Below are 60,948 nucleotides of genomic sequence, written 5' to 3'. Positions count from 1 at the left end.
AATCAATAAGGCCACCCAATCTTGAACTTCCTGTCTCCAAAACTGCAATCTAAATACACCCCTTTCTTTATAAAATTTGGTTTCTTTAGATATTTCATTGCATTAATGCAAAATGGACTAATGTAAGAGCCTAAAACAAATTTGAAAGGAAAAAAAGTCAGTTTTGTAAGATCTGAGTATGAGACAACTCAGACTTGTGGCATTTTGGAGGCCTGTTCTATAACAGACGTTTGTCTCCTTATTTAATTTGGGAAAGGAAAAACAATGGCCTGCATCACTCATGCTAAATCAAATAAAGGGAAACAACTCTTCTTACTGTTCTGGAAAACCATGCAATGATATTCAATTTGGGTCAATCATTCAGCGTACATTTGTTCACTTACTGAGCACCTTCAGGGTACCAGGCAGGAACTTGGCAAGGATTTGGCACTCCATGCACAGTCTAAAGTTTCTCCCCAGGAAGAGCTCCCTATTACGGAGAAAACATAATAAAGTGTAGGGAGCCGCCATTCTAAGATGGCGCTGGCTTCCTGGTAGCCTAGCTGTAAACAACTCCATATTTGGCTATGATGCACGAGTATGGTAATTGGCCTTATGTCCTCAGCCTATCCCGTGGCTCCCCGTGCTTGCATTCTGGCGGGACCCAATCACAGTACGGCACGTTTGCCTGATTCCCTATATAAGCAGCTGCAGTTTAGTCCTCGGGGCCCCTCACCTCCCGCTCTCCCTTGATCAAGAGGCGCTCCAATAAAGTGTGTTCTGAGACGGATCCTCGCATGGTGGTCGTTCTTCCTCGCTGGCCGAGGAGCGCGCCGCAACTGGTGCCGAAACCCGGGACGGGAAGGAAACTTTGGACACCAGGTGAGGGGTCGAGGAGGATTCAGAACTCAGCACACGGAGCAGTGACGTCGGTGAGTTCTCCAGGAACGGTGACGTCTGTGAGTTCTCCAGGAACGGTGACGTCGGTAAGTTCTCCAGGAACAGTGACGTCGGTGAGTTTGCCAGGAACGGCGGTGACGTCGGTAAGTTCGCCAGGAACGGCGATGACGTCGGTAAGTTCTCCAGGTATGCTGATTGTTGGGATAAATCCGTTTGTGCTTGCTCTTGTGTTCATTCCTATGACAATTGTTGTTCTTCTTTGCTGTTTTGTATATGCATGTCTCAAGGAAGAACGCAACGTGGAAATCATTAGAAAGGGACGCAAGGCATTAATTAAGCACCAGGATAGTCTATCAGAATCAGACGTTAAAGGGGAGAACTTAAGTAGGCCTAAAAAGGAAGGATATCCAGTATTAGACGGTGAGTTAGACCCTGATGAGGAGGAGGATTTAGAGGAAGCTGCTGCTGAATATGAGGAAGAGAGACATGGGCGGCAGCGACCTCCTCCTTATAATGTTTCTGCTGGGGTGAATGTGGAACCAACGGCGCCTTCGGGACCACATCCACCCTTGGCAACACCTTCGTGTCTGCAAACAGGTGGAGGTTGTCGTTTTATCAGGAGAGACACCTGGGCGCGGCTAGCGTCCGCGTTTCCAGTCTTTGAAGATCCGCAAACAAACAACAGATATCATGAACCTGTGCCTTATAAACAATTAAAAGACCTGGTAGAGGCTGCTCGAGCCTACGGAATAACAGCCAGTTATACCTTAACATTATTGACTAGGCTCACTACTCAGGCTATGACTCCAACAGATTGGTTTGAAATAGCTAGAGCATGTTTAACTACAGGGCAGTATCTGGATTTCAAATCTATAGTTACAGATAGAGCCCAGGTACAAGCTAGAATTAATCTTCAGAATAATCAACCACAGTGGACGGTTGACATGCTACTGGGTCAAGGACCATGGACCGTAAATCAGACAGCATATCCTATTGAAGTTTATCAGCAGATAAATGAGATTTATTCTAAAGCTTGGAAATCATTACCAAATAAAGGAGAAGTATCAGGGAATTTGACTAAGATCATTCAGGGACCGAATGAACCTTTTTCAGATTTCATAGCTAGAATGATGGAGGCAGCAGGAAAGATATTTGGAGATGTAGAAACAGCTATGCCTCTGGTTCAACAATTAGTATATGAGCAAAGCACAAAAGAATGTCATAGAGCTATTACCCCGTGGAAAGGAAAGGGATTAGAAGCTTGGCTAAAAGCCTGCCAAGAAATTGGGGGACCGTTAAGTAATACTGGCCTAGCGGCAGCAGTCCTTGCAACCACACGAGCTGCATGAATGGATGCTAGCTGCTCTGACGTAGCTCCTTTAATTATGCTCCAAGGAGGGAATTATGGTGTTCACAGGTTACTTGTTCTAATCATTCTCAGAGAGGTTATGGGGAATCCTTGTGCTGGCTGGGGGCCAGGTGCTAGGCATCACCTTTGCAGTGGAGGTTCAAACTGCTGCAGCTGGTCCCTGTCTCCAGAGATGCAGGCTTGGCCATTTCAGCCTCTTCAGGTGGAAGGAGTTGATGGCTCCAAACCATCCTTCATACCTCTACTTCCCTAAATGCACAGTTGAAAGGCGGCCTTATGGTGCTTAACCAGTGCATTGACTTGGTACAAGAACAAGTTGACATCCTTTGGCAGCTGGTCCAATTGGGCTGTGAGTGGAGAATGCCTGGTTTGTGTGTCACTAGTGTGCAATTCCAGAATGGTTCTCGAGCAGCAAACTTGTCTAAACAGTTGTCCAGTTATCTTATAGGAAATTGGTCCGGAGAATTTGAAGAGACCTTGGAGAAACTGAGAGTGGCGGTGGTGACCATCAACTCCACACGAGTGGACCTCAGCATGGCAGAGGGACTGTCCTCCTGGATTGCTTCTACCTTTTCCCTGTTTAGAATGGGTAGGGGTAGGGTATATTTTTGGCATGCTGCCTTGGAGGGTGCGTGTTTTGTCTGTGGTTGGTCTGCCGTTTGCGAGCACGTACAAAAATACAAGGGCATTATCACTCAAGCATTGGCCGCTTTGGAGTGTGGCGCCTCCCCCCAGATACCTAATATCCACACAGCCTTTGCACCCCCAGGACTGGTTAGTCCATTGCACTTGGGAAGGTATGTGGACAGCTTTCACATACTTGTATTGAGCACAGGATGCCAGGCTCGTGCACTGCACTTGAAGTGTAGGACATTTTCCTTCCTTCAAGGAGAGCAAGTCTGACTGCATATGGAGTCACATAGCCTTTGCACCCCTGGGACTGGTTAGTCCATTGCACACGGGAAGGTATGCGGACAATTGTTACATGCATAGCCTTTGCACCCCAGGGACTGGTTAGTCCATTGCACTCGGGAAGGTATGCAGGCAATTATGCACAGTTAACTCATCATGAGGTGGGGACCTGATTGGATGAAATACTTGTGCTGCAGAAATCAGACCTATACTCTCTCCTGCGGCTTAATTAATAAAGAGGGGGGAGATGTAGGGAGCCGCCATTCTAAGATGGCGCTGGCTTCCTGGTAGCCTAGCTGTAAACAACTCCATATTTGGCTATGATGCACGAGTATGGTAATTGGCCTTATGTCCTCAGCCTATCCCGTGGCTCCCCGTGCTTGCCTTCTGGCGGGACCCAATCACAGTACGGCACGTTTGCCTGATTCCCTATATAAGCAGCTGTAGTTTAGTCCTCGGGGCCCCTCACCTCCCGCTCTCCCTTGATCAAGAGGCGCTCCAATAAAGTGTGTTCTGAGACGGATCCTCGCATGGTGGTCGTTCTTCCTTGCTGGCCGAGGAGCGCGCCGCAATAAAGAAACTGTGGGAGCCAGGGGAACGGCTTCAAAGTGTCAGAGAACGCCTCACAAGAAGGTAGCTCGAAGCTGAGCAGGGTGGCGCACACCTTTAATCCCAGCACTCGGGAGGCAGAGGCAGGCGGATCTCTGTGAGTTCGAGGCCAGCCTGGTCTACAGAGTTCCAGGATAGCCAGGACTACACAGAGAAACCCTCTGGAGACTAAGGCTAGCCTTGGCGCATTTACTGGGAAACACATCAAACCATATTTTTCTACAAAACCTTGTAGAATACACAGGAGAGTCGAACAGTATAGTTCCCACGTGGAGGTGAAAGAAGTGGGGCTGTTTACAGACCAAGTATCATCCACACCCAGAGTGTCCCACACACCCAGAGAGTATCCCACACACCCAGAGAGTATCCCATACACCCAGAGAGTATCCCATACACCCAGAGTACCTCACACACACCCAGAGTATCCCACACACTCAGAGTATCTCACACACACCCAGAGTATCCCAAACACCCAGAGTGTCCCACACACCCAGAGAGTATCCCATACACCCAGAGAGTATCCCATACACCCAGAGTATCCCACACACCCAGAGTACCTCACACACACCCAGAGTATCCCACACACTCAGAGTATCTCACACACACCCAGAGTATCCCAAACACCCAGAGTGTCCCACACACCCAGAGTGTCCCACACACTCAGAGTATCCCACACACCCAGAGTATCCCACATACCAGAGTATCCCATACACCCAGAGTATCCCACACACCCAGAGTGCCCTCCACACACACCCAGAGTATCCCACACACTCAGAGTGTCCCACACACCCAGAGAGTATCCCATACACCCAGAGAGTATCCCACACACCCAGAGTACCTCACACACACCCAGAGTATCCCACACACCCAGAGTACCTCACATACACCCAGAGTATCCCACACACCCAGAGTGTCCCACACACTCAGAGTACCCCACACGCCCAGAGTGTCCCACACACTCAGAGTATCCCACACACCCAGAGTACCTCACACACACCCAGAGTATCCCACATACCCAGAGTACCTCACATACACCCAGAGTATCCCACACACCCAGAGTGTCCCAACACTCAGAGTATCCCACACACCCAGAGTATCCCACATACCAGAGTATCCCATACACCCAGAGTATCCCACATACCAGAGTATCCCACACACCCAGAGTATCCCACATACTAGAGTATCCCACACACCCAGAGTACCCCACACGCCCAGAGTGTCCCACACACTCAGAGTATCCCACACACCCAGAGTATCCCACACACCCAGAGTACCTCACACACACCCAGAGTATCCCACACACCCAGAGTACCTCACATACACCCAGAGTATCCCACACACCCAGAGTGTCCCACATACCAGAGTATCCCATACACCCAGAGTACCTCACATACACCCAGAGTATCCCACACACCCAGAGTATCCCACATACCAGAGTATCCCACACACCCAGAGTATCCCACACACCCAGAGTACCTCACACACACCCAGAGTATCCCACACACCCAGAGTATCCCACACACCCAGAGTATCCCATACATTCAGAGTATCCCACACACCCAGAGTACCTCACACACACCCAGAGTATCCCACACACTCAGAGTGTCCCACACACTCAGAGTGCCCCACACACCCAGAGCTTAATGCCAAAGGAAACCTGAAGTAATACAACAGCATGGCACTAACATACAGAGATCTGAAAAAACTCACAGTAAAGAGCAAGCTCGCTGTGCAGAAGAGCCATTGAGATGGATCTTGAACTGGGGTTTGGCAGAAGTATGGCATTTGTGGAAATGCTGGTGAAGTGTTAGAAGCGAGGCCTGAGGAACATTGCCTCCACCCCAGCACTCAAGAGTCTGAAGGAGGGGGGGATCACAAATCAAAATCCAGCCTGGCCTACACAGTGAGTTCAAGACTGGCGTTGACTACACAGTGAGACCCTGTTAGAAGAAGGAGGAAGAAGACAAGGGTAAGCCCAATATGAAGAGGTTCTGAGAAGATACACACCAGGAACACCTGTGTGGAGCTGGCTTGCCCTTCCTTGCCCAAAAAAAAAAAAAAAAATTAAAAATAAATACACAAAATTATGTTGAATAAGGTAGGGCAGGCCCACTGGTTTGGATCACACCTTTTAGATTACAAATGCCAGAGAAGAAGTCTCAAAACTTTCAGGTACCAGTGTGCACTTGCTACCCACATGGCAATGGGCACTATTTCCCACATTGACATCAGAATCTTCCTTCAATGACACCACCTATGAATACCTTTGGAAATGTTTGTTTCTCAGACACACTGAGGTAGAGAACATTCGACCTTGGAGTGTGGTGGGTAAACCAGAAGCTCACCAGTACCAGAAATAGCCAAAACTTTTTTTTAAAGGTCATGGATAGTATCTCAAGTGATATTTTAACAATGCTAATTTATTCTCCTTCCCCCCAAATTCATCTTCACGACTGTAACACATCATATTCCAGAGCACTTGCTGAGAGACATATGGGTTGGTGAATCTTCTTTAATGATGGATAAATCTGTCACAGTTTTCACTCTATGACTCCGATATCCCTGCAAATTTTCTCCTTGGCTTTTTGCCACAGCGAATTTAATCTAAGCCATAACTTGTACTGCTTGCCCTTCGGTAGCCAGTGGGCACCCTCTGGTCATCATCAGATGCCAGGTAGTGGCATGCCTACTTCGAGCAGAAAGGAACTGGGGTTTTCCCATGAAAGGAACTCCATGCCAGCAAAGTTGTCTGTTGCTCCAGGCGTTTCCTGCCCATTCCCATTCTGTCTCGGGGAGCAGTTGTGCCCAGTTGGTGCAGGGTGGGCGTATGGCTCCAGTGGTTGTTGGGTTTGTTGGGGGAGCGGGGAAAGGTAGCTGTCTGTCTCCCAGCAAGAACAGTGCCCATGACTCAAGCCAACTCTCGCTTCGCTGATTCCAAAATCACGCATAAAAATGAGGCTTACTTGGTATTACCCCCTCAGCGTATAGGCTCAGCGAGGGGTGCTCTTGTGTCTTGAGATTCCATCTAAGCCTAATTCAGAGCCTGCCATACAGTCTGGATCACAAAAGTCTCCGTGAAAGAATGAAGCCTTGAACAAATGGAGGCGAGGCCATCCTTCCAGGTCTGTTCTCAACACATGGAGCTCTTTCCCAGAACACAGTGACAGTCCCCGCCCCGCCCGCCCCCCCCCCCCCCCCCCCCCGCCATGCTCACAGGGACTGTGGATTAGTGGTTATCTCGAACAGCATTAGGACATACCAATTAGCTAAATTCCTGCTCTGTCTCGCCTGACTCCGTTCTGCGGGAACAAAATACTTCCGTGCCGTGAGTAGGGGAGGGGCAGGGCTATGGGGGTGCAGGGGAAGAGAAGAGTCCTCACGGAACTCCTGGTAGGCCCCGGGCCCTTGGAAGGGATTCTGAGCAAGCACGAGTGTCCTTCCATAACAAGGACTTAGAAACCATGGTTGATAAAAAGCACCAGCTTCACTCGACGGCCTACTAAATACAGACTAAGTCTCAGCCGTTCTGCCTTTAGCCTGTGCCCTTGACCTTGGGTCAGATTTCTGCTGAATTTGCCACATAGGCATGCTAATCACTAAGAGGTGTCTGTCTAAAACCTGGTGACACAGGGGTGATTGGTTTTCAATGACCTCACCTACCTCACCCCCCCTCACAGCTGAAAGTACAAAGATTAAAATCACTAAATTATTTTACGGCCATTTTTACGACCGCCACCCCCCCCACCCCCCACCCCCCCCACCCCCCGCCAAAAAAAAAGTGACTCAAAATCTCCAGTCCTGCAGTCTCCTTGAATTCCAGAAACAGTGGAATCCCATAGGCTGATCACCCCAGAGAGCTGGCAGAAGTAATTACCCGTGGGTGAGAGCTGGATCTGCCTCCATACCCAGGAGAGAGCAATCATCTCCCGGGAACTGGATTGTCCCTCAGCTTCAGTAAGGACTTCTCTGAAGCTACGTTTTAGAACCAGAACTGAAAGGATAATGAGATGTGCCTCAGTTTCACCAAGTCTGCCTAATTATGCCTCCTCCTCACCCTCACCCCAGTTCTTCCTCTACTTAGAAAAAACTCTTATCTGCACCCCAAAGGTGGGATGAGGTATTCGGTCACCATCTTCCTGACATGGCCTTACTGGTAAAAACTTCTCTATCCTTTTCTTTTTCTTTCTTTGGGGGGATCAGTATGTGCATATGATACATGTGCACAATGGTGTGTGTGTGTGTGTGTGTGTGTGTTGGCCAGAAGCTGAGGTCAGGTGCCTTCCTAGACCACTCTCCACCTTGTATATTGAGACATGATCTCTCACTTAAACCTGGAACTTGCTAATTTCGCTGGTCTAGCAAGGCAGCTTGCTTTGGGGGATCCTCCATGCCTTCCTCCCAAGTGCTGGGGTTACAGGCAGGCTACTATACCCGACTGGCATTTCCGTTAGTGCTGGAGATTCGAACTCGGGTCCTCGTACTTGTCTGACAAGCACTGTACCCTCTAATCCATCTTCCCAGCCACCTTTGATGCCTTTTGACATTTCCTTTGTCTGCTGTCCTTGGGTCAGGTAGCTGGGTATGACTTGGAATCCTTGCGGCCGAGGACTCCAGTTACAGCTTAATTATCTGATATTCTTAGGAGTCAGGGGTCAAGCGTTGGTTACCTGATTTTATAGGCTAGAGAAACTGATACCCAAGAGGAGTTAACTGCTGTTGGAGTTTTTTTTTTTTTTTTTTTTTTTTTTTTAAACTCCTGCCACGCTATCAGGAGGGCTATACATCAACGTGAGTGCAGGCCACTGGCCCCATTTTTACATCATGACGTCTTCCCATCGCTGGTACAGGAAACCAGTGAATTCATTAAGGAGATGGTCTGTCCTAGGCATAGTCTGCCCCCAGCATCAGGTCCTGTGTTGCGGAATAAAGTGAGGCTACAGTTGGTTGTTCCACAGGATTTAGGATTTAGTAAGCAGCCACGATAACGTGTCTGAACGAATGTGGGGACAGGTGCAGACTGGGGTTCTGACCCCGGGACTTGTCTCAGAGCTGTAGGGAAAGCGCTCCATTGGTGACCTTGAATAGATAGCCACCTGCATGAGAGGCTGTAGGAGGAGCCAGAGTCTGTATAAAAAGCACCACCCACCCCCCAACCCCACCCCTCTGCCACAAGTGGATCCTGCATCCCACAGCTGGCAATACTGGCTTTTGCTTTTCTGAATTTTTTTGATCAGTGGTTTGATTTCCCTTTTTCCTCCTGTTTTCCGCTGAGATGCAGTGACGATGCCTCCGTGTGTGAGCCGAGGAGTGTCCTGGCTTCTGCCAGCCAGCCACGCCCAATGTGAGCTCCTTGTGGCCTCCTGTAAGGAACCTCTGCTCTGTCTCCACCCCAGACCCTCCCTGTTGTCCCCATGGAGCCCCTGCCAAAGCTATTTCCAAAGTGAAACATCATTAGCCTCCTCCGTCCTCGGAGGAATAATCCTCCTGCCCTTTAGTGGTGTCTGTCACTGTTCCTCTGCTTTCCACACAGCTAATCTTATTAAGCCACCAACAGGATTGGGAAGCGGCCTGTCTTCTGAATTTGTTAATTCCAGCAAAGATTATCTAAGGTCACGGTTGGTCAATCTGAAGTCTGGGTTCCCAAGTCAAAGCCAGAGGATTCTCGTCCGGGCGCCACGAGCTGCTTTCCATGGAGGATGCCCTCTCCTGACACTGCAGGGCACACGTTTCCTAAGACATCGGGCAGGTTAGCTTGCCCTTTGCAAATTGTCTTGTGTGAATCGGGCTTTTTGTTTTCCATCTGCCCTTTGCCTGACACTGTCAATTCTGAAGAAAGGGCACACCTCAGTGTTTATGATATTAAATGCCAGCGTCACCTATACCAGGAACAAGGAATTACAAGGAAAACAAAAAACAAAACACATCAGGTCATCAAGCCTTTTAATCAGCAATCTTCCTTATGATTTACAGAACTCAGATTTTCAGATAGCACCAGAATGTGTATCCAAGAAACGGGCCACAGTAGGAGCCAAGATTAGTTTTTTTTTTTTTTTTTTTAAAGGCTTTATTGAATTGACTGTATATGTTCTTCACTTAACTGTTGTTAGTGAGGTTGTCCTGGACAGGAATCTACCATCGTCAACTTGCTAGTTTTTTTTGTCACTGGAGGCTTTTGATTCTCCTGGCACTCTGTTTCTCAAGTCCCTGGCTTCATCAGGTGGCCGCAGAACAGGCCTGCTCATAGTTAGAGTTCCTGTGTTCACAGCTTTCAATAGGTCCACACGAACACGCCTGAGTGGAACTCGCGGGCACAGGAGAAACTTGGAAAAGCATCTTCCTCCCCATGTCCAGACAGTTAGCACCGTGGCAGGGGAACGATGAACGGCGTCATTTGCTCTTGTAAATCACTAATATCGTTCAGAGTTCTTAGTCAGGATGGTCTTATAACGAAAGAGGTCATCGAGAGAGCAGGAGACCACACACGTGTGCAAGGGTAATAGGAAAAAGGAGGCAAGTGCAGACTCATTGTCTCCATGTCTCCATTCCGGCTGAGCTACCGTCAGTCAGTCCCTAGAACAGAGGGCCGAGGGTGAGAGGCTCTGCTGAATCCTGGCAGGCTGCTCAGGAAACGCGCTGAGCGTTTTGTGTGCGGGTCCGTGGCATGCATCTCTCTCCTTTGTGCGCCGTTTCCAGAGGCTTACACTCATCCTTTCCTTCTTGGTACGGAGGAGGGACATCTTTGCCAACAAAGAGTTGCTTCCTAGATGGAGATTCCTCCTGTAGACGGCTTCCTTCCGTTCTGTTTTCAACGTCTCCTGCATCTGCAGTTTCCCAATAACCAACTCAAAATACTCCTTACGCCAAAGAGGCACATTTGGGATGGCGTGTCCCAGCCTCCTACCGTCATATTTTGCAGTAGCAGGTTCGGGATTCTAAACATCTCCTATCTCACACCAAGCCACCAATGTGTCTTCTTTTCAGCTCATGAAAGGGCTTAGAAGCCCACACTTCACTTGCTACCGTAAGCTTCCTGGCTCTCCGTTGGTTTGCTTACTTAGCAAACACGTTTTTCTTAGTGTCTCCAGGGTACCATGCAAGGTGTACTTAGGCTGTGGAAGAACAAAACAAGGCAAACAAAACAAACAAACAAACAAAAAACAGGTCCCGTCCTCACAGATCTTACAATCTACTTTAAAATTATAGAAAATGATAAGAAGCAAGCTATGAAGACTGAAGAGAAGGCTCAGTGGTTAAGAGCACCGACCACTCTTCTAGAAGACCTGGGTTCGATGGCCAGTACCCACATGGCAGCTCACGATCATCTGTGGCTCCAGTTCTAGGGGGATCCAATGCCCTCTTCTGGTCTCTGGGGTACTGTGTCCATGTGGTATACATGCGAACTTACAGACAAATACACTCATGCATGTAAAATAAAAATAATTGACTCTTTATAAAGAAGCAAGCCATGAGAGCGTATTGAAAGGAGAGTTTCTCAGGGAGGGGTCACAGGTTGCAGGTCTGGATTCTGGATTTCGCTTCTCTGTCTGCCTTCCATTTTGGCGGCGCAGTTGGATGCTTATTTATCTGTTGGTGTTATTGGAGTTTTACCATAAAATCCCCAGCGCCATGAGTCCTCACAGACTGGGTTCAGCTACCCATACCAGTGTGCCAGCCTAAGAGGAAAGGATGCTGAAGGGTAGAGAAAGGAGATTTAATCAGTGGCCCCATGTTTATCTTAAGAGTACCGACATGCAAGAGCTGGAAAGACACTTCAAGGAGGAGCCAGACCAAAGCAAGGAGCTAAGCAAGGCCTTGGCTGTCAACCCCGAGGTAGAAGACATTGAGGAAGAAGTCATGGTGGAGGACCACAAGGAGTGGTCCAAGAAATGCAGAGAGGAGCTGAGTGAGTGTGTGTGCGAGTCTCGTGACAGCGAGCCCAAACCAGAGATCCAAGGGTGCCAGTGCAGCCTTTATTATTATGACCCTGGCTGCAAGTACAACTGGGGGAGAGTTGCCCCTGCGCCTGCGCCGCTGAGCCTGGAAAGTCCGCCCAGGCAAAATCGGTCCTTAACAGGGCGTAGTTGTCGAGTCAGCCTGCTGTATTGGGAGATGAAAAATATGTCCGCGGGACCCTACTTCTTCCTTAATCCTCGGCAAGTCTTGAAAGAGCCGGAGAGCCCCGGGCTCTCTGAAACTTTGGAAGACTTGGAGGAGCTCAACACCTCTTCTGAGGATCTCTGAGAGAGTGTCATGGTTTGGCCGGGGATCACAGCCTTATTAATACCTCGGCCTCTACTTCAGCCATTTTTGCGAGTCTTTTCATTGTGGATGTTTTGTCTCTGCCCTGGGACTTGTAGCTTTTACCTCACAGTTGCCATGTTTCCAAGTGTTGTGATTTGGAGGCTTTGGGTTTTTTAACACTTTGTTTGTTTTACTTTTTTTTTCTCTCCATATTAAGAGAGTGGTTCTTTTTATTAAATGTTATTCAGCTTGCTTGTTGGTAGGGGTGTTGGGCTTTGTCTCTGTATTAGATTGATAATAAAGCTTCATAGAAATTAAAAAAAAAAAAAGAGTACCGACATGAACTTTAGGTTCAAATAGAGAAAGAACTGGGACTTTGGGAAAGAGATGCGCATTAATGAGACACTGTTGGTCAAGGTGTGATATGGTTAATCATTATCTCAGGCTTGCTTCTGCAAGCCGGTCACAGGTCCTCATTACTGAAAGGGACCAGTTGTTTCCCTTGGATTGGTGCTCCAGCGTGGGAGTGATCTTATCACTGGGTGATCTGCCTCCAAAGGTCTGTTCCTAGAATCCAAGGTAGGTTTAGGACAGTGACTGGGAACTTCCAGCTCATTTTTTGTGGGCACAGAAGAGGACAGTGGAAAAGGCTGATGGTAAGATACTTCAGTAACTCTTACCTCGGTGCCTTTAGCTCCGAAGCAGGAGGAAAACGGTTAGGTATCACCAAGTTTAGGTGGGCACTCCTGAAATGATCCCTGTGCCCATGTGTGGAATTCACGGTGTCCACTGTGCCTCCCACACACAGAGTTCAGCAGCAATCTAGGGTTGCTTGCAATCAAGATGGAGAAGAACTAAAGAAGTTGAGAGAGTCCACCGTTCTGTTCACATGTTTTGTGTTTATGGAAAGAAGATTTAAGAGAGTAATAATATGCACCGTTAAAATTTTAATGGAATGGGCAATTTCAGATACCATTGTGAAGTATGTGGTTGTATAATATAGCCTTCAGTAAAGAATGGTTGGTGATTATAGACAGCCCGTATCTATGGATTCCACATTAAAGACCTCAATAATTAAGAACAGAAACTATTGGGAGGTGTTAGTACAGATGTACTTCTCTTGTCATTGTTATTCTGTACACACAATAGTATAATAACTGTTGATGTGATGCTCACATTGCATTGGTTATTAACAGTGATTATTAACAGTTATTAAATCTTGAAATGATTTTATATATCAGGGAGTATGTGTGTCGGTTATTGAAAATACCCATCCACGTGTTTTGGTACCCGCAGGGAGAGTACTAGAACCAATTCCCTGTGCATAACAACAGACAACTGTATACATTAAAATTCAGATTTTAAATGTGGGCTTGTTTTGCTTTCACAGTTTAATTTCTACGATTCTATAGAGAAGACCACAGAATGAATGTGCCAAGCCTGTTCATGGCATTGTTGCTTACTGGGCAAACCGGAAACAGAAAAATGAATGAGAACCCATGGTGCTGTAGACACAAATGTAACCAGTCTCTTGTAGCAGCCTTTCTAAGCGGGTACGTTCACAATAAACTAATTTAGTCCCTTTCAATGAACATTGAAAGAATTCAGGTTCACAACTCATTATCTCTTCTTAATGATTTTTATGCAGCCTTACTGTTAAATATTTCAAGCACCACCAATCAGGGAAAAGACACAAGGTTAATTAATTACTATCTATCAACATGGAACGATATATGAAATGTATTATTAAAATCATCATTATGAAATAGAACATGTATCATGACCGCTTATGTTTAAATTTACACAGAGGCTTCCAGTAGTTACACAGTAGTTCATATCAGACTAAACTTCCCATTAACAGTGATAAAGCGAATATATGCAGAGTTCTAAAGACAGATTCAAAAGCAGGCACGAACTGAACGGGGTATAATTGCACTTTAACCAAGTGTCTCCCCCCCCCCCCGCCCCCGCAGACATTCACACATCTGCAGGAAGCAGGTTTATTCGGCTAAGGCACTTGAAAGAAGGCGTCCAGAAGGTTTGGTCCAGTGAAGAGAGAGAGCCCAGATGTATACACAAAATCTTGGCAGAATTTTTAAGTGGGAACGTACAGGGCAAAATTCCAAAGATCACAGCAAAACCCAGCAGCTGGAGTGTTGAAATGAGGAGTAGGGATCTGAGCAGCTGCTCGGCACGGGGGGGGGGGGGGGGATAGAGTTTGAAGTTAAAATCCCACCAACTTAGAACTTGATAAACATCTCCAGAATTCTGTCTGTAAAGCACGTGCATCATGCCTTAGCTATACCGAGTACATTCCTGGGGGATGAGCTGTACCACAGGACTGAGGGCAACATTAAATATGAGCAGCTTAGCGCAGCTTAGGAAAAAGCCTACAATGCATTAAGGTTATCCACAAGAAACAGCATCCAGGAGCATAAAACCGAATATCTGTTAAAGCAGTGATTCTCAGCCTTCCTAACGCTGGGACCCTTTAATACAGTTCCTCAGGTTGTGGTGACCCCCTCAACCATACAATTATTTCCGTTGCTGCTTCATAACTGTAATTTTCCTACTGTTATTTGTAATGTAAATATCTGTAAAATATCTGTAATGTAAATAATGTAAAAATCTGATATGCAGGGTATCTAACAAGCGGCCACTGTGAAAGGATCATTAGAGCCCAAGGGGCCACGACCCCAGGTTGAGAACCACTGCGTTAGAGGACAGCACCATAAATTCTGGTTCCTACAATGTCCAACACACAACCAGAGTTACCAGATGTGCAAAGACGTACAAACATGTGACCAGAACATATAAAATGACAAGTCTCAGGAAATAAAGATGTCCCCACAGAGCAAGTGGGTGTTATTAGAATCAGTGTATATGGAATTGAAGGTGACTACTGTATTTTACAGGAGCAGATGAATATAATGTATGAAGATGTCAGAGTGCAGGAAAAATAGAAAAACTCTTAAGTAAAAAATGGAAGTTTTAGAACTGACACACAACATTAAAACTGAAAAAATTAAATATCTGAAATTAAAAAAAAAAAACCCAGGTAATTGAAAACATGGTGGATGAGACTAATATTGGCTTGGAAAATGCAGAAGAAAAGATTGGGATATTTGAAAAGTAGTCAACAAGAAAAAAAAAATCAAATTGATGAGAGAAAATATTCAGAGAAATGAAGAGAACTCAACTACCTAGAAGAAATATCCATAAAAATGCACCATTTGTAGAGGAGAGAGAATTAACGAGGCTAAAGCTATCTAAGGAGATTTGGCTTAATAACTCTGTAAATTTGAATAATAATCTAGATAATTATTATTAAATAAAACAGTATGTTTTTTAAATTTAAGAAAACAAGGAAAAAATGTGGAAATACTTTTGCCAAATGACTGGGAATCAACATGGAAGAAAAAAAATCTATAACACATAGATAAAAAGTCACATATACAGGAGACAGAGGATAAGGCTAGCCAAAGATTGCTCATCAGAAATAGCTAATGTCACAGCCAGGCAAGGATTGAGAGTGGCGGTATCAGCATTCATCTGTAATCTCAGTGTTTGGGAGGTGGAGTCGGGCTCTCAAGGTCCTTCTTGACCCCATAGCAAGGTTATGACCAACCTGTGCTGCTTCTTAGTCTGTTCTCCCCAGTGACACAGCATCCTTTCCTCCCTCCCACTTTTTGTTTTTTGTCTTTTGTTTTATCAAGACAGGGTTCAAGACAGGGTTTCTCTGTGTAGCCCTGGTTGTCCTGGAACTCACTCTGTAGACCAGGCTAGCCTCGAACTCAGAGATTCGCCTGCCTCTGCCTCCCGAGTGCTGGGGTTAAAGGCGTGCGCCACCACCAATTCCCTGCAATGTCTCCCTTTTTAAAAGAGCCTTGCTGTGTAGCCCAGGAGAACCTGAAACCTGTGATCCTCCTGCCGTAGCTTCTCAAATACTGGTATTGTAGTCAAGTATCTTCATGCCCAGATGAAAAGTTGTTTGTTTGTTTGTTTGTTTTTCTAATTCATGCCAAGTCTTTGAAATTATTCTAAAGGAATATAGCCAATTAATGGAGAAGTGTGTACCCAGGGAAAACCCACACCTCAGTAAAAAATGGATGAGCCTATGGTACTGAGCATGACCTCTCTCAACTCTACTGTGGGCATGGGAAATTAAGACATTGAGGGAGGCCTTTCCTCTCTCCTTGCTCCCAACTTGGGGCTACATTTTCACCCTTTCAGGAACAGAAGGTTGGCAATTTCCATGTTCCCTTACTCCATGGTGCATGGAGCTATATTCCAGGTACACTCAACCAAGGGTTCACTTCTTCTACCAAGCCTTCCTCATGCTGGGGAAGCAGGTCTCCCTCAGCTGTGGTAGGCTGCGGTACCCAACACTTCCCCTGCAGCCCGGTCAGAGAGCAGAGTTTCCACACTGGGCAGGGTGGCAGAACTTCCTGGGGAGTCCATTCCTATTCATCGCAGACAGAGGGTGTCTTAGTCACTGTTCTTTCGCTGTGAAGAGTCACCATCACCAAGTCAACATTTCTCAGGGAAAGAATCTAATTGGGGACTTGCTTACAGTTTCAGAGGCTTAATCCGTTGTCATCATGGTAGGTAGCATACAGGCAGACAGACATGCAGGCAGACAGACATGGTGCTGGAGCAGTAGCTGAGAGTTCTAGGCCCTGATTCACAGACAGCAGGCAGAGAGAACATTTTAAAGCCTACCCCACAGTGACATACTCCTTCCAACAAGGCCACACCCCCAATCCATCTTTTTTTTTTTTTTAAGATTTATTTATTTATTATGTATACAGTGTTCTGCCTGCATGTATGCCTGCAGGCCAGAAGAGGCACCAGATCTCATCATAGATGGTTGTGAGCCACCATGTGGTTGCTGGGAATTGAACTCAGGACCTCTGGAAGAACAGCCAGTGTTCTTAACCACTGAGCCATCTCTCCAGCCCCTTCTCTTAATCCTTCTAATCCTTATCAAAGAGTTCCACTTCCTGGTGACTAAGCATTCAAATACATGAGCCTATGGGGGCCCTTCTTATTCAGCCACCACTGAGAGCAAAGACAGACAAAGACATAATTCCAGCCTAGCACAGTGAATCAATGAGTTTGCTAGAACGACTTCCAGGAGCATAGATGAGGAGTTACTTCTAGGGGCATGGTTCATGTGGACAGCTGGGTCACTGAAAAGCCCACCCCAGTGTGGTGACAACTCAGGAACGTGTCAACATGGCAGGAAGTGTGGTGGCATGCCGGCAGACAGACATGGTGCTGGAGCAGTAGCTGAGACTTCTCCCCACCCAGCCTGTAGGTGGGTATCAGAGGGAAGGGTGTTTCTCCTCCAGACATTGTTTACCTCTTATTAAACCCCAGAAAGAGCCTTGTGGGACTTGCAAGTTCCTTTCTCTTTTCGCTTTGATTTTAATTTTATTTTATGTGTACGGGTGTTTGCTCGGCGGAGCTGTGCACTGCGTGTGTGCAGTGCCCTCAGAGGCCAGAAGAGGGCATCGGAGCTGCTGGGACCAGAGTGGCATGGTTGTTGGCCACCATGTGGGTGTGGGTTCTCTGAAAGAGCAAGTGGGTTTAACTGCTGAGCCATCTCACCGGCCCTGGGTCCTGTTAAGTCTGCCCAGGCTTGGAAGCTGCTTGTGAGTTTCATGCGCCTCTTAAGCCTGCCTTTTCAAAGGCTGTAAGTGAATACATGGATCGACTTCCGGGCTTTGTCCTTGAGGGAAGAAAGGGGAAGGTGCAGATCCACAGAGCAGATTTCCTGGGCACATGGCCCAGGGTTAGCTCACTTCTGAGAATCCAGACTTAGGAGACAAACAATGTCAGGCTGTCCTCTGTGGGTTTTTTTTTTTTTTTTTTTAACTCTCCCGTTTCTTAGAGGTCTTCTCGGCCTTCAGAGTCAACATCATACAGTCTCAGGAGACTCCAGAAATGAGTGAAAACAGGACCCTGTGACAATAGCGAGAGACTTGGAATGATTGTGTTGTCTTTGGGGCCCAAATAGTCAGCTTAGTGGAGCATGATTTTATTAATCTTGAGTGTAACATAACTGGGCATAAGCAAAAAGCAGATGGGGTCACTTTATGGTGAGTGTGGACCTGAGCCACGAGAGCCAATTTGGAGACAGATTTGGAAACGCCTCTGTAAAACAAGAGATTTCTCACACTTGTCTTTTATTTCTACACACACAACTTTCTCCTTCAGCCATATAACAGGCCCATGGCATTCAATGCAAATTGCTACAGTTAGCTTTCTACTGAAAAAAATTAAAGCAACCTTTTAAACATTGAAAATAGGAAATAGGAGAAGAAGCTGTGTACAAAAATATGCTTTTTTTTTTAATTGAAGAGTGAGTGCCAGTGCCAGCTACAATGCTAGACACCGAAGAGTTGAAGACAACACACAGTTCATCCCCAGAGCAAAGGAAAATTAGACAAAGAGAACATTCCAGAAAGGTGGTCACCAAGTGTCTTTCTGTATCAGGCTCGTCCAGCTACAGGAACTGGCTTCCCCTATTATGGTGATCCAATGAGGAGATGAACCATGGCAAGAGTTTTGGGACTTTGTACAGCTTGTCTTGAAGGTGCCATGTCATTTCTCATGCCAAGTTCTCTTGGTCACACCGCTTCACCTTGGGACAGAGAGCATGACTTCTAGGAGTGGGGGTTTGTCAGAAATCACCTGGGAGGCTGGCGATCACAGCTCCCCAGGGACAGGCAGAGGACGAGAGTCCAAAGAGAAAAAAGCATTGCTTTTCCTTTACAGATCCATCAATCCAAGTCTTCATTGTGGATGAATAGAAGGCCAGACATGATGGCACACACCTGTGACCCCAGCAACCCGGAGGCTGAACAGAAGGACGACAATTTCAGGCCAGCCTGGGCCCTACAGTGAGACTGTTTCCAAAGCAAACAAGGAACAGAAATAGAATTTCTTACTCCGAGATCCCTAGTAAATCATTGTGCTTTCTAGAAGGGATGCGTGGGGAGAAGGTGATGAGTATGACTAGTTCCCCTCCTGCATGACCGACGTGAGTGCTGAAAGAAATGTCTGTTCGTGTTGACCAACTGCACCTTTGCCCGCTGATTGGAGGCTCCGTTCCTGTCCCAAACCCTGACCAACCAGATCAACAACTTAATCTCCTCCTAACGGTGAAGAGGCGAGAACAAGTTCAAAACTCTTTTCTCCTCTCCAGAAAGCGTATCGTCCTTGCTTTTCCTATGAGGAAACTGAGCTATGGGCTGGTTACTAAAGTTGAGCTTGGCCTGTTTCTAAAAAGTCACGAAGGAGAATGCGAGCCTTTGCCACCAGCCATGGGGGTCACCACAGGCCAAAGATGTAATTACAGCCTCACAGGTGATGGACTCCAGATTTATATTTTAGACATTTCTGCTTTGCTGTAGCCATTTACGTTGTAAAGGAAGTCGCTATGGATCCACACTCGGGAAACAGAAAGCCCAGGGAGAGCATGAATGCATGTGTTACTGTCTGCTGTCTGCAGTGTGAGACAGACATGGTGCTGGAGCAGTACTCAGTTTGGTACTTTGTCCTCTATCCTCTATGACATTGACAAGCGCTCCCAAGCATAGGGTCCCTTTGAGGTTGGCTGGAATATTGTCCTCCTCCAACTGTGTGAGAGAGGAGAGAGTGGGGTGGGAAGGGCCCTGAACTTAGAGCACCAGCCTCAAGTCTAATCCAGCTCCAGCTTGCACAGGCTCGTGTGATTCAGAGATATGTCCCTCAGCTTCTTCTCCTGAAAAATGGGTATGATAACAGTTGCCAACTTCTCAAGATGGCTGTAAAGCTGTGAAATATGTGTGTAGGAGCGAAGGCCTTGGGCAAGCTAGGGAACCAGCTTTTGGACATGTCGACCTGGAAGCAATCTAACTGCCACGCTATGGTGGCCAGGTCCCTTGCCTCTTACCTTGGTCTCAAGAGGGTATTAGCCCTCTCCCCTTGAATAGTCTATTCCCTCCTCCTCACATGACTTTGTTTCCCCCTTCGCTTGGGTTTTTGAGTCCCTCTCTATGATTACAAGGAGGAGTATACTCTAGAGAACAGAGGACAGACAGTCTTGTTGTCCGACGGGAGTCTCCAAAGCTTCAGCTGCTATGATGAGTGTGGCCGCCAAGGCTGACTGGGAAGCTCAGTTCACCGTGGAGATTTGTTGTTCTAGAGATTGTTCCCAGTCCGGAGAGCTTCCTTGGGGACTGTCATATGGCTATGGTGTACTGAATAGCAGACGGTCTGGGAAGGACGTTGACATTATTCAGTGCTTGTCACACTCCAGGCAGAGAGAGAGGTGAGAGGCTGGTGGTGTCTGTCTGGCTTTGCAGAGGAGAGGGCTGAAGGTCTGGAAGGTCAGGTGAGTCACAAGCTTATGCATGGAAGAGTTAACATTTGAATCCATCACCTTTGTGCTTTCCATAACTTCATGCCAAGGGGAATCCAATCCAGTCACATTTTATAAATAGGAGCAAATACAGTACACAGGGAACCAGAATAATTATGCTGTTTTAACGAAAGGCTTTGATCACAAAGGCCTTTAGTTTTTGCCTTTGGACAAAAGGAAGGTCAAGCTGTTGATTTAAAATGAAAGAGACAATTTGTATGTGTCTCCTCTGAATGCCAGGGGCAGACGTGCGTTTTAACAACAGTTCCTCTTCAAACACGCTCTCGGGAGATCTCCGTGCCAGGCAGAGCTTCTAATGAGTAAAGGACAAGGGTCATGGTGAGATACAGTGGCCCTAAAATGGGGTTATGAAACCCTATCAGTCTGGCAAGAAGAAATTAAAGGAAACACACAGTGTTCCCAAATACATAGAAAGGGATTTGTTTCACAACTTCCCCAAACAAATTCTAAAATCCGCGTACTTCTAGGAAGCCGGGCAGCTAGCGAATGCACAGCTGCTCACAGCCACTTCGTAGCATCGTCAGAGGCCGGCCTTTCCCGAGCAAACACGCGCTTTCCTGGTAGTGATTCTTAATGTTGCTGCTAGAAGGTGAGTCACGTCATTGGTGCCCCGAGCGCTTTAGTTGGAAAAATAGATTTTATTGAGCACGAAGTCAGCTATGGCCAGGTTACGACGGGTACACATGGAGGAGTCACATAACAGCTCTCAAGGGGCTTATGGCCTGACCTGGAAAGAGTTATGGCTTGTGTATTAGGGTGAGAGTTAAAAATAAAAGTAGCCCAGATAGCTATGGGAGTATCCAACCTGGTGTTGGGAGGTCAGCAAAAAGTTCCTGGCTCGCTCAAGTGTTATCTCAGTAAGGCCCCAAAGATGGGGAACAAATGGGGTGGATGTATTCTTTGCAGAAGTGGGGAATGTATGGAAAGGAGCTGAAGAGAATAGGTATATTTGGGAAACTGAAAGAGATGTGGCTTGTTGAGCTAGCTGAATGCTCAGGCAGAGAGTTGCCTGCCGCGCCGTGTTAGAGACTTAAGGATCACCCCAACTAACCATGAAGAACGAGGGGAAGATGACCACGTGTGTTTTTGAAAGATCATAGTACTGGGCAGGTGTATTCCAGAAAACCTGTTGATTTGGAGCATGAGATACGGGGTGGGGACAAGAGCAGAAGCAGGAGGTTGTAGCCATGGTTCATACCCTAGCGGAGCATGGTCTAGTCCAAGTTGCATCACCCAAGCTGGAAAGGAATAAACCAGTTTAAGAGCTCCCTAAAGATGTTATCAGATCAATAAGATTTTGTGTTGGGCTCAATGTGGGGATTATGTAGGGAAATGGTCCAGGATGAGTGTGGTACCCGGGTTTCTAGGATGTAGATGAGATCAGTTCCTTAGCTACAGGGCACTGCAGAAGGAGCTAAGTTTTAGAGAAGCGTTAAGGAGTTGTATATGAGTTGCTTCTCTTGTTGCTGTCAAAAAAAAAAATAGCTAACAAAAGCAACTTAAAAGAAAGATTGATTTTGGTCTTCAGTCCATCATGGCGGAGAAGGCAAGCGTGCCGGAGCAAGATGCAGCTGGTCACGTTGCATACGGAGTAAAGAAACGAAGTGATGCTTTCTGGTCCTCAGCCTGTGTTCTCTTTTGTCTTCCTCCAGCCCACGGGATAGGGCCACTGCCATTCCAGGCAGGCTGTTTTTGCTCAGCCTGACACTGTTGGGCACACAAACACAGATGTTTACGTGGTGATTCTACGTCTAGCCAAGGGTGACAGTGAAGCTTCATCCACAAGCTGAATTTGGAAAATGATGCTGGAAAAGTGTGGGGCGACCAGATGGAGCTTTTCCATGAGCACTATCAGCAAGACTTAGAGGATGCCCATGACTCCATGGGTCCAAGGGTCTGGCCATTTGTGTGCTGTAAACCATGGCCCAATGACACTCATAGGTGCTAGCAGAAGTGACAGAGGTATGGAGAGGTGTCTGTTTAGAGGTGTCTAGATGGGAGGGTGAGGCCATTCTCCTGCTGATGCCAGGAGTCAGCCCTGTGGAGAGAATAGGTCACTGGGATTTGGGACCTTGCTCTGTGTTTGCTTTTGAGCTGGGGAACGCTCTTTCCAAGAGTAACTGAATGAGAGGCCAACCCCCAAAGTCTCTAATTAAATGATAGCTTGACTTTCTATTTTTCTTCTTTATCATGATTATGGAGAAGCAATACATATACAGTTTTTTTTTAAAAAAAAAAAACAACTTAAAATAGAATTTTTAATGTGCATCCTTTCCTGAGCCAGTGATGAGAGGTGTGGTCCTCTGTTGATGCTATGTTGAGGCAGTGATCTCCTAGTCAGTCAGGCAATCTGAGGGGTGCCCTTGATGCTCCACAGCAGTGGTTCTCAACCTGTTGCCTAAGACCATCGGAAAAACACAGATATTTACATTACGATTCATAGAAGCAGCAAAATTACAGTTATGAAGTAGCAACGAAAATAATTATGGTTTGGGGGGTCACCACCACATGAGGAACTGTATGAAAGGGTCTCAGCATTAGGAAGGTTGAGAAGCACTCATCTACAGTGAACTGTGTTTCTAAGCTGTGATGCGTCACAGTGTAGGTGTATTATAGGAATTAGTCTCTTAAGGTATGCTAAGGCCATTAAGTCAGGAGCATCTACATTAGTTAGAAGAGAAAAGAAGTGTGACAATTAATCTCAACTTTCACTTTGAGAGGATTTAGTATCACCTAGGGGTCAACCTTCTGGGCATGTCCATGAGCTTGTTTCCAGAGAGGTTTCACCAAAATGGGATGATCCAGCCTGCGTGTAGGCTGCGCCATTCAATATACTGGAGTTCCAGACTGAGTACAAAGAAGAAAATAATAGAATTTGTCTCTCTCTGCTTCAGTTCTCTGGTGCAATGTGATTAGCTGCCAAGGTGCCCAGTGGCCACTACAGATGCGGTAGAGAGGTCCAGACTGCAGCTGGAGTTCTCAGTCAAAACTGGAGGCATCATCTACACAGCACTGGTTTTACAGGCAGCAAAAAATGCAGGAGTTAGGGGACCGTGGAGGCTTACACAGAGCTTTCAGACAGCTTCTGAGGCCAGGCAGGGTCAGATTCCATGCAAGGAGGCCCCAGGAAGCCATTGCACGAGGCTGGGAAGGTGAAGTCTTCCATAGAACTGGAGAAATCCAGCCACTGGAGATGCCAAGCCATGGGATCTCAGCAAGGAAAACCACAGGCACTTGTGAAACCTTTCCCCTCGGACTGACCTAAGAATGAAACCAAGCCAAGAGAGAGCCTATAGGTGCTGGGGTGGCACAGTAGATGGAGTGTGGTCACCAAAGCTATATGATTCCATCACAAACCCTGTGCGTGACATTTGGTGTTGGCCCTGTTGGGTTTGGGGGCTTGCTTTGGTCCAGTCTTTCCTTGTTGTATCCCCATCCCTCCATTTTAGAATTTGAGTGTTTGGTGTGTATCATTGTTTGCTGGAAGTCTCCAAGTTGATTCTGATGTGACAAGGACTCACAGGTAAGAGATTATCCGAGTCTCAGAACAGACTCTGCTCATACATACATACATACATATATGTATATATATATATATATGTGTGTGTGTGTGTGTGTGTGTGTGTGTGTGTATAAACAAATTGGAGACTATTAAGACTTTGAGGACTCTTAGAGAATGACTAAATATGGTTTGCATTCTAAGATGAACACGAGACTTTAGGGAATGGGGGTACAACACTATCATTCAAAAGTGATGTGTTTTGGTGTCAAGTTGACAATGGCCTTGCAAGAGTTAATCTTGATTGTCAATTTGATGGGATTTAGACTCGCCTCGGAGGCAGACTTCTGGCCATGTCTGTGAGGGTGTTTCCGGGGAAGTTTAGTTGAGTGGTCATGGAGGCAGTACTGGTACATGGCCTGGGTCCCTGGACGGAAGAAACGGGAGAGAGAGAAGGGAACACAACGTTGACCTCTTCTCTCTGCGACTATGGAGAGTGTCACCATCCGCCTTGTGCTTTGGCTGCCATGCCTGCTCCACCATGATGGACTGCACCCTCGGAATGTCGGTCGGTCATTCAAAGTCAATACCACCCGAAGGTAGTTTATCACTGAATGAGCCAAGTAATCAAGCAAAAGTGAGCAGAAGAGAGAGAAAAAGAGAGAAAAGACAGAAGGACAAGAAAACAATGAGAGAGAAAGAGACACACAGAGAGGTCAAGAGAGATAGAAAGAGACAGAGAGAGAGGGAGAGATAGAGACAGAGACAGAGAGGGAGAGACACAGAGAGATGGAGATAGAGACAGAGAGAGAGGGAGAGACACACAGAGAAACAGAGACAGAGTCAGAGAGAGACAGAGGGAGAGGGAGAGAGAAAGAGGAAGAGAGAGACAGACAGAAAGAGACAGAGTCAGAGAGAGACACAGAGAGAAATAGAGAGAGACAGAGAAAGAAACAGAGAGGAGGGAGAGAGAGACAGACAGAGACAGAGACAAAGAGAGGGATGGGAAGAGAGAGAGAGGAAGAGAGAGAGACAGAGAGAGGGGAGAGAGAGCGAGTGAGCTGTGTGATGAAAACAGAAGCCTGGGAGCCGAGCCAGCCTCTGAGGGTGAGGGTGGGACCCCTTTCCCGCCTGGGTGCACACCCAGGGCCATCGAAGCCTCCCGATAGCCAGTAACTCAGTTCACACCCCCAAGGGTGGAAGCTGGCCAGGTTGTTTAATTAGCCAAGGGATTTGGGAAACATTATTTATGTTTTCCGAGCTTCAGATTTACCCTCTGTGGATGACAGTAATGAGTGCAGAATTGTGAGGAGTTAAAAACACAAATACCAAAAGCCTTGAACTCTGCTAAAATTCAGTGTGTTATCAGTAAATGGGAATGATTATTATTTTTAGTTGCCAAATACAACAGATAGAGAAAAAAAAACCGAATGTTTTTAATCAATTGCTAAACACATTTTTCAAGGCAAAGTGAATATTCTAGTTTTTAAAGATTAGCTAAAATGTGGATTATTTTTATAAGAATGTCCCAATTTTAAATGTTTGCAAATAATTAAAATGTGCCCCCCCTCTCTCTCTCTCTCACACACACACACACACACACACACACACACACACACACGAGGAAGAGGAGGTTCCCAGCTGTGCTTGGTCCTTTCAGCCCTTTGCAGGAGAGCCTGTGAGTTTGATAGTTGTGGACAGCCCGTCATCCAGATGTGGGGCAGATAACCATTTTCTGAAGTGATGGGTACCGTTTCTTCCCTGTCCTGCTAAGGTGGTACCAGATTTTCCCACACTAAAGGCCTCAGATCTGATGGGGTTGGCGAGGGGACTTAGCTGCTGTAGGTACTTGCCACCATAGGCTGATGACCTGCGTTCCATCAGAACCCACATGTCAAAGGAGAGAACCAATGACCTTAAGTTGTCATCTATCCCATAGTCACGTGCTTTGGGGACACACCCACATATGCATATGTACATGATAAATAGATGTTAAAAATATTGAAATAAAACAAAACAAAGGCTTCTGATTGTAGCCCTTCCCAGCTGCACCGAATGAATCTTCTGCACAGATTTTTGTCTTTATTTTAAAATTCATATTTTGTTCATTGTGGATTTTTACAGTACTTTTTTTTTGAGCACTGCATCCATTACCTTGATTACTGAATTTTTGGTATCATGTCAAGTTTGTGCCCTAGATCCCAGCCCTTGTGTCCTTGACTAATGGGTTAACCCTGCAGCAGGCTGTCTGAGGAGGCCAGTCCAGCCTCCCCGCAGCCTTCTCCCAGCTGCCAGAGGGGCGGCAGTAACTCCCCCGAAGCAGGTGGGTGCTTGCAGAATGCAGACCGATTTTTGTAGCCAAAGCAAACAGTCTCCAAGAAACAAGTCTACTAGGGGAAGAAGGACGCATTCCAGAGACAGTCAGGAATTATTTCTAGAATATTTATTCTTTTAAGTTCTTGGCATTTCCTTCTCCCCGTCTTTGGTAAGGAAACATAAAGGCTGGCTTCCAGGGGCTCATCTGTCTGTCAGTTGCGGCTCCCCCAGCTCACAGACAGCGTTGCCTCTTTGTCCTGCCATGAAAGGCACAGGGAACCCATTCAAAGGAGCTCAGCCTTGGAGGAGAAACCATTTTCTCTGCAGTAGCTCTGCTCAGGGGCTTTGGAGTAGGGCAGAGCTGGGTGCAGGGCACCTACCTGCCTGCTGCTCACCTCTCTCTGTTCTCCACCCACTCCCAGAATTCCACTGGCTCTTAAACCAAAGGGCAAGGCATGGAGGTTTGGCAGAATCAGTGAGTAGGGAAAAAAAAATGATTTCTCTGTTTCTTTACCCAACTGAGATAATAAACCTTCATCGATAGGCTAGATGTCTTCTCAAGTAGTACGACTAAATGTCAGCCTTCAGGAGGATGGATGAAAAGGATAGAATGTCCTAGAATACTCGAGGAAAACAATTGAATCAGAGCTCCGTGTGTCAGCACAGAGAAACGTCAAATATATCATAGGCTTGATTCTTTCCAAGGATATTTCCAGGGAAACTGGGGCTGACTTGCTGTCCAAGGATCCTGAGTCCAGGATGGTATCTGAGTTAGCCCCCTCTCCCTTCCTTGGTTCTCTTCCCCTTCCTCCAGTATCCGTAAGTGCCCTTCCCTGCCTCTCCAGTTCTTCTGTCCCCTTCTCTCCCCAGGACAGGTCACATGTGTCTCTCTCTGTGTGTGTGCACCTGCGTGCAAATGCCATGGACCACACTAGGTTTGTGCGGACAATACTCAGGACATTCCATTATTCCATCTCCCTCTCTCCCACTTTAGGACTAGGTAAACTGAGGCTTATCACATTTGGAAGATGAAGAGAGGCTCTGTCAACTGTAAAGAGCTGAGCTGACGCTCCAGTGCAGGCCAGAATCCAAAATCCAGCCTCTTCCCATGCTCCTCCGCACATCTGCCCTGGCACCTCCCTCCACCCCCCCACCCCCCACCTTGACTTTTCTTTCCTTACTCGCCAAGATCATCCCATCTGACCCACCACGTCCGGCATCATCATACTCCATTGTATGTTCTATGGCTGCCATCGGTTATGGTTTATCAATTTCATTTTCACAAATCCTGCGAAGGAGACGTGGCCAGGCTTAAGCCCAGGGGAACAGTCCGAGAGGTTGAAGGTGCATTTGCATCCTCATGGGGTCAGCCGCTTTTCTGTCTCGAAATCCAGGGCTCTTTTGGTCCACCCCTTAGAGACTTTGCAATGTCAAAGTCAAGAGTGTGCCAACCGCTGTGAAAGTGCGTACTGATACTTAGAACGTGAGAGATTTTGTTCACTGTAGACATTTAAAAATGCATTTTTACTTAAACACATTCCATTCAAATATTATTTATTTGAGTCCTGCATCTGTGGGGCACCCCGGGCAGTACCTGGTTTGCCTCTTTGTCGCACTCCATCAGCCCTCCTCAGTTTTTACCTACAGAGAGAACCCCTTCTTCTTCAAGGCCAGCCCGTGTGAGCTGCCTGCCGGACTCCCAGCTGCCTGCTTTCTCTGATCCTCGTGCTCAGTGTTCCGTTCAGTGCCCCAGATCTTCCAGGAAGCCTGTCTGATCAGAATGGCCCAGGGAGAGCAGGTGAGTACCTGTGAGAGGCTGTGGGAACAAGACAGCACTTGCTTTTTGCCTGAGGGGCCAATGATGCTGTAGCAGACACCACCACCCTACTGCTGCTTTGAGCGAGTTAGCATAACGCAGCCCTTTTCTGGGAAGGGGGACTCTTCAGGACCCAGCTTCCATGGATCCCTCCTCTTTGGCCTTTAGGAAAACAGAAGGAACATTTTGATCAAGGTTTTTCTTAGAAAAACCCTCCGTGGACGTGTTATAGGAAACGAAGCTGGTTTTGTTTCCTTTGATTAATCACAGTGTCCTGTTTCCAAAAGCGAATGTGGCCTTGGATCTTCCGAAAGAGCACTCACAGCCTGTGCTGGGAAGGAGAGGCTTGAAGCAGTCCCCGGGACCCACACAGCCCTGTCCTCTTCAGCCTGTACCTTGCAGGGGGTTCAGGTCACCTCCCCCCCACCCCTTTCGCCTTCGTGTTTTCTGCCTTTCTGCCGACAGGAGCAGGAGAGACCTTTCAAGGTGTCTTTACAGTTCCTTGAAAGCTGGAGGGAGAGGCCAGCAGTGAATTATATAACAGCAAGGCCGTTTTAAAGCAACAGCGTCTGCCTATAGGCACGGGGTATTTCCCGGCCAGTTTCCGTGTCTGACTATAAAGAAAAAAAAAATGTACAAATTCTGTGAAGAGCATCGAGGAGACCCCACCCCCACCCCCCGACCCCTGCCATCCCCTCTCACTGCTTTCTATTCTTCCATCAGAGGAACACAATTCCCCAGGATGATGAAGGGGGCGGGATGGGGGGTTGTAACGACGACAATAACAGCCAAAAAAATCTTCCAAAGCCTTTCTGAAGAAATGCTAGGGGAAAGCTTGTTCGCTAACCTCCGGGGCACAGCACCGTACTTCTGTAAAAAAAAAAAAGGAGAAGAGGGAGAGAAACCCGGCTAAAGCCCGTGTTTGTTTTCACTTCTGAGTCGGGAAATCTTATAAAAAAAAAAAAAAAAAAAAAAAAAAAAAAAAAACCAGCCTTGGCTTTTTCTTTTCAGTGGAGCCCCGCCCATTGACTTAAGCTCTGCATAAACCTCGGCTGCTTTCTTTCTGCTTTCTTTCATCTGTAGACTAAACACCCCTGGAAGCGTGTCCCCTGTCCCAGCCTCTGTAAACCCTGGTTCCCACAGTTTTCTTTGTTCCCATTTTAAAGATGAGGAAACTGAGACCTGTAGATTCCATGACTTGCCTGGTATTCTGAGCTAGCCCTTCCCTCTCTCTGGCGTCACCCCCCCCCCCACCCCCGACTCCGGGAGCCCAGCTCCTGGTTTCTAGATTGTGATTTTTTTTCACCTACGGGCAATTTTGCCTTCCAGGGGGGATTTTCAGCAACATCTGGAGTGTGTGTGTGTGTGTGTGTGTACACGTATGTACGTATGTATGTTCATTCATCTGCCCACCTATCAGTCTGTCTGTGTCCTGCTTCCAAAAGCAAATGTGACCTTGGGTCTCCCCCAAGAGCACAGCCTGTGCTGGGAAGGAGAGGCTTGAAGCAGTTCTCGGGACCCTCACAGCCCTGTGCTCAGAGACCAGATCTTCAGCCTGTACCTTCCAGAGAGTTCAGACCCTCCTCCTTTGTCTTTGTCTGCCAAGTGGAGCCTGCTGCTGACATGGTAGTAGAGGGAGACCAGGGATGCTCACACAGGACCCCCAACACGCAAATGGACCCCCCCAAATGCATGGAGTGCTGGTCCCGAGAAGCCTTGGTCCACACTGCGGTAGACAGCTGAAGGAAACTCTCACATTTGAGGGTTGCTAAGAGCTATTCTGCCTCGCAATAGCATTGGCCTCTCTCCAAACAGCCAAAGCTGATGTATTTAATGCCCTCTGGCTATGGTCAAGCGTGTGTGTGTGTGTGTGTGTGTGTGTGTGTGTGTGTGTGTGTGTGTGTGTGTATCTCGCGCGCATGCGCGTGCACACATCCCACCAAGCTTACTGCAGGGACGCACAGCAAGCTCCTCAGCTGGATCTGCAGTTTTATAATTTATAGTCACAGGGCGTCTGTCTTCATTTAGCAGCAAGCGGGCTGGCATCCGTCCTGCCAGGGAGGAAGCAGTTCCGAAGAGGCCCGCAGCCCGGGCCAGCTGACAGCCCATGGTATTTGGGGATGACTGGTGCTCAGAGGCACCTGGGAATAGGCCCGGCCTAGATGGCACTGAGCACGCGGTACCCCTTTAGACCCAGCAGCAGCAGCAGCAGGCCTTGCCAGGGGATGGCCTATTGAACATTTCCAGGAATAGCCCTGCCAAAGCCTGTCAACTGCTTTCTTGGAAATACACTCAATAAGGATGGCTGTCCTCCAGCAGGCAGAGCAGAAAGCCTGGCCTGGACCACACCGCCAAGAAATGGCAGCGCCCGGAGGCAGGCTTCCTCAGGACCTTGGGAATGGGCTCTGCTCCTGTGGGGCTTCTTGTGGGACTTCCAGCAGTTCCTGGAGTCACTCAGGATGGAAGGAGGTGCGGGGTGCTGATTCCTTCAGACGACTTGGTGTCCTTCACATGCCGAAGCTGTTTTGTTCAGATAGCAGGAAAGTGTGACAGGCTGGGTAGCCGGGTCTTGTCAGCACTGACCTCACATCACCGGGCAGTGTTCGCCGCCGGCACACCTTCGCTTGTATTTCACTCCCGAGGACACCCAAAGGAGCCCCAGCAAGAGGAATTCTTTCTTTCCTGTCCCCATACTTCTCATTCTGAGAAGATACCAAATACAAGACAAAAAGATAAAAATGAAAGAAAAAGCTTATAATTTAATTGCCTCACCCCAACTGGAGGCAAAATTAACCTTTTCTTTCCTGAAGGCCTGATATGCCTCTTAGCATTTGGCCACCCTGCAACCTCCCTTGACCTCTGGGATGGTTCAGGAGGGGCATGTGTGGTGACATTGGATTCAAAGAGCTTCCTATAGCCCCAGGCATGGGTGTCACGCACAAACAAGAGACCCAAAACTCTCTGGAACATTTGGGAAATGTTTAATCATATCTTTTAGATTATGAGAGAATTACAAAGTCTCTGGTAGAGCATCCTTTTATTTTGAAGAACCACAAGAAAACACTTGAGACCTACACAGAGCTACCATGAGCTTGGGCTCACACTGCCAGATACTGTCGGATTCCCAGGTTGATTTAAATTTCAGATAAATAAGAAATTACTTTTTGACCTATGTCCCAAATACTTGCTGTTTATTCAGAATTCAGATGAACTGGACATCATTTGTTTTGTTAAATCTGGCCATCCTTGTGGGGAGAGAGATTGGCCTGCTTGTTAAATTATGACAGGAAATAGCAACACAGAATCAACAGAAAACCATTCCAGACAAGCAAGGGGAAGAAAGAGAAAGGAAGACACAGAGACAGGTGGAGTGGAAGAGGAATAGCTGCTGAGGACAGAGATGGAGGCGAGAGCCTCTCTGGGGGATACGAATGATCTGGGATGTGATGATGACGTTTGCACAGAGCGCCATCCCTAGGAGATGCCGCTGGGTTGGCTCTGCATCTTCTGCTGTTCTTCTGTCTGGTGAAACTCACAGTGGCTGCTAGAGAGAACAGCTGTGGATGCACCATCTACGTCCGCATTACCACAGGTCAGGGGTTTTTCAAGAGAACTGTAGCTAGAGAGTTTTCTCTTCAGGTCCCGCCAAGCCCCGGCAGTCTGACAGCCCACTTATAAACACACAGACGCTTATATTATTTAAACTCTTCGGCCTAATGGCTCAGGCTTCTTGTTATCTAGTTCTTATATCTTAGATTAACCCATTTCTATTAATCTATACTTTGCCACATGGCTCGTGGCTTACCGGTACCTTACATCTCACTTGTCATGGCGGCGGCTGGCAGTGTCCCTTTGTCTCAGCCCTTTACCTCCCTGAACTCTCCGAACTCTCCTCTCTACCAGTCCTGTCCATACTTTCCGCCTGGCCACTAGCCAATCAGTGTTCTATTCATTAACCAATCAGAGCAACACATTTGACATACAGAACATCCCACAGCACTTCCCCTTTTCTTTTTTTCCAAGAGAATTCTGGGAACAGGAAGGCTGAGTTGAGCGAGAGATGCTGCCAGCTACCGCCATGAGCACCAACATGTAAGACACTGGTAAGCCACGAGCCGTGTGACAAGGCATAGATTTATAGAAATGGATTAATTTAAGATATAAGAACAGTTAGCAAGAAGCCTGCCATGGCCATACAGTTTGTAAGCAATATAAGTCTCTGTGTTTACTTGGTTGGGTCTGAGCTCCTGCAAGACTGGCAGGTGAGAGAGATTTGTCCTGACCATGGGCCAGGCAGGACCAGAAAAACTCCAACTACAGAGAACCCTACAAATCAGACCAAACCTGAAATGGCAACCCCGTGCTAGGCCAGGTGATCCAGCTGAACTCTGCAGGCCACCAGTGTTCCCTAAAATATGGGGAGTCATAGCAATGGGTAGGTAGCGCTTCCAGTCTGTCTGGGCTGGCATGATCAGGTCCTTGTTTTCCCTGTAAGAAGAGCGACTTTGAGCGGTAGCCCCTGGTTAGTCTTGGTCTGTGTTCCTCTCCTGACACCCACTGCCTGCCCATACTTCGCTCCCTGGAGCCCTTTTCACAGACACCCCCCTTTAAGGATCCCTGATAAAAGCCAGTGTGACCTTTCAACTCCTTTTGCCCAATACTGCTCTTTGATGGGGTGAGACCAAATCTTCGACCCCATCCAGTGGCAGCACAGGCTCCATTTGCCTCTCTCCACCTCTCCCTACACAGCTGGTCTTTTGGAGCTTGTGGATTTTTCAAAGACTTGGAATCCAGACAATGAAATGGACTCAGTTGCCACGATTCTGTGGAAGGTTTTTGTTGTGGAAGATGATTCAGAAACACTCCAGCGGCTTCTGCTTCAGGGTCATCGTCTCCAGGAGCTGAAGTCCTGGCGTCCAACAGCAGCGGCTTCTTGAGTTGCTCGTGTCCTTCTCTTTTGCCCACAGATGGAGGTCAGGGTGGCCTAACCCGGAGAGGGAAGCTTGGCAGGCCTCTGAGGGTGGAGATGAGAACTGGGCCTTCTGACAACAGGCCTGCTCAGGCTGGGCCTGCCAGCTGTGTGAGTCCTAAAGCGTTGAAAAGAGGCTGCCTTCTGTTAACCCCTGCCATGTGGACTTGCCCTTAAAGGAGATAGGTGGACCTTTAGTCTCTGTTTCTCGTGTACTCTCTCTGTGTCCTGCCCCTCCCCACTGTGTGTGTGTGTGTGTGTGTGTGTGTGTGTGTGTGTGTGTGTTAAATATTATTTCTCAAGTATCATCCACTCTTTTTTGTTTTGTTTTGACACAAGATCTTTCACTGGCCTAAAACTCGACAAGTTAGTCTAAGCTAGCTGGCCAACAAACCCTAGAGAACCCCTCATGTCTGCTCCCCGTCCCTGGGATTGTAAGTATTTTCCATCATGTCCAGCTTCTTCACAGAAGAGTCTGCCAGGCATTCTACAGGAGACGCAGGAAAGCGACTATTGAAATTGGCCAAGACTAGATGGGACAGTCCTTCAAAATCCCTGCTTCACAGACAAGTCTGTCAGATGCTCTAGAGGCCTGTCGAATGAAGATGGGTGCCCCAGCATTGCAGAGGAACCTTGGGTGACTGTCCAGGCCGCCAGATGTCTGTCATGTCTATAGTTTTGGAAGTGGCTTGCACTGTACTTCCTGTTTACTCAGTTAGTATTATATGTTTCGGGGGTCCTTGATGAAGTTAGAGACTAGAAAGTTACAGTTATACTTTTCCTTTGTTATGATAGAAAATAAATTAGGTACAAGTCTTTGAACTCATCAAGAGAGGATAGATGATGGAATATTTTCTCTAAATCTGCCAGATACCAATAGACTGGACATTATGAATGTAATACTTACTTGATAATTGCTCTTATTGTATATAATTTTACTGTATTAGAGTTAAAACCTTTCTGTAGCGGTAACGCCCGCATTACCAATACCCGTTCACCATGTCCGAGTGAAGGGCTGCGGATTAAAAAATAGAGACAAGAGACAGTGGGTCATCCGTATGATTGGATGTCGAATGCCGTTTATTGAAAGAGGGAAGAAACCTTAAATACAGGCTTACAACACAAATGGAGGATCCCCTGAGGGCAGAAGTTTGCTACCAATGGTCTACATTCCAGACCCAATGTTCTGCATTCTTGCATCTAAGTTGTTTACACCAAATACAGGATGCACCTAAGTTGTTTACACCACAAGCAGGATGTAGGAACAAAGAACCTCAGGTAAGCTCTCCGATGATCCTAAGGTGAGAAGGACACCGGCAGGGAATCTGAATAGGGAGGACACCTGGAAGAGGTCAGCAAGCAAGGCTGCAGCCACTCACAGTCGGGGGCCAGGGCCCATGGCGCCCACACCTTTCCTTTTTATTTAGACAGAAAAGGGGAAATGTTGTGGATTAATCTTTTTGTACATTGTAAAGATGTCACTCTGATTGGTTTAATAAAAATCTGAATGGTCAATGGGTAGGTAGGATTTCTAGGCACAGAGGATGCTGGGAAGAAGGGCGGAGTCATGAGAAGACATGGAGGAAGTATGCAGGAGATGTGGTAACAAGTCATGAGCCACGTGATTAATTGAGCTAGTTAGAAACAAACCTGAGCTATTGGCTGCACTTTCATAATTAATAAGAAATCTCTAATGCTTATTTGGAAGCTGGCTGGCAGGACAGAAAAATCTACCTACACCCACAGCCTTCAGAACTGTGAGAGGCGTTTGGTATTTGAACCACCCAGTGAGGGTGTTCTCTGTTCTGTTACAGACCACAGAGATATCAGGTCACACTGATTCGGGGCTCCACTCTGAGAGCCATTGCTTTGGGAGACAAGCTCCGCCTTCTCAATGAGAATTTTGTTTCCTGTTGGAGTGATGCTGGAACTCAAACCCTGGGCCCTGCACGTACTCAGTTACTTGTGTATAACTCCACTCCACCTCCAGTTCCCTCCTCATTTTAGACCTTCCCACTCCCCCAGGACAACCTGTCCTAATTCCTGTACATTATAGCTACACAAATTGCAAGGCCTAATGTAAAACCACAGGTTCTTGCTCAAAAACCAGAGGAGAAATGGGCATTTACTGAACTGTAAAGACTGTCATTGTAAAAATATTTTACTGTTAAGTTGATAAGCATGACAACAGTAAATAACTGCACATTTTAAATGGAAAAGAAGTATTCTGAGGTCCTAGTTTTGGGTAATATACAATATTTTACATCATTGTGTTGCCATGACAAATCATAAGATGTTTCAGGCTTCTTTTCTTGCATATTCATTCAAATGGCAAAGTTGGCGCTTTTAGCAAATTAATTTTCAAATGACATCATTGACAGCAATGCCAGTGGCTGTTGACAAAGGGAAAATCAAATACTTTCAGATAAATTTAACTTTGATAATGAAATCTAATACAGGTGTTGCTGAAACAGGTTTTATGATTCCACAGGCTGATGACGTCAGGGTAGTTCTGAAAAATTACTTGAAATATGAATTATAGTAAACCTAGGGGTGATAGCATGTGAAACTATTTTTTCAGAAAGATTTAACTCTTCTTACAGTTCAGCTTCAGGTATTTCAGTATTAATTGTTACGTTTTCTGACAGATCCTGAGACGTGGGGTCTTCATGGTCTTTATATGACTTTTTATAATCTAGGGTGTCTTCTTAAGTTCTCATTGGCTGTGTCTTCAGGCACAAGGGGATTAATTTGAAGGTCATTTAGTCAGGGACTGCCAGTTCATTTGAAACTCTGTATGAAGTTAGTGCTTCATTTTGCCCTAATAGAATTCTCTCCATTTAAATTCTATTTCTAAGCCTGTAGAAATGTGCTTTGTGATGTGCCTGCCTTCTGCTCTCAAAACTAGAGGTTCTAGTTGATTGAAAATAACCGAGACAGTCTCACTATGTAGCTCAGACTATAGGTAAATACATGATCCTCCTGCTTCGGCTAAACGAGTCCTGGGGTTATGGGTGTATACTGAAACACTCCTAGTGTCCCCCCCCCTTTTTTTTTCACAGAAATGTGCCTGTGAACACTCTTATTTTATAGTAATTTGCTGAGGAACTTTCTACCTGGGCGTCAGTGGTTACTGGCCTTAGTGTTGACTGGAGAGTTAGTGTTTGTAGAGATGCCAGAGGGAACGTCATGGATGTGCAGACCAGCTGTGTCCATCATGTGCCCCAGGCTGCCCTCAGAGGATGCCTTCCTCTCTCTCACAGCTGTTGCTGCTGCTGACCCTAAATCTGCTACTCTGCCCGCTACAATCACCTTAGACTCAGGGGCCGCTTGTTTATCTTCTAGCTTACATGTGGGTACTATTCCCTGAGCCAGCTACCGGTCACTGCCCATAATTATACGTACAAGCTGAGCTTGCGTGTGTGTGGTAGCTTTCTGCTATGGTGACAAAATATCTCCAGTGACTCAATTATGAAGACAGAAAAGTTTTGTTTCAACCCCCCCAATGTGGAGTTCCTTCCCCAGAACTGGTTGGCCCCATTCCTTTGGACCTGTGGTAAGACAGCCTATAATAGTGGGAACAAATGTATTTTAGCATACGCTAGCCACAGTAAAGCATTTATTCCAGTCAGGGAAGTTTGACGTACCCCACCTCTCTCTGGGTGGGGATGTGACAAGAAAACTTTAAAGACCGCGCTCTTAGCCAGTTTCCAGGGTGTAGACTCCAACAGCATCATTACAGTCCTCACACTGCACCTTAGATCACCGGGCCCATTCGCCCCACACCAGTGCGGCCCCACAACAGTGCGGCATCATTCAGCGTGGCCAGTGTCCCCTCATTTCCCTCCTCCTCTGGTAACCACGCGTCTTTGCTCTTTCCTCTGCCTGTCTTGTTTTTACTGAGACATCACCGTCCGCCTGTTGCCTAACACCTGTCTGTGGCTGTTTGTGTTACAGCAGTCGGGCGGAAGAGCGTGATGAGGAGTGTTTGGCTCCAGAGGCCTACACCACTTGCTGAGTGGAATTTTATATAGTAGGCTTGCTGACATCTGTTCTAGACTACAAACCCCACAAAGGCAGGGATCAAATCTGCTTACTTCACGACTGTATTCTCCAGGCCTAGAGCGGTGCCTGGAATGAAGAGCGTGTTCAGTGAAGCCCTGCTGAAGAAAAAAAAAATAGGAAAATTAACTATGTAATCACACTACTGTTTTTGAAGTAATTAAATTTCATTTTTTTAACTTGGGAAATCTTTTATTTATTTATTACAACTTTATTTATTTATTTATTTATTTATTTATTTATTTATTTATTTATTTATTTATTCGTTTATTTGTTTATTGAGTAGAACCAAAACTTATTCTAAGCCACAGTCATCCTAGGGTCCCCCCTGCCATATAGCCTCCCTGGTTCTTTGGGTTGTAGTCTGATTGTTTTTTGCTTTATATCTAAATTTCCATTTATGAGTGAGTACATACCATGTTTGTCCTCTGGGTTTGGGTTACCTCACTCAGGATTTTATTTTCTAGTTCTATCCATTTGCCTGCAAATTTCATGCTGTCATTGTTTTTCTCTGCTGAGTAGTACTCCATTGTGTATATGTACCACATTTTTTTAACCCATTCTTTGGTTGACAGGCATCGAGGTTGTTTCCAGGCTCTGGCTATTACAAATAGTGCTGCTATGAACATAGTTGAACATTTTTTTTTTTTTTTTTTTTTTTTTAGTGGTATGATTGAGCATTCCTTGGGTATATGCCCAACAGTGGTATGGCTGGGTCTTGAGGTAGATCAATTTCCACTTTTCTGAGAAACCATCATACTGATTTCCACAGTGATTGTACAAGTTTGCATTCCCACCAACAGTGGAGGAGTGTTCCCTTTGCTCTGCATCCTCTCCAACATTGATTGTTATTAGTGTTTTTGATCATAGCCATTCTGACAGGTGTAACATGGTATCTCAGAGTCGTTTTGATTTGCATTTCTCTGATGATTAAGGATGTTGAGCATTTCTTTAAATGTCTTTCAGACATTTGTGATTCTTCTTTTGAGAATTCTCTGTTTAGCTCTTTAGCCCATTTTTTAATTGGATTGTTCAGTATTTTGATGTCTAGTTTCTTGAGTTCTTTATATACTTTGGAGATCAGTCCTCTGTCAGATGTGTGGTTGGTGAAGATCTTTTCCCATTCTGTAGGCTGTCTTTTGGTCTTATTGACCGTGTCTTTTGCCTTACAAAAGCTTCTCAGTTTCAAGAGGTCCCATTTATTAATTGTGCTCAGTGTTTGTGCTGCTGGTGTTATATTTAGGAAGTGATCTCCTGTGCCAATGCATTAAAGTGTACTTCCTGCTTTCTCTTCTATTAAATTTAGTGTAACTGGATTTATGTTGAGGTCTTTGATCCACTTGGACTTGAGTTTTGTACATGGTGACAGATATGGATCTATTTGTAATCTTTTACATATTGACATCCAGTTATGCCAGCACCATTTGTTGAAGATACTTTCTTTTTTCCATTGTATAGTTTTGGCTTCTTTGTGAAATATCAGGTGTTCATATGTACATGGATTAATGTCAGGGTCTTCAATTCGATTCCATTTGTCTATATGTTGGTTTTTATACCAGTACCAAGCTGTTTTTATTATTATAGCTTTATAGTAGAGCTTTAGGTCAGGAACTCCTAGTGGACCAAGACTAACAATTAGAACAAGAGAGGCACCTTTAGACACAGACACTGCCTATACCAAGCAGAAGAAGAGATGAATAGACGCCGGTGCAAAAATAGAGGCAACAACATAAAGACCTATATGACAACATCAGAACCTAGCGATTCTACACCTGCAAGACCTGAACATACCAAGGCAGAAGAAACAGAAAAAATCAATCCTAAAAATGACTTTAAGAAGATAATAGAGGCCCTTAAAGAGGAAATGAAAAATTCCATTAAAGAGGAAATAAAAAATTCCCTTAAAGAAATGGAAGAAAAAACAAACAAAAAATTGAAAGAAATCAAAGGAAGCCAAGAAAAAGTAATTAAGCAGATGAAGGAAACAATTCAAGATTTGAAAATTGAAATTGAGACTATAAAGAAAATACAAACTGAGGGAATGCTGGAAATAGAAATCCTGACTAAATGAACAGGAACTACAGAAACAAGCATAACCAACCAAATGCAAGAGATGGAACAGAGAATCTCTGACACTGAAGACACAATAGAGAAAATAGGTTTGTCAGTCAAAGAAAACACTAAAGACAAAATGTCATAACACAAAATGTCCAAGAAATTTGGGACACCATGAAAAGACCAATCCTAAGAATAATAGGGATAGAAGAAGGAGAAGAATACCAACTCAAAGGCACAGAAAATATATTCAACAAAATCATAGAGGAAAACTTTCCTAACCTAAAGTAAGAAATACCTATGAAGGTACAAGAAGCTTACAGAACACCAAATAGGCTGGATCCAAAAAAAAAAAAAAAAAAAAAAACAGTCCCCTCGCCACATAATAATCAAAACACTAAACATACAGAACAAAGAAAAATATTAAGAGCTGCAAAGGAAAAAGACCAAGTAACATATAAATGCAGACCCATCAGAATAACACCAGACTTCTCAATAGAGACTATGAAAGCTAGAAGATCCTGGACAAATCTTATGCAGACACTAAGAAACCACGGATGCCAACCCAGACTATTATACCCAGCAAAACTCTCAATCACCGTAGATGGAGTAAACAAAATATTCCATAATGAAAGCAGATTTAAACAATACCTATCCACAAATCCAGCCCTACAGAAAACACTAGAAGGAAAAATCCAACCCAAAGAAGTTAAACACACCCATGAAAACTCAGGCAATAGATAATCCCACACCAACAAACACCAAAGAAGGAAAACGCAACACAACCACAAAAAATAACAGAAATTAACAATCACCGATCATTAATATCTATCAATGTCAATGGTCTGAATTCACCTATAAAAAGATACAGACTAACAGAATGGATAAGAAAACAGGATCCATCCTTCTGCTGCATACAAGAAACACACCTTAACTTCAAAGACAGACACTACCTCAGAGTAAAGGGCTGGGAAAAGGCTTTCCAAGCAAATGGACCTAAGAAGCAAGCTGGTGTAGCTATCCTAATATCTAATAAAATACACTTCAAACTAAAATCAATTGAAAGAGATCAGGATGGACATTACATATTTATCACAGAAAAAATCCACCAAGATGAAGTCTCAATTCTGAACATTTATGCCCCAAATACAAAGGCACCCACATTCATAAAAGAAACACTACTAAAGTTTAAAACGCACATCAAACCCCACACATTAATAGTGGGAGATTTCAACACACCACTCTCACCAAAAGATAGATCTACCAGACTGAAACTTAACAAAGAAATAAAGGACCTAACAGATGTTATGACTCAAATGGACTTAATAGATATCTACAGAACATTCTATCCTAACACAAAAGAATATACCTTCTTCTCAGCACCCCATGGAACCTTCTCAAAAATTGACCACATGCTTGGTCACAAAACAAATCTCAACAGATACAAAAACATTGGAATAACCTCCTGTATCTTATCAGACCACCATGCATTAAAGTTAGAACTCAATAACAACAAAAATTATAGAAAGCCTACAATCTCATGGAAACTGAATAATGCCCACCTGAAACATCAATGGGTCAAGGAAGAAATAAAGAAATTAAAGAGTTCCTAGAATTCAATGAAAATGAAAGTACAACATACCCAAACTTATGGGACACTATGAAAGCAGTGCAAAGAGGAAAATTCATGGCTCTAAATGCACACGTAAAGAAGATGGAGAAATCCCATACCAATGAATTAACAGCACAACTGAAAGATCTAGAACAAAAAGAAACAAACACACCCAGGAGAAATAGACGCCAGGGAATAAATTTCTTAAGATGCCATGTGAATCTTACGTTTGACCACACTTTAAAATGACCATATAAGAAGAATGTTTAGACTTCCTTTCCTGTGAAACTGACTTTTTAGGAAAGTGGTAGGTGTTTGTCCTGTGGCTTCACATGTACTCTGGCACATTGTCCCTGACCCAGTCTGAAGAGGCTCTTCATGGAATACACGTCATCATCATTCTATATTTATTGCGCAGACCTGGGGCCAGGTGTGAGGATTGAGATGACAATGATTCCGCCACATCTGGCCCATCAGAACCAACAGAATTGGCAAACCAAAGGGAAACAGACTCGCAGATCTTTACCACACAAGTACAGATCCATAATGACTTGAGAAAGGGCATCGAGTGGGAAGGAAAAGTCCTGGAAGGAGTGTGCTATGGGTGTTCCGAGCTGCTGGTCTCAGATGCCAGATAAGGCTCGGAAAAGTAGTGCTCTGTAAAAGGAGTGTTACCAACCCTGCGTTACAGAATTTTTAACATGAAGAACCAATAAAGCCTGAAGAATGGATCAAGAGACTCACAGTGGATTAGAAGGATTTAAAGAATGGTGTGATCCAAGGCACACACACACACACTCAGCACTTGAGAAAGAGCAGATATAGTAGAGATTATGAATCCTCTGTAGACAATGGTATGGAAGCTCTCCAATTTGGAAAAACATGATATACTCAGGACACTTCAATGGGCGTGGGGAGGGGGCAGATTTTTCAATAGGAAAAGACATACATGCAGAAAGTTAGGCAAGAAAATCATCTCAACTGCCACATACTCAGGTCTTATGAAGAACTGGGGCCCTACTCAGGTCACTTGACCATCCTCTTGGGCTTCAGCCATATTGGATGTCTTTGGCTTGTGACAACTGCTTTGGCCAGCACAACAGCGGCCCCTGAAGCAAAATGGTAAGGCCACCATTCCCAGAAGTTGCTGAGGAACCAGTAGGTTCCACAGCTGGGCTGGTGGAGACACTGACATGGGGTTTTCAGGGAGCTCTCCATGAAACTAAGCATGAAGATTGGGTTGTGGACCGAGGAAGCCTGAGGAGACCTGGTCACCTCCAATCTTACACATCCCATGTGAGTTTATTTATCATATGAGATCAACAATCAGCTCTAGGTTTTTTAAGGCAAAGAAGCCAGAGATTATTTATGACCAAATTTTCCAACAAGTCTCAGAAAGTCGATTCACAGAATAGCCAATGTCATTTTTTTTTTATTGTTGTCTCTCATTTCTTAGAGGAACAATTTTGTGATTGGCCTAAAAGAGAGTCGCTTGTGGTGAGGTTGGGGTTTCTTGACTGCCTTGAGAGCAAAATGCTCTACTGCTGAGGAAAACAAGCAGAACAGCCCAACCCTCTCTGACTCTTTCCAGAACCCTCCATGGACAACACACGTCATAGACTTGCAGGGCCCGGAGCTTGCAACATATGTTCCAGGGATACAGCTCAGTTGTGGGAGCCTCTTTGTGTAAGAGAAGGGGAGAGAGAGAGAGAGAGAGAAAGGAAACAGAGGTTTTTAAGCTGATACTTAGAAAATCTACTAATGGAGCAGCTGTCTAAGGGACACACTGACACATGTTCAAGTCCTTGCTGGGGACAAACAGGAACATCTTCTGCAGCTTACCCTAGAGGAACGATGTATACTTTTCACTTAACCCCTAAGGGAGAAGCACTTCAACACCCAATAAGTCTTCTTCTTAAACTTATTTCAATAGAAATTAATGAAACAGATATTCGTAAATGAAAGAGAAGTAGCCTGTTCTCTGACAGTGCTCCCATATGACCTAAGCTGCAATTTTTATATAATGGTCTTAAAACAGTCTTTTAATGACTTGTTTTTTATCTTATGTGCACTGGTGTTTTGCCTGCATGCATGTCTGTGTGGGGATGTTGGGTTCCCTGGAACTGGAGTTACAGACGATTGTGAGCTGTCATGTGGGTGCTAGGAATTGAACCCGGGTCCTCTGGGAGAGCAGCCAGTGCTCTTAACCACTGAGCCATCTCCTCAGCGCCTGTAATAGTCTCCTGTAATAGTCTTCTGACGGCCCCTGGCTCACTGTGCGGACCCATCAGATTGGAACGCTGACTCTGGCACCTGGCATCTGTGTGATCTGGCGAGCTTCCGGAATTCTATAGGTTCCACTTTGCCATCTGAAAAATAAAGATAATGATAGTATCTATTTAAAGATTAAATGGGAATATCTATGGAGTGGCTCGCTCAATGCCTGGTGCGCACTGGGGCAGCTGTAACTGTTAGGATTATTTATCATGAAAAAAAAAAAAGGGAGCTGGGGGTTAGAGAGGTGGTTCAGCAGCTAGGAGCATTTGCTGTTCTTAGAAAGGACCTGAGTTCGATTCCTAGCATCTTTGTGGTAGCTCACGACCATCTGTAACTCCAATTCTAGGGATCCAATGCCATCTTCTGACTTCCTTGGGCACTACATGCTTGTGGTATGCTTACACACACACACACACACACACACACACACACACACACACACACACACACACACAAAACACTTATACACATAAAATTAAAACAATTTAAAATCAGGGAGTTTGGAAATGCTAGTAAGCTAGGAGGAGATGCTAGTGCTGATGTATTCCTGACAGCTGAACCATGCTCCGGCCTCTCCTTTGCACTGTGAAGAAGTTTCTGGAGAAAGCTAGTGGCAATGTTTACTCAGCAATGGGAACGTACTTAACTCTACTCAAAAGTGGTTAAAAGCCGGGCGGTGGTGGCGCACGCCTTTAATCCCAGCACTCAGAAGGCAGAGGCAGGCAGACCTTCGTGAGCTCGAGGCCAGCCTGGTCTACAAAGTGAGTTCCAGGAAAGGCGCAAAGCTACACAGAGAAACCCTGTCTCGAAAAACAAAACAAAACAAAACAAAAAAGTGGTTTAAAATGCTAAGGTGTGTGTTCTGTATATTTTATAAAATGAGTCAATGAATGGAAAATTGAAGTTAGTTTCAAAAACAAATGAACAAAAACCCTTTGGGAGATTTTTTATTCTCCATAAAGTTTGGCCTTGCTAAAATCTTGGTTAATCACGTTGGTATATCAACCTTTGGGCTGTAAAGACCCTTCAAGGTGCATGTGCTAAGAGCTGGGTTATTAGTCTCTGGTACCAGTGGGAGGGGCAGTGGAAGGGGAAAGAGGGGCCTGGAAGAGAGGAGGTAGGCCACCGGGGTGGGGTGTGCCGGTGAAGGGGGTATATTGAGACCCTGGCCCCTTTCCTCTCCGCTCACTCCCTGACCACCCTGAGATGAGCACCCTGCTCCCACACAGGGTCCTGCAAAGATGTCCCGTTCCCCCACAGACCCACAGTGATAGAACTAGGCAAGCCCGGCCTGAAACCTCTGAGACCATGAACCAAGGCAAACTTTTCTTCCTTTCAGATTGTTCGACTCAGGTGTTTCCTTACCACACAGAAAGCTGACTGGTGATGGGGAGAGGGGAGGAGAGGATCTGAAGAAGGAAGGCAGGATGGGAGATGCCAGGTGGGACTGGGGGATGGAGAAGGCCTGTTTACCTTTGTGTGGGAGATCAGCTCCCACTTTTCCCCCCAGGGTACTGTTGAGGAGTGAGGGATAAGAGTTTAGATAGAAATATAGAGGTAGAGAGAGAAACAGATAGAAACACAGGATAGCCTCCGGAGGGCCTGGATCCTAATCCACCGGCCCCTTCTGTCTCTTCTTAAGGGCTATTTATAGGAATGCCAAGGGGTGGAGCAAAAGACCTCCCTCTAGCTCAGCCAAGTGCAGACCCTTCCAAAAACTGGTAACCGTGCATGTGGTCAAGCCATCCTCTAATGCAGCCCTGCTGGGTAAAGCAAGCTCAGATCTCACTATGAAATTTCTGTGGGCCTCCACACCTTCACTCTCTGTCAGAACAGTGGCTGTGGCCTCTAGATGAAAACTGACCCAGCCTTGTCTGCTTTCTCCTACCAGAGCCATAATATGCCAGGAATGGTGACTGAGAACTTGAGCTCCGAGGATGAGACTGAATTCTCTAGGTAAATTTTTTTTCCCTTTTAATGACTTTTTCTTTCTTATCTCCCATCTTCTCTGGGTCCACTCTTCATCACAAAAAGGAAGTGCTTCCTCGGTGGTGGCCAAAGAACTTTCCAGAAAAACATGGCTGCCTCCAATTTGCTGGCCCTTGATCATGTTTCCTAAGGAAACCCACACCCTGTGAAGAACCCCCCTCCTGCCAAACTGGCCCTTTTGTGTGAAGGGCTTCTAAAGGTAAGTATGGCCTACACTCTTCACTTTGCCCTAGATCTCCTCAAGGATAGGACAGGACCCTGGTTGTGGCTATTGAAGAGTCCAGGACCACTTCTCTGATGTATCCTCAGGGAGATCCAAATTGGGAAAGAACACAACTGCCTACTGATAAACCATCTTTTCAGGAAGCCATTGAAGACGTGAGCTTCACTCACTCGGCAGTGAAATGGAGAAAATGTGGACATCAAAATAAATAATGATGGTTCTGGTGAGGGATGAAGAGTGTTTGCCTACCATGCACAAAAGCCCCAGGTTCTACCCCAGTACCACATAAACAAAAGTGTGGAGGATATGTCTGTGATCCCAGCACCTGAGAGGCAGAGGCAGGAGGATCAGAAGTTCAAGGTCATCTTCCACTATGTAATGAGCTTGAAGGCAAGCCTGGGATACACGAGGCTGTCTCAAAAAACTAAATAAAGAAATAATGGTAGAAGCACATTATAACCCATTAAATATGAAGTGGGAGGTCATGAGTCCACATACCTAGATGAATAAGTAGAAAATTCACACAAACACAAAAAAAGATATTTATATACTTTAAACTGCCTCTCCCAATATACTTACTAATTACAAAGAGCAATCACAGCTCTGGCAGATGCCTCCTTCTGCAAAAGATGGCCAGCTGAGCTTCTGGTCCATCTGACAGGATGTAGCAAGAGGACTCCAGCATCACCTTTGTGCCATCCCTGGCTGAAGATGAATGCCTGGCTGTAGTTATCAATAGGAATTCCAGCCATGCCCCCATGGTCGCACATGCCCCGGTGGGACACTTAGTCATCTCCACCTAGTCATTTCTGGGTCATACGTCCTACGTAACCCATGCGCTGCATGACCACGTGATCGACGCGCATGCGTGGAGTAGCCATGTGGGCCTGTGTGCGCATGTGCGGGGTGGTCCTTAAAAAAGAGGGCCCCGTGTCCCCCCTGCCCTTCTTCCCTCACATGTCCTTTCAGCAGGCCTGATCACATCTATCCCTTTCTCCTTTCTTTAATAAAATTCTTGTTAGTGGATTCTGTCGTGTTTCGTGACTTCCTTGCAGGGTAAGAGTGCCACTAAAAACCATCAGTTATGGGGAACACAGAAAGTCCCACGTGGAGGGTTATTTCGCAACATAAGTGGCCTTCAAAAGAGTCAGGGCCACGAAAGACAAAGACCCAGAAACTTTCAAACTGAAGCACAGGAAAAGACAGGAAGCCAACCACAAACAGCTTCATTCCAGATTCCTTAGCTGTGAAGGACGTCATTGGGAATACTGGTGTGCTTTCAGATGGGGTTCCAAGTGTGGGCAGTGGAGACATCACAATGTTGATTTCCTGGTGATGGCCGAACTGTGACTTTGTAGGACTCCCACACTGAAATGTTCAGGGTGTGGTGTGGATTGTCTCGGCATGGGTGTGTGGGTTCACTCGGATCCGTGGAAAGAAGACACAGAGGCATATTAAGACTGAATCTAACCTTTCCTGGCTGCAGGGGGGGTCCAGCCTCTAAGGACTCAAGCACATTCCCTTCGCCCTGGGCATTTTTATTTTTCTCAATATTTACAATGTAGCCAGTTCATTTCATATGCTCAAAACAACCTGAAAGGAGCTCCCAAAATTCCAATGCCAAGTGCAAATTCCTCCATTTCTCAGGTACCCGGTTTCCTGAACCAAGTTTTACATAGACTTTGATCCTTAGGAGACTCTGAGACAAGATTCACATAGGGCGATAAGAGAAACAAAAGGTATGGGTTAAACAAAGGATGGATTAGGGCTCAGTGCTGCTCTCTGGAGCCAGGCCAGGAGGAGCTCAGCAGGAATGCGGCCACAGGGGTGCCTGGGCATCACAGTAGCAACTTCATATCTGATCAGTTAAGAAAAGATTCTGTGTACTGAGCTCTGGGTTTTTAGCAAGTGTTATTGTGTCTTACAGTGGGGGTGGGGGAAGAGAGAAGGAAGGAAGCAAGGGAGGAAGAGAGGGAAGGACAGAGGAAGGAAGGAAGGAAGGAAGGAAGGAAGGAAGGAAGGGAGGGAGGGAGGGAGGGAGGGAGGGAGGGAGGAAGGAAGGGAGGGAGGAGGGAGGAAGGGAGGGAGGAGGGAGGAAGAAAGGAAGGAAGGAAGGGAGGGAGGGAGAAGGGAGGGAGGGAGGGAGAAGGGAGGAAGGAAGAAAGAAAGAAGGCACCATCATAGTGAGCTTCATTCAGATGGTCCTAGCTTCAGGCCTTGGCTTCTTCTTGAACATGCAGAGCCCCTTTAGAGATTCTTGTAGGAACATGTACCAGTTACGTTTACAGCATCTTAAGGGAGAGCTTTGTTCTGGTGCATGGTGTGGAGATGCAGCCCATCATGGCAGAAAGGTCGTGGAAGCTACGTGACTCTGCCTGTGGCAGCAAGAGTTGGTGGAACAGCTTCTTCACCCGCTGGTCAACCAGGAAGCAGAGGTCGAGTCAGAAACAGTATTCAAGTCTACCCTCGGTGACCCATTTCTGCCAGACCAAAGGTTCCACAGCTTCCCCATAGTTCAAACCTTAGTGGAACCTGAGTGGAAATGGGTGGGGGAAAAGGAGAAGGAGGAAGAGGAACTATGAGAACCAGATGAAGGTGTGTACTTAATCTGGTGACTCCACACTTGATACAAATTATCTTTAAGCATGTACATGTGTTCCTGTGTATACAAACTTTTAAAACTGAAGATCCTACCATATGTACAGTTCATGACCTTACCTACTTAGTATCTTCTGGAAATTACCTTTTTTTTTTTTTTTTTTTTGAGTTAGGGTCTCACTATGTAATCCTACTTGACCTAGAGCTTGTAATGTAGACCAGGCTGGCCTTGAACTCACAGAGATCTGCCTGCCTCTGCCACCCAAGGGTTGGAACTAAAGGATGTGGTAGTTTTGAGGTCCAAAGAAAAAGACAGCCACATTATCCTAAAGGTTAGTTAATGACTAGCCATCAGCTGTGAATCATAGCAATTTATTTAACTAACCCCAGCTGTGGTTACACGCCTGTTCCACCCTCCACCCTCCAGATATTGGCATCTCTTCTTCCTCAATACGCGAGCAAAAAGGGAAACGCCAACAAGATAATCTCTAGGAGACCTTATAGTGCTTCTGCTTTCCCATGGACAGAATTGGGCTCTAAAAAGGAAGTTTGGGGAAATTACAGGGACCACCTTCTGGAACTGGTGAGCTGAATTCACTTTTTCTTTTCTCCTTTTCTTTCTTGATAGTGGAAGACTCTACCGGAGCCCGAATGTAGGTATATCATGCATGCCAGGAAAGCACTCTGCACCAAACTACAGACCCAGCCCTCAAATGAGCTGAATTCAAATCCCAATTCTCTTCTTCCCAGACATCTTAGGACATGGTGCATGATAGCTCTGTGACTCAGTTTCTTCATCTGTAATGTAGGGGTGAAATAAAATGTGCCCACTCACAAAGTCATTGAAAGAATGACAAGTTGTAAAGCGTTCATACAGGGTAAGTGTTCGTTGGTGTTAGCCGTTGTTAGTATTTTGTATAAATAGGAGGCAGGTTTTGAGGTCCAAAGAAAAAGACAGCCAGTACGTCAGCCCCCCTCCCTGAGAAAGGAAAGTCCCCTCTCCTGGCGACAGGAGTAATTATGATGGAAAAAACATTTTGCAAGGTCTGGAGCTGACGTATACGCCTTATGACATTTTAATCTCTGAGTAATAGATTCCATTGCCTACAGAGCCATGGCATTTCCATTTATTGCTTTTTCCTCTTCTCTCTCAGACCTGGAGTCTACCTCCTGTTGACTTACCATTTTCCCTCCAGCCACCAGGCACTGTTTCTGGACCATGCTCGCTACTATGCCAGGGCTTACTCAGGCAATGGGGGCCCGGGAAGGCTCCCTGCATTCTTTAAAGGGATGCCAAGAGGCCTTTATCTCCCCTCTATCCTTGCGGTTTTTCTCCCAGTGATATGCCCAAATGATGTTGGGTATAACTTTAAGATCATTCTGTGCCAACCCTTCATAACGCTGTGATTGTGACCGTAACCTTAGTGTTCCAGAGCATGGTCCCCCTGACACACTCAGAGACTCCATTCTGTAGGTTTTGATGGTGCTTTATTCAAGCGAACTGAGGAAGCAAACTTCTCCATGGGAGAACTTGATCAGAAGATGAGGGCACTGGGCATAACACAGTTTCAGGGTTCCTAAGGCTTCAATGAAACACCACCACCAGAAAGCAAGTTGGAGAGGAAAGGCTTTATTTGGCTCACACCTCCGCATCGCTGTTCATCATCCAAGGAACAGGGCAGGACCTCAAACAGGGCAGCAACCTGGCATGCAGAGGCCGTGGAGGGGTGCTGCTTACTGGCTTGCTTCCCATGGTTTGCTCAGCCTGATTTCTTTTAGAACCCAGGACCACCAGCTCTGGGATGGCACCACTGGAAATGGGCTGGGCCTTCCCCCACCAATCATTAATTAAGAGATGCTCTATAGGCTTGCTTACAGCCCTGTCTTCTGGAGGCCTTTGCTTAATTGAGGTTCCCTTCTCTGAGGCGACTTTAGCTTGTGTCAAGCTGACATAAAACTAGCCACCACAAACGCCTATGACACACTTTGCTGGGAATCTCACAGTATGACTCAAGGCTGAGTGAGGGTGTGGGCAGGCTTCCTTTAAAATGTGGGTCATTATTCCCCTGATCCCAGGATAGCTCCATTATGCAGCTCTAACTGATCTCATTCTCTTGCCCCATCTTCCAGCCTTGGGTCTTTGGACTCCTCGGCTCTGAATCCCTTCTGTCCATCTTTCAGACCTGGCACAGCACGGCAGAGCGACACAGCAAAGGAGCATCCTCATCCAAGGAGCATCCTCATCCAAGGGGCATCCTCATCCAAGGGGCATCCTCATCCAAGGAGCATCCTCGTCCAAGGAGCATCCTCATCCAAGGAGCATCCTCGTCCAAGGAGCATCCTCATCCAAGGAGCATCCTCATCCAAGGAGCATCCTCATCCAAGGAGCATCCTCATCCAAGGAGCATCCTCATCCAAGGGTGCAGTGTGGATGTGGGAAAAGGATGCTTGCGGGCATTTTTTGTTTTTGTTTCACCTCCAGCTGTGAGCATTGGCTGGCTACCCAAGGAGCTGTGGAATCTCTCTTTCTTCTTCCACAGGGTCCGCCCTCCCCGGCACTCTTCGGGCCGGGTTTAATCACCCTAAGCTTCACATGGCAGAGAAAAATAAACTCACATCCAAGTTTCTGATTCAGTCCTGGGAAAAAAGCCATCTGCAAGCACACCTTCAGTGTCAAGGTCGCTGCTTATCTTATCAGTAAAAATGCCATAAAACTGCGCGGCAAACCTTGACTCATAGTCAAAGATAGTCCTCATAACCTGGAGGGGTGGCTTGCTTTATGCCTGGAGAGCAAAGATGAAAGGAATCATTTCTGTTCCGGGAAAGCAGATGATGCTTTGGCAAGCAATGAGGATGAGGAGCACTAAACTTCTGTAAGCATGGCGGGGACATGACAAGGAAAGAGACGTACAGGAGGGAGCCATGGGGGCGGGTTTCCATACAGGCACGAGACCGGCCACCCTCAACTCCTTCCGGGATCCAGTCTGAGAAGACACGCCATGTGGCAGTTCGCTTGTTTCTAGAACTCCACAGAATCTTCCAGGGCGGTTTCTATTATTTTGTCCTTTTTTTTTTTTTTTTTTTTAATCAGAGCTGAGGACCGAACCCAGGGTCTTGCGCTTGCTAGGCAAGCACTCTATCACTGAACTAAATCTGATATTCGGCACAGAATCATCTCCATCACAGAAAGACAGGTTATTTTTTTTTCTTTTCAATGTTGGGAACCAAACTAAGAACCCTGTACCTGTTAGGCAAGTACTCTATCAGTGCTTTACGTCCTCAGATCCCTGCCTCCACTGTCTTTTCTTCTCCGCTATTAAAATGTACCAATAAAAATGGTTTTCCCATAATTAACAAAAATTGTCACTTAATACATACATACACATAGGAAAAAATTAAGAAATTAAGATGAATTTGTGATTTTACCGAAAAGCACCAGCTTTACTTCTTCCTGAGCTGGTTCCTTTTTTCTAGATACCATTTCTCTAAATTTCAAGGTTTTAAATTTCCCGATGGTTAGCTCCACATTGATTAAAAATATGCTATACAGACTTTTTTGGTTTATTATATTCATTCTTTATACACGGACTTCCAGTTAAAGTGAGTTTCACCCTCTCTCTTCTCCAAGCTCCCCCCTCCCTTCACATTACCTTCTGTGAGTGGATTTTTATAATACCCTACCATGGAGTTTCTACTGATCTTATCGTCTATTATTCTCTGAAACCAGTTTCTGCTAACTTAGAAAAATCAATACTGAGGGGAGGAGCAAGGTAAGAGGCGAGGTGCCGCATGCCCATAGTCCCAGCTCTTCTGAAACTGAGGCTGGAGAATCATGGCTTGAGGCCAGGCTAGGCTACATAACAAGTTCCGGACCAGCCTGGGCTACAGGGCCAGACTCTCAAAAAACAAAACAAACAAACAGACAAAACCCACATACCTACAAAGGGAAAAATGAAAACAGGAAGCTTTTTCCTTGTCATTTAGATATGAGGTCACAATAAAATGATGTTTGTGTTTGTTCACCTATGTGCCGGCCCCTGGGAGGCGGGAAAGATTGTACACGATTATCTACCTCCTTACCGGGAAGTACTGCAACGGTGAGCTAGTCCTCAGAGCCCAGGGCATGGTTGCTTAGATCCAGGTAAACCGAGCATTCCTCTCTGAGTAAGCGGATAGACAAAGCTCTCCTCCTTCATACATCTCCTAAGTGGTGTGCGTCGCTACAGAAAGTCAGGGCTGGGACAGGGAGACTAAAACACACCTGAGCCTAGGTCAGTTTCTCCATGTCGGTCTTACTGGGAGTCACCTGGCTCTCTCTGTCTCAGGCTCCAAATGGAACGGCACTTGGTGGGGCTGAGGGTCACACATGCAAGCTAATTTGACGTCATCAGCCGTCTGTGTGCCCATGATTCGCCTATGTGGAAGGCTCGCTGCCTTGGCTGGGGTTTTTGTTTGTCTTTTTAAAAATTATTTTATTAATGTTTGAGATTATACTTGATTTGAGTTTTCAATTTCCAAATGACTTGAAAGGTAATGCCCTCCCTGATCTGCGTTGGGCTATTGCCTTGGACACACACTTGCTTTTCTTTAGCTGTATTCCTTCTGAGAACGGCACTGCCACTTGTCCCACTGAGTCTTGGGAACTGATGAGGAGCAGGTGGCAAGGGCAATCAAAGGGGCAAATTCCACATTCTGGGCCGCAGTTGCAAAATCCAGTTTTCAAAGATTGCACTGTAAGGACTTTCTGTGACCCGTTCTGCAGGCACGGCACCGTTAGCATTTGCAGGGTGCTTCTCCATGCATCCGTGGCTGTGCTGAAATTTTGCATTCCCTTTTCCCTCTCATCTTGGCGTCACCCTGACATAGATACTCTTATTGCTAGTTGGAAATGATAAACTTGTGAGTGGTAAATTGTTCAAGCCAAGTCAGCTCGTTCCCGGAAGAGCCAAGGTCAGCACACAGAGCACTCAAAACCCAGGCCATCCTTTTCTTCTGTCTCGATAGCGGAATTAGAGTCTTGGTTTTGATACTTGGTCATTAACCTGTGAAATAGAATTTGGACAAAAACACTGTTTAGCTGAGTCAAATGTTTATGTCTTGAATGAAACGTAGTCAAATCAGTTTCCTGTGCAGGGACTCACAAAGGGAAGTTTTGAACTTTCTCTGGTCTGACAGGCATGCAAATAGCAATATTGGCGGCTTTAAAATAATTTGAATGATAATAACTAGTGAAAGAAAAAAAGTGACTGAGTTCCTCCTTAAAATGTTTTGTTGTATTTATTTATTGGTGGGGGCATGCCAGGGTGCTCATGTGGAAGTCATCGGACAGCTTATAGGAGTTGGTTCTCTCCTTCGACCATGTGGGTCCTGGAGATCTCAAACTCAGGGCACCTGGCGTGTGTGGTAAGTGCCTTTACCCACTGAGCCATCCTACCAGTGCAAAAGTAATTAACGATTGAGTATTGTGAGTTTATCCTAAGTTACCATTATGTTTCATTATTTTATGATGCTCATAGATTTCCTATTATTGTTGCTACCATATACATATGTCTAGGATAGCATGTCAGATATACATGTACATATTCTATACAATATATACTTTGAGAGATATTTGAGTTTCCAAAAGCACATAATATTTTTCAAGGATATCTTTCAGTCATGTCCATGACCCATCTTAGAGAGTTTGGCCAGGACCCTGCCGTCTGCTGTCACTCCGTCCCTGCAGTCAACTGTGGCCATAAAAGGGTGTATCTTAAGGGAGAGTTAGGTAGCAAAGATCCAAGTTGATTCAAGACCCACAGCTTGGGAACATAGAGGAGTTACGGCTAACACTCCAGGGTGGGGGCTCAGGAGGGTGAAGGGTTATGCAGGGCGGGCGGAAGGCGGCACAGGGTGGATCTTGGTCCTCTTCTCTGAAACACTGCGGTGAGCTGTCCCCTGAGGCCGGCTCCTCCAATTCTCCTTTTGAATTGCTGTGCCCTGTGTTGGTTTAGAGAGAGAGAGAGCCAAACAATGAGTTTCTGTGAATCTGAAGGAACGCTTAGCTGTAAACATCTTACCCATCTTCCTGGGACTTTTCTTCAGAATTCAGATGGGGAAGGAATAAGGAGAGGGGGAGGTGGGGGGGGGGGAGCAAAGGAACTCCGGAAGGCGTGGCCCCTGGTGAAACTGGCCCTGGTTGCAGCCCCAAGGAGGGGAGCAGCTTTGTTTTCCAAGAGGGGTGTCTGTGTGTGTGTGTGTGTGTGTGTGTGTGTGTGTGTGTGTGTGTGCATGTGAGTGTGTATATGTGTTTGTGTGAGAGTGTGTGTGTACATGTGAGCATGTGTGCATGTGAGCATGTGTATATGTGTTTGTGTGAGTGTGTGTGTGTGTGCATGTGAGCATGTGTATATGTGAGTGTGTGTATATGTGTTTGTGTGAGAGTGTGTGTGTATGTGTGTGCATGTGAGCATGCGTATATGTGAATGTGTGTATATGTGTTTGTGTGAGAGTGTGTGTGTGTATGTGTGCATGTGAGCATGTGTATATGTGAATGTGTGTATATGTGTTTGTGTGAGAGTGTGTGTATATATATGTATGTGAGTCTGTGTATGTGAACATGTATGTATATGTGTGCATGTGTGTATATATGAGTGTGTGTATGTATGTGTGTATATGTGAGAGTGTGGAGTGTGTGTGTATGTGAGTGTCTGTGAGTGTGTATGAGAATGTGTGTATGTTAGTGTGTGTATGTGTCTATGTAGGTGTATGTGTGGGTAAGAGTGTGTGTATGTGTTTGTGTGAGAGTGTGCATGTCTGTGTGTATGTGATTATGTGTATGTGAGTCTGTGTGTATATGTGTGTGAGAGTGTATGTGTGTACGTGAGCGTCTGTGTGTATGTGTTTGTGTATGTGAGTGTTTATGTGTATGTGATGTGTGTATGTGAATTTGTGTTTATGTAAGAGTGTATATATGTGTATGTGAGTGTGTGTGTATGTGTGAATATGAGTGTGTGTGTGTGTGTGTTTGTTAGTTTCTTCTTCTTCAGCTCTGAAGCTCTCACTCATCTGGATGCAAACACAGAAGCTTTCTGGCCTCCAGACTTGACCGTCTGAGCTCAGACCAAAGAAGATCAAGTCATCTTATAGCTGCTCTCTCACTCACTGTGGGGATGGAGGCAAAGGGGAAGGCAAAGAATTTCCCTTGAGGGCGATGATTTCCTGGAGAGAAATGCACTTCCTAAAAGCAGCGTAAGCATGATTTATGCAGCACCCCACAGCCAGGCTCCTTTTCTTTCTCTCCAACTCTGAAGCACAGGCTGGAGGTTCTTGTTTATCTTCCATCCCAGAAGGAGACTGAATCCTCCGAGGAGGACTTGGTATCATGCCAGGATCTGAATTAGAAACCACAGCCTTGAGATGATGCCAACTGGGCCAATTAAGAAGGTGTTGACGATGCTTCCCAGGAAGGAGTTTCTAGATATTTTAACTTTGATGGAAAAGTTTAAGCTTCTAAAAATCCCCCAAGAACCTCATATTTTCCAGGGAATAGTGCCTGGGCTCTTAAGAGCTTCCAAGAAAATGGGATTCTCAGAAGGCCTTTGGACCTTCATGCTCACTGGTCTAATGGGGAGATGTATGGAAAAACAAAGCAAAGCAAACTGTGCCTTCTCACACATCCTGAGAGATTTCAGATCAGTTAAGTCTTTCAGAAGTTTGCTGCAAATTAGGACAGTGCCCCGGCTTTGGGAAATGTGCCCACCCCCCATCCTCGCCACTTTTGGCTTCTGGATATGGCAGGGCTGGCCAGCAACAATGCCAGCATTTAGGGGCTCAGATGAGCACTTTCTCCACCTGGAATTCCCTCAGAATCCTGGCACACTTAAAAATCTTCTTCAAAACTGGCAAAAACTGGTTATTACAATCCAAAGTGTAAGGGCCCGTCAACCACGTGATCTTATGGCAAACCCGGCAAGGTAACCCTGTCTGTAGGTCTGTCTGTAGATGGGAAAACTAAGAGGAACCAAGAAATTCACTGGAAGTTCAGTTACAGCTGTGACTCAGGCAGACTCAGACTTGCATATTCTAATCCACACTCGGGAATTCCTAAGAATAGGTGAGACTGAGGACTTGGCCAGGGTGGTTTGGAGAGTCCTGTTGCTCCCAGCATTAACCTTTTAGCTACTGGACCCTGCAATAGAGGTCTGGCTCTGGTAGGAAGGGATTCCAGCAAATAGCGCCAGACAGGAAGAAGAAGTGGTGAAAACCAGCAAAGAAATGTAATCAGTGCATCTATGCAAGCAAGACAACGGCACGCAGCCACCCTTCACTCTGTTCCCAGGAACACTGACGTGAGCTCCCAGCTTATAGAAGGACAGAAGGGTGGTGCAAAAAAAAAAAATCACATCTTCAATCCCAGTCGAATGATGGTTCCACGGATTGTTATCTCCGCACTGGTTAGGCAGGGCTTGGTTGCAGGTCATTGCTTCCTGGATGGTAGATTTGAGTCTTGTCGCAAGAGGTCCTGAAATCTGAGGTAAGTGCAAAAGCGAACAACTCAAAGCAAAGGTGGCGTATGCAAAATGGAGCCTGAGAGGCCAAGGTTTTGTGCTCTTGGTTATCCATGGGGCATTTGGGGACCGGGTCAGGAAAAGTTGATGCTTTGAGCAGCAATACCCTGTAAGCCAGGGGTTCTCAACCTGTGGGTTCTGACCCCTTTACAGAGGTCACCTAAGACCATCAGAAAACACAGATATTCACATGACAGTTCCTAACAGTAGCAAAATTACAGTCATGAAGTAGCAATGAGAATAACTTTATGGTTGGCGGTCACCATAACATGAACTATATTAAAGGGTCGCAGCATTAGGAAGGTTGAGATTCACTGTTCTAAGTCCTTGTTCTGTGGGAGGGGCGGGGGTCTGGAGCAGCAGGAAGAAAGCATGTGGGGTCTTGAGAAAGCGGCTTTTTATTAACCTATTATTTCAATAATCTTAGGGCCAGCACAGCCAGCCCCGGCACAAGATGGCCAGGGACTGGAAATGAGTCCCAGTCATAAGTGGATTAAGGGAGGGGGTCAGTTCTGCTTTGAGGCAGAGTGGAGTCATAAGAGGACGGGCCATTAGGAGTGCTGGGGGAAAGAAGAATGTGAGGATGTTGGCAACATCAAGCCGCAGGGCCTACAACTCATTTACTGTAGCCTGTCGGAGGGTGAGGTTTGGAGCTGGGAAGCAGGAAGGGAGAACCAGGATAAATGGGTATAGAAGGACACACAGAGAATGCGCACCTGAAAGACACCTCACCTGGGAAGTTGGACTGTATCAGTTTATGCCTTGGATATATAAATACTTCCAGGTTTTAAAATCCTAAAATATAAATTATTCCACTTTCAAATACAAATGTTAATGGAGAATTGCACGTAGCAGAGACTTGGCTTGCACCATTGAGATGAAGCACAGATGCATGAGCTTGCCTCCCCACTGAGTCAGAGTCACATCCATCCCTTGGCCACTCCTTGAATTACAACTACATTTTATCTTCTAACAATTTTGCAAGACTGCATCTTTAAAAAAAAAAATGCTACACTGCTTAGGCAATTGCCTGCCTTCTGCCTCTGTTTTCCCAGGAGTCTTCGCTGGGGCTGGATGATGTTTCTCTTTCTTGGAGCTAGGCTGTGGATTTTCGGAGAATTAAATCATCACTCAGCATCACAGCACAGATTCGCACTGTCTCTGGTACCCCCCTACGCCTGGAGTCCCAATTGCCTCTACTGATCGGATGCACTGAACTCATTTATACACCCACATCTGCAGGACGACCACCTGCAGCCAATAGAGAGCCGTAAAATGTTGCCATTCCCTCAGGGGTCAGCACTCTAGCCCTGCAAATTCCCTTAGCCCTTCATTCCTGTCCCACATAATCCCAAATCCCCAAGTATCTCAATCTCTTGTTAATGCGGGTTTATTATGAATGGTGTAAGAGCCTCACAAAGTTACAGCAATTAGGGCAAGTGACCAGAACTCGTATTTGCCAGTGCCAAATGTCCAGCTCTCAACACAAATATTTGGAGAGTTCTGTTCTGCCCTGATTTGATTGCTTCTGGAGGAGAGCCTCCACAGTGTTTCATATAGTTTATAATCCAAGCGGGACCCATTTCCAGGTCAAGAAGAGATCTGATCAGGTGCCTGTTGGAGTGTGTGTGTAAGTATCTGTGTGTGCACAAGAGTGCTGCTCATTTTTAACCAGAGTGATCTAGGTTTGTTTCAAAGAGGAAATCAGGCACAATGGAAGAAGCCATTGGCTGGGTGTCATGAAGTCTGAATTCTAGTCTTAACTATGTGCACCCTAAACAACCTGGTTCCTCCACCTTACGTCTCTTCCCACCCTAGACCTTTAGCTATTCTCAGCCTGGGGACTGGCTTAATGATCTTTCAGAGGTGGCGGCTCTCGTTCCCTGTGCTTAAAGCCCATTTCTAGTTAATAGTTAAAAGTCAGTGAAGCCCCATTGGAAACTTTCAAGTCCTATGACAACACCAAAGGTGCCAGCAACCCCTAAGTACACTTCTCACTACAATGTAACTGTCTCCCAATTACTATAATGGTGTCAGTTGTTTTTACTCTTTACTCTTTGGTGGGAGGAGGGGCGCCACCCAGTTTCCAAATAAATACACATGGAGACTTAATTCTGGCTTATAAATGTCCGGCCCTAGCTTGGCTTATTTCTAGCCAGCTTTTCTTAAATTATCTTGTCTATCTTTTATCTCCAGGCTTTTATTTTTCTCTGTTTCTGGATACCTTTTCTTTTCTTCTTACTCTGTGGCTTGCTATGTAGCCGGGTGGCTGGCCCCTGGAATCCTCTTCCTTCTTTTCTTGTTCCTTGATCCTCTCTTTGCCCCTTTTCTCTTTCTATTTATTCTCTCTGCCTGCCAGCCTCATCTATTTCTCTCTCCTGCCCAGCCATTGGCCATTCAGCTCTTTATTAGACAAATCAGGTGTTTTAGGCAGACACACTAACACAGCTTCACAGAGTTGAACAAATGCAACATAAAAGAATGCAACACATCTTTGCATCATTAAACAAATGCCCACAGCATGAACCAATGTAACACATCTTAAATTAATATTCCACAATACTATAAAGTCACCGACAGGTATGAATCCATATCTGGTCAACAAGTTCTTTCTGTAAGTTGCTCACTGTTCACTGTATTCCCTAAACAATCCAGAGCAGGTTTTCCTCTGTAACTTTTCTATATCCCTATCCCCCTTTTATACCCATGCCTTATAAAGCATACTTGTCTTAAGTCTGTGTCTATACCTCTTAGTGTTCCATATGATATATGAACTTGGACAACATAAGAACTCAACTATAACCCAAACAGAATAACTGTGTCCAAGGGTCACACTTGCTAGAAAGTTCTATAGCCTTCTCAAGTAAAATAAAACACATTGAGGAAAGAGCTGACTGGGGTGGTTCCATGGTTTGAGTATATTCTGGAAGGGTTCACATTCCAGAGGAGTGGTGTTCACTGTTTCTGTGTTGAGGGTATTGAGATGGTGCCTCAGGAAGAAATTAAGGTAGTTCTCATGAAACTTCTGTTCTTTCCTTCAAGGGTGAGAAGTCCTAAAGGGGTGAGCCTGATGTTTCTCTTGGTCCCTGACTTTTTGTCTCATCCTCTCATCTCCCTCATCTTCCAACATGATGCCTTCCATCATGATGTGAAGCAGCCGAGGGAACTCCCACCAGTGGCTGAACCGAGGAGGCCATTTGGTCTTGAACTTTCAGCCTCTAACTCCGTGAGCCAAATAAAACCCCCTTCTTTAAAAAATATGGAGCTTCAGATGTTTTGTTGTAACCACCTAAAAATGGACTAATATATGTAGCGTGCTTAATTGAATCTTATTAAGTCTATATTAGTTGAGGAAAGACATCCTTGTTGAAGAGAAAGTGAGCTGAGAAGCCTCTGCAAGGTCCCCAAGTCTGCGGAGCCTTAGGGAAATTGCCAGAAGAGGGGATGGAATGGCTCACAGGGACGCTGAGTAGCAATGGGACAGAAGTTTCTCTCCTTGTCTAACAGTTACAGGGTTTTAGAAGGCGACATTTAAAGTTCTTTTGTCGCAGGATGCAATGGTTTCTAAGGACTTAAAGGTGATTGCTGTGGACGGCATGAAGGCATCGGCTCTGCTGTGTTCCTGTAAATCACTTTTCATTTCCTCTAATGCCCTTCCCAGGCATCCGCTAGTTTGTGGTTCTAAGCAGAGAGAATGACTGAACTGTTCAATGGCTGCTTAATAGAGACTCAGATCCGCTGTCAAAGCAGGGTGAGGATCAGAGCTTTTCAGAGGCAAGTGGCAAGCTGATCAAAGGAAATCTTTATCATGTGTCTTATGGGGTGTGACTTTCAACACCAGAAAACAGGCCTTTGGAGTCCATGTATTTATCATTTAAATGTGTCTTATTTCTAGGGAAACAAGGTCCTCGGGGCTCCCAGGCCACATTTTTGCCAGGAAATAGGTAGGTAATAGGCCTGTGATCTTCCTTTTCCTCCCTAATGAGACTTGTGCGTTAGAATACCCCGCTTATGGTGTGCCAGATGTGTGCTGAACACTTCAGATACAGAAGTGGGTGAGGCCCCCGCCCTCCTGGAGACTGCAGGGAAGCCAGGCAGTTATGGAAAGTATCTCAACCTGAGGTACTGCTGACTGACCCTGAGAGAGGGGTGCAGACCCGGGGTTCCACATACAGGAAGGCGTGCGTGCGTGCATGCATGCATGCGTGGGTGAGGGTGGGGGCAGGGCAGCAGTGTGTGTGGTTCCAAGGGGAAATGAAAGCTTCTCCAGTTAAGGTCGGAGTGCAGAATGTAGAGTGATATGACCAAGATGCCAGGGCCCAGCGGGAGGCAGCAGTCACCTCACACAGGGCCCTTGTAAGCCATGCTAGGACTTATTAAGAAGCATGGGAAAACCCTGGCAGATTCTAGGTAGGAGATGGAGATCAGTGCTCTGCACGTGGTAAGAGGAGCCAGTAAAGGCTTCTCGCTAGTGATCAGGTGCAGCTGGAAAGTCTCTCTCCGGTCCCGCCAAGTATCCACAGTCCTACAGTCCATAGGTAA

At 45.9% G+C, this 60,948-nt stretch overlaps 1 long non-coding RNA gene across 2 annotated transcripts; it reads left to right on the top strand.

The window, feature by feature from the left end:
- The first annotated feature begins 20,159 nt into the window (after nt 1-20,159).
- LOC121823767 (uncharacterized) lies at nt 20,160-29,023 on the top strand. Of its 2 annotated transcripts, none has more exons than XR_013045839.1 (3): nt 20,160-21,030; nt 27,926-28,054; nt 28,360-29,023. It is a non-coding gene; the product is annotated as an uncharacterized LOC121823767 (long non-coding RNA). The 2 variants fall into 2 exon arrangements; XR_006065342.2 differs by having other exon boundaries at nt 28,343-29,022.
- The last annotated feature ends 31,925 nt before the right edge of the window (nt 29,024-60,948 follow it).

The sequence above is a fragment of the Peromyscus maniculatus genome, chromosome 18, assembly GCF_049852395.1.
Source record: "Peromyscus maniculatus bairdii isolate BWxNUB_F1_BW_parent chromosome 18, HU_Pman_BW_mat_3.1, whole genome shotgun sequence".
Classification (NCBI taxonomy): Eukaryota; Metazoa; Chordata; class Mammalia; order Rodentia; family Cricetidae; genus Peromyscus; species Peromyscus maniculatus.
The sequence above is the reverse complement of the archived record's forward strand: the minus strand, read 5'-3'. Positions and strand labels throughout refer to the sequence as shown.